Genomic DNA, 72,089 nt, shown 5'->3' on the forward strand with positions numbered 1-72,089 from the left:
CTTTCAAAGAAGAGTCGGTGAAGAAATGATGACTTGACAATGTAATTACTTTTTTGAAAGATGATGTTCGGAGAATATAAATTTTGCATGATGATGTTGTCGTTGTCTCAGCAACGATAGTAAATTATGATGTAAAAAAAATTTTAGTAGATAATGAAAGTTCGATGAATGTTTTGTTTTACTTGACTTTTTTTCGAATGCGACTACTGACTGATCAACTCAGGAGAGTCTCGACGTCATTGGTCGATTTCACTGGAGACGTAGTTACCGTGGAAAAAAAATCACTCTCCTACTAACTACCGGAACAGATCCACAACAGAGTACTGTTCTCTTAACATTCATGGTTGTCCGAGATTCTTTAGCTTATAATGCCATACTCGGATGATCTGGACTTAATGCTTTGAGAGTAATAATCTCGATATATCATCTGCTAGTTTAATTTTCGACAAGAAATGGAGTCAGAGAGATGCGTGGTAATCAACAACTTGTCCGATGCTGCTTCCTGATTTTCATACAGAATATTCAACCTAAAGACTCTTTATTCGTTGATAAATTAGATTAAAAAAAATAAAAAAATGGGTAAACCAACCGAGCAATTGATTTCTATCTCATTAAAAGAAGAAGATCCTGAGAAGACGGTCCGAATTGGATCGTAGTTGCCTGATCCGGAGTAATAACAACTAATAAATCTACTAGGAGCAAATGCCGATATTCTTGCTTGATCTGCTACTGACATGTCAGGCATTCCTCCGGAGATAATAACCCATCTGCTAAATATTGATCCAAAGGTTAAGTTGGTGAGACAAAAAAAAAAGCCTTTTGCACTTGAAAGGCAGAAGGTCATTGACGAAGAAGTCGACAAGTTCATCGCAGCTGGCTTCATCAAGGAAGCTAATTATCCTGATTGGCTCATCAATGTAGTAATGGTGAGAAAAGCTAATAGAAAATGGAGAATCTGCATCGACTACACAAATCTAAACGAAATCTATCCGAAGGATAGTTTTTCACTGTCAAAAATTGATCAAATAGTTGATGTGATTTCAGGACACTGACTCTTAAGCTTCATGGATGCCTTTGTAAGCTATAATCAGATTTGGATGGCACCCAAAGATGAGAAGTACACAGCCTTCATAATCGACAAAGACATCTATTATTATAAAGTAATGCCGTTCGGTTTAAAAAATACCAGAACGACTTATCAATGGCTAGTTAACAAGATATTCAAAGCGCAAATTGGGCAAAATATGGAAGTCTACGTAGATGATATGTTGGTAAAAAGCTCTCAAACTATTGATCATGTTCGAGATCTGGAAGAAATTTTCAGCACACTTCGATGACATTAGATAAAATTAAATCCGACTAAGTGTGCATCCGGAGTGACTTCTGATTAGTTTTTTGAATTTCTTGCATTACAGTAAAGAATCGAAGTCAATCTCGAGAAAATTAAGGCCATCATCAACATGAAGTATCCAAGCTCCAAGAAAGAGATACAACAGCTTAATGGAAGGATCGCCACACTCAACCAATTTATATTAAGGTCGGCAGAAAGATGCTTGTCTTTCTTCAAGACCTTGAGACAATCAAATGACTTCATATAGTCAGACGAGTATCGACAATCCTTCGAAGATCAAAAATAATATCTGACGTCTCCACCACTACTTACAAAATCAAAGGTCAGAGAAATTTTGTATCTCTATTTGGCAACATCAACGGAGGCAGTTAGTTCGGTACTTATCCAAGAGGATGAAAATTGAATTCAACGATCGATCTACTACACTAGCAAGATGCTTCACAATATCAAAGTAAGATATTCAAGAATGGAGAAGATGATCTATGCTCTAATCATATCATCATAATGACATCGTCTATACTTTCAAGCATACTCTATTGTCGTCTTGATGGATCAATCATTGAAAGTAATTTTGTATCGATCTGATACTTCAGATCGAATGACAAAGTGGATGATAAAGCTCGACGAATTTGATATACAATATCATCCACATCCATCAATGAAGGCGTAAATTTTGGTTGACTTCGTCGTCGAGTGTACAATACCTGATAATAATCCTGCAGATGAAGCTAATGATAAAGCCAGTTGAAACTCTCGAGCCTGACTTAACGTCGGTATGGGTGCTATATATTGATGGAGCATCTAATATATAAGGCAGCAGAGCTGGTCTCATTCTCATCAATTTCGAAGAGGTTATAACTGAATATGCCCTTCGATTCAATTTTAAAGCTTTGAATAATCAAGCCGAATATGAAGCACTCTTAGCTGGCTTAAAGATTGTCAAAGAGCTCGATATTGACAGCTTGAAGGTCTTCACCGACTCATAGTTGATTGCTGGACAGGTCAAGGATGAATTTGAAGTCTGAGACCCCATTATGATGAAGTATTTTCAGAAGGTGAAAGATCTAACATCAATCCTAAAATATTTTGAGATCTTTCACATCTCAAGAATAGAAAATGTTCAAGCAGACGCACTTTCATAACTCGCAACTATTTCTTTTAACTCACTGGATCGGACATTCATCGAATGCCTTGAACAGTCGAGTATAGATAAAGTCGAAAAAGTGCTACAAATCAATAATGAACCAAGCTGGATAGATCCGATTATCCAGTACTTAACTGATAAAACTCTACCTACAGATCCCTCAGAAGTCAAATGACTCAGATGAACAGCCTCACAATATAGTTTGATGAATGATCAACTATATAAGAGGTCGTTCTCTCTTCTCTTATTAAAGTATTTGAGACCGACAGATGCCGACTATACACTCAGAGAAGTTCACGAAAGGATTTGTGAAAATCACTTGGAAGGCAAATCTTGGGCTTACAAAGTCTTATGACAAGGATATTATTGGCCCACCATGAAGAAAGATACAGCTGAACTTATTCGAAGGTATAAACCATGTCAGAAATATACAAATAAACAACATCAACCGGTCAGTCAGTTGATATCAGTTATTGCACCATGGCCCTTCGCACAATGGAGAATTGACATACTTGGTCCTTTTCCTCTGACATCTGGTCAGAAAAAGTTCATTGTGGTCGTCATTGATTATTTCACCAAATGGATGGAAGCTGAACCTCTGACACAAATCACTGAGAGTAAGATGAAAGACTTCATTCAGAAATCAATCATACGCAGATTCGGTCTACCACATACCATCATCATCGATAATGGTCGACAATTCGATAACCAAAATTTTAAAAAGTTTTGTATAAAATTTTACATTACGCACAAACTCACATCAGTCGGCCATCCACAATCCAACGATAAAGTGAAAGTGACAAATTGAACAATCTTGTGTGGACTCAAAACCAAACTGAATAAAGTTAAAGCCCTTTGGATGGAAGAATTATATCCGTTCTTATGGGCATACCGAATGACTCCTCGTATACCAATGGGAGAATCATCATTCAACCTGACTTATGAAACAGAAGTGATGATCTCACTTGAGATCGGACTACCATCAACAGGAGTATAACAATACAGTGAGCCGAGCAATTCAGAATATCGGAGAATCAATCTAGATCTACTTCTAGAAGTCTGACAGTAAGCTCAAATTCGGATGGCGACATATCGACAAAGGATAGTCCGGTATTATAATGCAAAGTTAAGCTGAAGGTCTTTCGTCTAGGAGATCTGGTCCTAAGAAAAGCAGAAGTCTTAAAATCTCTGGATCAGAAAAAATTATCTCCGAATTAAGAAGGACCTTATAGAATAATCGAGACACTTAGATCAGACACATATCGGCTGAAAACTCTTGAGGGAACAGCTATTCTTCGAACGTGGAATGCTGACCACTTAAAGATGTATTATCAATAAAGTTATTCACATGTACAGTACACAGAATGAAACATTGAATTTCAAAATCACAAAAGTTTCAACCAACTACAAAGTGATAATAGATCGATAAATGAACGGTCAGTTTCTATCGACTATATTTTGATTTTCTACTGCAAAAAACCAACACATCAACTATATATCAATTTTCATTGTAAAAGTCGATATACCGACTGTATCTCGGTACCGATTATATCTCAACTTTTCACTGTAAAAGCCGACTATAGTCGAATGATTATTTATACCGATTTAATTTTAACTAAGCGGAATGCTATGCCAATACGATTTAGATCGAATTAAAACTATATCGATTTGACTACGATCAATGAAAGGATATTCGACTTGCCATCATTTATCAAATAATTAGACATACTGATCTGACTACCGTCAATCGAGGGATATTCGGCTTATTACTGTTTATCTTAATACTTAAAAAAATAAAGTATGTTAATTGATATTCGACTAACAGATGATTCTACAATAACTACCAAACATTCGATTTGCCGATTGATCTTCAGTTGTCAAACTACGACATTGCAAACGCACAAAAAAGAAAGAATTGGTACTTAGAAATTTTTTTTCATTCATTGAAAGGAAAGTTACAAAATTGGATTAAAGTCCGATTACAAAATTTCTGATTACAAAAAGAAAAACAAAACGTTACACTGATCACCAGTCGTGGTCTTCATCTCCGTGCTCCGACATAGCATCGACGACTGGAACAGCTTCTGGTGCAGTTGGTGCATCATCTTCAGTCGGTGCAACCCCTTCTTCAGCAGCTTCATCTCCCGAGCTAGAAAGAATGATGCTGCTTAAGTCTAAGTCTGGGTATAACTTCTCGACCGCATCTCAACTGTCCTCGTACCCGATGCAATATGAAGCAAACCCACATTCGAAGATTTCTTCTTTGAATTCTTCTGAGTTCTTGAAGTTTTCGATGGCTTAGTTCAGGGCTTCTCTCACTAACTCTACTTCAGCTCTTGTGGAGGCCGACTCAACATCGGCCAGCACCAACTTTTTCAGGGTGGCCCGATGCCTTCCACGCTCCGCTTTTAGTTCATCGATGCATCCATCCCTCTCTCGCTGAAGCCGATGGATGGAGTGCTTCTTGCTCTTGATCCATAACTCAAGAGATGAGATATTTTGACGAGCCGACTCAAGTTCGGCTCCAGAAGATTGTAGGTCAGCCATCAATTGAGAGATCTACTGCAGAAGCTCCTTCTTCCATTCAGTCACCACCTGAAGTTGTTCTACAGCAGTGGTCTTCTCGATGGTGACGGTCGCCACTTTGTCCATCTAGGACCGTCTGAAGTCGGCAATCTTCTGATAGTAGACCTCTAGATCGTACATATCGTGCACCCACTGAAAGCAGAAGATAATCAAGTCAGACAAAAAAAAAAGTCGAAAAACTAATCTCGAGCATCATCGGATAAAAAGAAGAGAACATCTCAGCGACAGTCCGACTCTTCCTATTCTCCTAATCAGTCGGGAGAAGGGCAGTTTGGATGAGCCGCTTGGCCAATGTCAGATTGGCCAAAGCCGACTCACCCTCGAGGATCCTAATATCAAAAAGGATGGGAAGGCCCGATGACCCATCATCTATTGAGGTCACCGGTGCCTTCCTCCGATCTTTAGTCGGTAGCCCCGTGCTCGAGAACACAAGAAAGTCAGAGCTCAACTGCACCCGAGAGTGTTCCATCGGAGGAACGGCTGGTGCAGCCATGGATTGTTCGGGTTCGATTGTAACTCTCATCCTGATCCGAATCTCTATTGATGGAGCCATCGATGGTACTGCTGCAGCTCCGTCCTCTCCCGCCATCCTATCTTCAGTGGATGGTGCCTCGGGAAGCGTTGTTGGGGCCGGCAATGTCAGGACTGGCTCGAGAGCCATTTTCGACGGAATGTCAGATTTTCTTGTTGGTGCAGACGGGTGACGACTCATCTCTTCTTCAACGATCGAGAAGGGCCAGCTTCAGACACTGCCTTCTTCTTAACAGCGTGTAGACGAATGTCGGCAGACGATACTCGTGCTCTCGGCTGCATAGCTGCAATTAGAATAAAAAATCAGTACAGTTCTAAAACAAACAAAAGCAAAAAGTAAATAGCCGACTATATTATACCTAAAGAAGTGATCGAACTAAGTCCGGCATCATGAGAGCTTGTTCGATTATCAGCTCTCACTGCGGTGGAACCGTCGTATCCTTTAGTCGATAAAAATCTTCCCGATCATCGACCTCCACCCAACTATTCTTGTTGGGATCGGTCTTTGGATCACCCCAGCATGAAGGAAAGTCCCAGAAAAAAGGATAAGAAATAAAGAAAAATTGATTCTTCCATCCATGAATAGACGATGAAAGACCTGTGATGAAAGAAAGACCTTTTCTTGAGTTGAAGAACTACCAACCCTTGACCTTAAGATGAGGATGAAGGATAAAGAAAGTTCGAAAGAGAGAAAAACGAGGCTCAATCAGTATAAGCCGACATAACAAAGCAAAATTGATGATCAGTCGGACGGAGTTCGGAGCCAGCTGAGCAAGCCAGAGACTGTAATAGTCAAGAAGATTCTGGATGAACTCCAAAATCGAGAATCAAAGACCGGCCCGAAGGTCTTCGACATAAAATGCAACTTGATCCGGAGGAAGAGAGTTAATCCGACCATCCATGCCAAGAGCAAAGAGCTGATACTGCTCTGGGATATGATACTGCTCCTAGAGCCGTTCAACATTGGATCCGGATAGGGAAGAAGCCTCAACTTCTGAATTCGAAGGAGAGTCATCAGCTGGATTCTCCAATCAACTATTTCGAGAAGTTTTTCTACTAGCCATGAAGAATAGAATTAAAAAGAGAGAAGGAGAATCCTAAGGGAAAGAAAATCCAAAGAAAAAGACAAGACAACTCAACCTGAAGCTAAAGAGGGATGAAGAAGAAACCCTGGAGCTCCTAGTACTGGGGCGGTCTTCTGACAGAATCTTCCACTGCAGAAGATGGTGACAAATACAAAATAAAAGTCTGGTTGAAAATAACTTCATATATATATAACCCCTCAATGGTCCGGATAAAATCGACCAAATTTAAATCTTCTCAGATGTCGACATGTGGCAACATCCAGACTGATCATTGATCGGATGGTTCGACATATCTGCTCCTGATTGCACCACCTCACCGTTATCCGCGTGAATAGTTCTGACCTAATGATGTTTTGACATATGGCCAAAATCTACTGGTCAGAATTAAATCGTTCGGTGCCAAATTATCTTTCTGAAACGATAGGTCAATAATGATTTCGTAGCTATCGAAATAACAAAATAGCTGGAGGTCTCTTGTACTCCAAAAAATCATTAACATCAGCAGCCGAGTCGGAGCTCGAGACCACACGTGACAACTTTCTTCGTCCAACGTGAAACCACATGATGATGAACACGTCAGACTATCTTGGATTTAAGAGTGGGGGGCAACTGTTGGGACCATACAATCGACCCTCGACTCTGACTCTACATCAGCAATACTTCGACTAATAATCAGCTAACCGACCGACAGTCGGCTATTATTAACCAACAACAGACAACTCAGTTAACCTCTGATCGAAGACCATCGGTATATCAGAGTTACCGATCGATGCTCATTCGGATCTCCAGGACTACCGACTTACCACTATTACCGACATATAGTCGGCCTATCTTCTCAACATATCTAACCATTATAAACGGTTATCGATTACGTATCACGATCATTAGTGGGCATAAATAATCGATTAACTCCATGATTATGGTCCGATAATTTAGTGTCATAAAAAGCGGGACCACGTGCTCGACGGTTACATCAGAATCATCTATAAAAGGAAGGTAAATGAACAGCACGGATAAGACAATTTTGGACTAACACCCTGCCATTTCGATTACTCAATTATTTGCATTCACCAACTCTCCGCTGTCTTAAGCATCGGAAGATCCCCGCCGGATACAATTTCGATCTGAGATGATTTTATTTTGCAGGTGCTCTTCACTGATGACAGACAACAGGAGATTGGCCGTAACACATAGAACTTGGGAAAATGATACCTAAGCCTCTCTTGGTTATGGTTTTACCTCTTCTAATGGAAATTCAATATCCTTGAGAATCAGCATTTCTTGAGGAGTTGCAAAATATATGAATAGGCTGGACTTATACTTATCTCGTATCTTAATTCTTGAGAATATACCTGGACTAGGGATTATATTGATTCTATATGGTTTTCTTACATGATTTTAATTACTTGCCAAGCTCTACTCATCAAGCGTCGGAAAATAACAAGTTAGGCGTAGAATAATTGCTTGTAATTCCCGTCCATGTAGCACTGATATATATGAAGAGCACAACAACCAAGTTTATACACCTAGCATCCACTGATTGCAGGCCTTTCCGTGTGTGGTGAAATACTGAAACAAACACAGGTACATCTGTAGATTTAAATAGTTGGAAGCCAAATTACGGCCGGCTACTTGCTGCTGAATTACCGAGAAATATCCTGAATGGTGGTGGTTGACCGGTCCTGGTAGTGTTTAAGTGGTAAGACCGTTGAAGGGTCAACCAGGACGTCATGATAACAGAGCTTTTATTGGTTTAAGCTCACGGGGACTTGGATGCTTTGTTGTAGATAAGCTCTCAGATTAGGTCTGGAAAGACCACTTGACAAGTTCTATTGGCTTATATGTACATATATATAAAAGCATTCATGAAAGGCACGCGGGTATAGTAGTTCTACTATTCCACATGTCAAACATTTTGTTCAAGAGTTTTATTCTCTGCAGTGAGATTTAGAAGAAATCTAAAGAAATCACCCACCAGTTTGAATAAGATTTGACCAAGGAAACTGAAAGGTGAACTCAGGTGGGAACTCATTTGTTTGGATTCTCTCTTATTGTTTGAAATACTAGAAATGATTTGGTTGGATTTCAAAAGATGTAATTTCATATATGAATAATAGACAACAAATTAATTTAAAAATAAGAAAACAATTTTATTCACAAACCATCTTGGGGTAGTTCATTGTTGTTGTTGTTGTTGTTGTTGTTGATATTCTGGAGAAAATGACTGATTCCGGTTGTATTGTTTGTTCATACAAAAACTCAATGATTTTTTCTCTAAAGTTCGGCAACCAAATTTTAGTACTGAACCTTCTACTAAATTTAGACTCTAAGCATCTTTTGTCTGAATCTGAGATGGAACATCTGTCCATAGATAAAGCACATTGGAAACCAGAATGCGATTCTAGGGTCTAGACGATATTTGGAACTGGTCCCATTCTATCTTTGTCACGTTTCCTTCAGCTAATTAGCATGCCATTATGTGTATGCCACTGAGAAAGCCACATCTAATGCTTTTCTGTGACATGTGTTTCAGCTTGATTGAATGGAAAACAACTGGTGCAACAACCAGGTAAGATCCAAGCAGATCCCGGCATTTCCCCTTTTTTTATATAGAGAAAACAGGTCCTTGCAAAGTTAAGAACATGTCTCATGAGCCCATAGTGAGTGCCTTTTTCTTAAAGATGGCCATAGTATTTGGTGCTTTTATTAACATCTAGAATCCAATCCCCTCAAAAAGAAGAAGAAGAAGGAGAAGGATTCTTCTATTGAAAATTGAGAAAAATAAAGAGTCAAAAATAACAAGAATGATACAGTGACATAAATTTTGGCAAATCTTCTCCTCCTGAAGTGGAGTGCGAACAATTTATCAGTGCTTTCTATTACTAATTCCTTGGAGTGTCGGTCAAATATTTACACTGTCATATATAAAAGGTTATCTTTAATTTGTACTTTAAAGAATTAAAACCAACACTGTCCACTGAAAAGAAAAGAAAAGAAAAGAAATTCAATCCAACATTCCCTTTGTATTAAGCGCATTTACATGGGATAGAAAATACGTGGCCACGTGATTGATATGTTGTAGGTCTAAAAGAAGCAACTTTACATTAAAGTTGATGTTGAGTCAACCTGCTAAGGTTGAAAGGTATTACCATGAGGACAATTTGATTGGACTGAGTCTCTCAATCACATTGATTGGATGAACTATTTTGTGTAAACAATCAAATTCTATCCAACGGGTCAAATATTTCATTTTGTCCCTCTTTATTTTTTAAGAAAAAAAAATACCACTCTGGCTAATCCTTCGACTTTGTCAAACAAATCCTATAAATTGGCCATATATCATTTGCTATTACGAAGAAAGATGAGATAGATTCTTTGTTAATGGAGCAATATGACATAAAATTTTATTTTCTTTTGATGTAAGAATATAAAATATTGAATACACGCGCACGCATGCATGCACATACCGATGCACCCTAATCATTATAGAACTCTATTGTAATGATAACACTAGTTTTCGGATTGAATTACATTAGGCTATCAATCTTGATCATCATTAATATTGAGGACCTATTTAGATATTCCTGTAGAATTAATCTAAAATTTTTATAAAAATTGAACTGTAGCCCATCCAGCTCACATCTTTTAAGAATCTGCTCGAATCCTAACCTAAATGTCGGCCTATGGGCTGAAGTATTTTTTCTTCCTACCCAATCTTTTTTTATATATGATACATTCCTAATTGAATCAAAAATTTTTTCTATAGATTAATGTGGATATAGATAAAATGATCAAGATAAGAGTAATTTATATTTTTCAAAATCATGATGAAAAATATATTCTAATTTAAATCAAAGAATAATTTTCAGCAATCAATAACTATTAATTATTATTTATAGTACTAACCAAACAACAGGATATAACACGGGATATTTGGTTGATAGAGCCAAACTTAAATAGATGGCTAGTACATAAATCCAACAAACAATTCAGTTCAATCCTATTGGATTGCCTAAATGAGCTCTAAGTATACAAAAAAGAGTGTAGCCATATGAATTCGAGGTTTGTTAATGGATCTTACTTTAAAAAGTTTATCAAAAGAGGTTTGTCTACTCAATGTTCTATGGGAGAAGATTTGCATAAGAAAAAATATATATTCAAAAGAATAAGTTGGAGAGTTGATTCCACCTATCTTTTTTTTTTTTAAGTGGGTCAGGGTTTGGAGGGGGTGATCTTCCAAGAAACATCGATCAATTGGATAAAAATATTTTCATGTCAAGTTATATCGTTTAACATCACCTGTCACTCTACTACCAACTTAAATATTATGTCAAAAGATTGCTTTACTGATCAATGATACTATTTGTTGTAATTTTTAATTTTCTTAAAAAACAGAAAGTCTGTAACAAAAAGAAAAACAGAAGTTCTGCCGAGTGGGAAACTATTAACATCTTTGGTGGTGTATGAGGAGACTTAGGGATTCCATCATCCCATGGAATGTTAAACCTTGTGCATAATTGCATATGTGATCATGTGGAATACATTCAATATATTATTCTTAACCACATCCAATCTTGGAAACACCGTCAATGGGCCTAATATTTGGGCTTTCTCCTGACCACTAGCCCAATTTCAAATAGTCACCCATGAGTAATTTTTTGTCCATCATATTCGATAGAAAAAAAAATGTACCACTTCATTAAATTATACCACATAGTATAATTAATAAGGAGACAGATATTTAATGCAACTTAATTTTTTTATCATATTTTTTTAATCAAAATACTCTTTTTTAATATTATGACGTCCTATTGCTTTTTAATAAAATATCAAAGAATGCAAATAGGATGTTGTAATATTATTATGACATCCTATTAGTTTTTATGATATCCTGATAATTATTTATAAGATATAATAGGATATCATAGGATGCAAATAGGATATCATAATATTATTATAATATTCTATTAATTTTTATGATATTTTGATAATTATTTATAAGATACAACAAGATGTGATAATATTATTATAATATCATATTAGTTTTTATGGCATCTCGATAATTATTTTTAAAATATAACAAGACATCATAATATTATTATGATATTCTGTAAGTTTTTATAACATCTCAATAATTATTTATAGGATACAACAGGATATCATAGGATTGTAATAAAATATTATAATATTATTATGATGTCTTGTTAGTTTTTATGGCATCTCGATAATTATCTATAGGATGCAACATAATATCATAAGATTGCAATAGGATGTCATGATATTATTATGACGTCCTATTAGTTTTTATGACATCCCAATTATTGTTTATAGAATAATCAAATACCATAAGATTGCAACAGAATATCATAATATTATTATGATGTCCTATTAATTTTTATGATATATCAATAATTATAATATGATGTCATTATATTATTATGACATGATGTTAGTTTTTATGATATTATAATAATTATATATGAAATATAACAGGATGTCATACATAATAATCGAATGTCATGATAATGGTATGATATCCTGTTGTATTCTATGATATTCTAGTTGAGCAAAATAGAGTAAAATGAGAGAAACGACAGTTCAATCAGAAAAAAAATGACCTATATTAAATACCTGCTCTCTTATTAATTGCAATACGTCGTTAAGGCTGCAAATGGATCGGGTTGATCCATGATCGACCTAACCCGACCCACTTAGATCCGATCTAATCTATTTTAAAAGATCCACAGGGTCGGATTAGGTTCTAAAATTGGATCCATTTAATTTTTAGATCAAATCTAGGTTTACTGAATTCGAATCCCATCCAATCCGACTTGAATTAGTATTAGATCCAATATGTAAACTATAGAGCAAATAGAGTGGGATTATAATTCCAAATACTTTTGTAGTATTGTTATTTGTTATACAATTTTGCTTAATTTGACTATGAAATTCTGAGAAATTATATTTATATTTAAATTGTTGGTCTTTGCCAATAGATAGTATATATTGTGTTTATCTTGTACATATTATCAAGACGAAGGCCATCGATCTATTTGTTTGTTATGATTTATTTACTTGGATTATGGAATAAATATTATACCAAAAATAGAAAGAATATTTTAGTTGTCAATAAAAGATAGAGATATTGCAGAAAATTGAATATAATCTTCATGTTGATTTTTATATTCATTTTTTCTCTCTAGATTATAGCTATATTTTAATTAGTTCTTGATAGCAATGTACCAAAGTTATTATAACATTCGATGACATCCATTCATTTATGAAATTTTGTGTTAAATTTTTTTTAAATAATAATCGAGCTCTAGTAGTTAAAATTATGGATTATTCATAAATTAATAGCTAAGACAAAGTAATATTTATTTATTTTTGTTATAATTTCTCGTACGTTGGTCTATCATACGAATCGAGCCCGAATCAGATCTGAATTTTTTAAGTTAGGATCGGATTATGCATAAACCTGATTCGACCCAAATGATTTAATAGGATAAAATTTTTGACCATAAATTTGATTTGATCCGATCTGATTTTCTATTGAGTTAGATTTAGATCTAATATTAAGATCCGATTAAGAAATTGGATCGGATTGGGATCACCCATGATTCAATCCGATCTATCTCAGGGGTGTTTGGTTCGCAATCAGAATTGGAATGAGAATGAAAATCGAAATGGTTTAGAATCGAAATCGGAATGATCAAATTACTCGAAGTATTTGATTCGTCATCAGAATCGAAATCGAAATAAAAATTTAAATTTATAAAAAAAAATAGAGATTGAATTTTATATAAATTATATTATTTTTATTTTATCTTAAAATTAAAATAAATTTTTTTTCTAACAAATGGTTGAAATGGGGGTCGTTTATTTTAATTTTAATTTTAAATTTTTATTCCTTTCAATCAAACACCCCTTCGTTACGCCCCTACATGTGGTCAGTCCAACGAAGCATCGTATTTTTTTCCTAAAACGATGTGCAAAGGGTTTATCAGTCGCTCGTACTCAGCGGTGACCAGCATATGTCTAGTCTATGTCTTACAAAACTCGATGGTCATGGTCGGTGGCCATGCGTGGTGGGGTGTGCTGGCACTGAACCCGCTGCTCTCAAACCGAGAGCACATAAGACTCCAAATTTGAACCCAAACAGCAATAGGTTCTTCAAATCCACGTGGAGGATAGCATATCTCGCTGTCACTCTCGTTAGGTCTATAATCGACGTCCTAGTCGTTTTACCTGGCAATTTGGCAAAAAACAGACGCTTAACTTTTCTTACAAATGCGATTTAGTTAAAGCGCTCCCCTTGAAAGGACGAAAACGATAATTTGCACAAAACACCCCAAGTATAATCTAAGCATGGGACACCTTAATTACGTGTGTTCCTCCAGACTTCCATTATCTCTCCGTTTGGGGGCTCAGCGTCAGGAGCTTACAATTTTATTTCGGGCATGTACGATAATATTCATATGAGTACGGCTGTTTCCTCCGAACAGCATTCCAAGTTAATCAATCGCGTGTCGACGTATTGCTGATGGGTTACTGACGTGGCATGTGGACCCATTTTGTAGAATGAACGAAAGGCAATACGTGGCGAAATATAACATGGAATGCTGTGGCACAACTTGCAGCTGATCACGGGGATTGATTGGTTTTCATGTAAAACTATAAATTGGGATCTATTCCACTCTTATAGCCGGAGGCCGGGCCGAGAACGGGCAGACGCGAGGAAAGGCTGGTGCCGGGCGGCGGCGGAGGCGGAGGCGGAGGCGGAGGCGGAGGAGAAGAGATGGCGGCACCTCCGGTGAGGGCGCGCGCAGACTATGACTACCTCATTAAACTCCTCCTGATCGGCGATAGCGGCAAGTTTTTTTGTTTTTTTGATGCCTCTTTTTCTTTTTTTCTTGGATCGAATGGGAATTAGGTTTCGTTGTTTCGATTTCTCTGCAATCCGATCATTGTTTCCATTTTTCTTGATTATAGTTTCATCTTTGATCGTTCTTGATGTGAAATTCTTGAGGTTTGGACGAGGACTTGACCAGCTTTGAATTGAATCCGTCTCTTGAATATTTTTTTAAATTACGTTTTTTGAGTTGTAATCGTAGGTGCCTCCTTAATTTGCTTGATTTGATTTATTTTCCTCAAAGAACTGGGAACCTCAGTGTCCTAATTTAATGGAATTGTTAAAAGAACGAATGGTTGATGGCTCTGGATTCAACTCGACGAGGAAGGGGGTGAATTCGGGGTTTCTTTTCGCAATTCATTAAAGATTGTGGGAATTTTTTGGATGAATTCGTAAATATTAGGAGACGAAGGTTAGGTTGATCGGATGGTTGATGAGGGTTACAGTCTTTGAGTTTGAGTGGTAGAGTGAAGGATAAAGCAGAGGATTATCGTGGTGAAGCAGTTGTTGTATGGGGACGTTTGGAATGACAGAAGGCTGAGGGATTATGGGTGACTAGAGGGTGAAGAGATATCTTTATCCAAGGTTGAGCACGACTTCATGGGTGATTTCATATAAATTTGGAGCTTGTGACATGTGTGATTATTAAGGGTGTGTTTGGATGCCCTACTTTCGTTTGCAAAATGTGGTCGGAGAAGCTTACTGCTGCAAAGCATATGGAGCACAAGTCTTTGGAGGAGTGGAGAAAAGTCAGGTTAGGATCATTTCGGGGAGGTTTAATTCTTGGATGCAACACTGCAGGAATAGAGCTGCCTCTTGTTGATTAGGGATGCCTCTTGTTTGATTTGGATTTATAGATTCTGGGAGAAGATAAGGGGAGTAAAATTTATAATTTGGCTTTATCCATGCTTCTCAATATTGACTAAAGTTTCCAAAATGGCTTTGTGTTTTGCAATCTGGTAAGGAGATCTATCCTGAGTGGAAAAAAGTGGTTTCAACGGATGGTGCAGTTGTAGACACTAAAACACTAAAATTATTTATCTTCTATTTTCCTTTTGGTGGAATATATGTCTCCCTATTAAGTTTAAGAGAGCAGATGTTGTAACACTAGTGATGAAGAATTAAGTGGCAGCAGAGCTGTCTAAAATGGACTTTGTCTCCTCATGGTTTTTAGTACAAGGGCCATTACAAGACCAGGTTTGGAGGCTTATGTGGTAGAAAATGGATAAGCTGTCTTTGATTTGTGGGTAGAGAAGCACTTGAGTAATATGACTTCCTTGGAATTGGAAACTAAACAGAACATCAGTGGGATGTGGCTGTTGAGAGGTTTGAAAAGTAACTTGTTAAGTGTATAGCATTGCTTCTTTCCATAAGAATCAAGGTTTGAGACAGAAAACTGATTCAGTGATCCATATAGTTAACTTTTCTAGCCTTTTCTAATAGCTGGCTTTCATCTTAAATCATACAACTTCATATGGTATTAGTGTGCAAATTTGAAACTTCAAAGCGACAATAGCCACATTTTCCATAGATAAATAGAATCATATTGGTGGAATTATCTCCCAAGTTTTGAGCCAACATAAATAGTATCACCGCATTACATTGTTAAAAAAATTTAGAGGTGAAATTAAAATTTCATAGTGGGCATGTTTTCCTTAAGACTATGCTTATATTACCTCTCGTAGAAAAATATGTTTTTATTACTTTCATTTTGGTCAATGGTGTATTTGCATGGTCAATAGGAACCTTATGTTCTCAAATATTTGAGTTTTGTGTACCTTCTCTAGCAGTAGGCATGATTCGAAACATAATATATAGCATGATTTCAAGTGTCTGTTGTCTTGTGACTTTTGTTTAAGAAATGTAATTGGGAAAACAAGGGTGTTGGGTGGGGGAGAGGGAAATGGGCAAGGGTGTTGCTGGAAACGGGTGGTGAACATGGTGGGTCAAATAGAAAGAGCATGTTCTTATCTCGGCTTTATGTTGGACTCTTATCTAAGTAGGTCATATCAAGTGTTTCAGTTGTGTAGATAGAACTAAGTTTTTGACATCTTGTTGTTTGTAATTTGGTCAGTTAATTTGCACAGGCATAATTCTTGTTTGGTTTTCAAGTCCATGCCAACTTAATTGGACACTCAAGTCTTGGTAGGGGATCATTACCAAATCAAGGATCCTGTTTCTAGGTGTGGTGGAAGTCAAGATTTGATCCAATTTAGACATACTAACTTGCACCTCTACCTTGTTCAATAGATGTGTTTAACTTCTCATGGGGGATTTACATATTCTAGGCCTGCTTTTTGTTATGATATTGACATCCAAACTTTAAAGATGTATATCAAAATCTGGATTAGGAGTCCTGACATCAATTTTTGCATAATATTTCATCAGAAATGCCAAATGATGCAAGTACCAAAGTGCAAAAACTAGTTTCTAGGACCAGTTTTTATGTGCAAACAAACACAGCATGACTTCATCTTTTGCTTCTTTGCTGCTTCTAGAGTTACTCTCTGCATTCCAAAGTTTGGGAAATTGTTCAACTTGCTGGAGGCAAAATATCTTATTTATTTATCTTTTTAAATGTTTCTTTAATGGTCTAGATGATAATGTTCTTGATCTTAATTAATAATTCTTAGATTAGCAGACTGTGGTTGATGGACACATCAATTATTGTATTTAGAATATTATGGGTTTCAAAATGAAGGTTTTGTGGACACCACGGAGCTTGGTTATGGTATCAGGTTGGATACATGTCAATCAGCTTGGTTTGAGTTGGATTCATGTAAGATCATGGTCCAAGATAGATGAAGGAAATTATCCAGATTTAAATATCTAATAGTGTGGGTTCCAAACCCAAATCAAAATTAAATTACTTATAAGGTTCATATCTTGGTTTGGATATGCTGTTGGTTATTGTTAGTCTGATTGGCCTGCCGCAAAAAATATCTAATGTGCTTAGCAAGTTTTAGGTTTTAGGTTTTGAATCATTTGTAACATATTGTATTATGGAATCACAATTATTTTTGAATCCAAAAGTAGTCCACTTCAACTCAGCAATAACAGATCCTTCATAGGATCCAAATCTAATAAGTTTACGTTTGTCCTACTTCTAGTGATCCAGGCCTGATTATGTTTTGTTATTCAGATTGAGGTGTTAGGATATGGCATATTGTTTATAGCCCCTAATAGAACTTTAAAACTGGTACTGAATCTGATACTATTTTTCCATCGAAATAGTATAGTATCAGTATAGTACTAGTATTGATTGTTGTATTTTGGCGTTTCAAATTTGACCCACAGCAGCGAGGCCCAAGATAGAGAAGCCCACGGTATTCAGGGGCGCAGGCTTGCAGGCGTGCACGGCCTGCAGGCGCATAGGCCTACAAGCGCACGTGGCCCCAGCGTGCAGGGCCTAGGACGCATGAGACGCGTAGACCACCACGCGGTCTACGGTATGGTCCAGGAGAGGAGGCAACATGGTTCACGCATGGTTTGACATGGTCTATGTAGTTCATGCATGATCGAGCTACTGAGCAGGCATGCAGATGCGATCAGATGGCTGCGGGTGCGTGTGGAGTGATCGAACAATCGGAGAGAGTTTGGAGTCCTAATAAGAGTCGGTTTTAGGGCTTTTTAAAGGGGCCTAACGGCCTGTGGAGTAGAGAGCGGCTGAGGATTTTGGGACAGCGGCCAAAGTCTCAAGTGTAGCAGCTTGTAGCAACTTAGAGAGAGAGAGAGAGGAGGCGTTCTAGAGAGTTGATTAAGAGCTTTTTGTAAAAGTTTTAGCTTCTTGTTGAGAGAGAAAAATTGATATATAAGAGTTGAGAGGGTGCGATCTCTTCTTGTATTTATTCTCTCATAGTGAAGTTTTCATTCTCCATGGAGGTAAATCTTGTGCTGATCCACATTATTTTTGATTTTGTCCTTTATACTTCTTTCTTCTTTCTTTCTCTTATGATATTGACATCATCATCGATATTGAAATCTTGGATGGAGATCCGTATTCCACACTCGTAAGGGATCTTTCCAATAAGTGGTATCAGAGCACGTGGTTGTTCAGGTTATGGTGGCGTTAATCGAGGTTGAAGAAGATGGAGAAGACAGGCTCAATCAAAGTAAAGATCAAACGGTATGATGGAAAGAGTAATTTCTTCCTATAGCAAGTGAGGGTGAATGATGTGCTCATCCAACAAGGGTTGATGGATGATCTCTTATGCGAGGAGAAGCCGACTACCATGGAGGAGAAGAGTTGAAAGTGGCTCTAGATGTAAGTGGTGAGTGCAATCTGTTTGTACTTGACGGATGATGTGGTGATCTGTGCTTAGCAAGACTTCTCCGACAGTGATGTGGATGAAGTTCGAAGAGATGTACATGGTGAAGTCACTCATCAATGCTCTTTTCCTCTAGAAGCAGTTCTATCAGCTGCAGATGAGCGAGGGACAAAGCATACCAGAGCATCTTCGCAACTTTTAGAAGATCTTCACTGATCTTTTCAGTGTTGGTGAGAAGGTTGAGGAGAAGATCAAGACGTGGGTCTTGCTTTCATTGCTTCTCCCTCCATTTGAGTCTTTGATGACTGCTCTTCTTGTGGAGAAGAGCACCATTAAGATGGAGAAGGTCACTTCTGCACTTCTTCAGAATGAGATTCTCAGACGAGAGAATCGAGCTTTGAGTTCAGATGGCGACTCGACTTTGACGGTGACTGGAGGTGGTAGTGGTAGAGGATGAAGTGGCAGAAGATCGCAAGGTGGGCGGTCCAGGTCCAAGTCAAGGGACTTCAGTAAGATCAGATGCTATCAGTGTGATGAGTTGGGACATCGAGTCAGAGATTGCATACAGCTCAGAGATCGGATGAAGGCTACTGCGGCAGCAGTCATGGTAGCGACACTGATGAGACTGATAATGTGCTTATGGTCTTAGATGAGGTATCTACTTCTTTTTCTCAATAGATTTAGATTCAGCATGTTCGCATCATATTTGTTGCAGAGTGGAGCTGTTTGACTCTCTAGAGAGTAGTGAGAGTACTATTTATTTGTCGGATGGATCGAGCTGTGCGATCAAAGGCATTAGGACAATCAACTTACAGACACATAATGGAGTAGTGAGAAAGTTGGGTGAGGTCGATACATATCCAATTTCAAGAGTAATCTGATTTTACTGAGCAGACTGAATTCAAACAGCTACAGATGGAGAGCTGGTGATGGAATCTTGAAGGTTGTACATGACATTAGGATTGTTATGAATGGAAAGAAGTATGGAAGACACTACCTCTTGATAGGGAGCTTAGTGCAAGGTGGGGCTTTAGGTGCCAATGGGAGCTCAGCGTGAGGTGGAGTTTCAGGTACAGATGGATTGAGTACGAGATGGGAGACTCGAGAAGATAACAGGCGACGCCGTAGGATGAAGTTTCTATTATCGTAGAAGACTACTTCGAGCAGATCTCAGGTCAGGCAGGTCACAACATATGATAGAGATGGGATCGAGTGGTCTGGCTCGACTCCCATGTCTATTCATCTATGAGCAGCCAGGTATTTACCCCAAGACATGGGGACAAGATTATCCAAAAGCTTTCAAAGTTATATGAAGGCTGAATGTTGAGTCGAGGTTGTGATTGTTAGATTTTGACTCCTCAAATTCGATCCATAGTAGTGAAGCCTACAGCAGCGAGGCCCAAGATAGGGAAGCCCATGGCATTCAGGCCCGCAGGCGCGCGCAGGCCCACAGGCACGTAGGCCTACAGGTGTGGCCTATAGGTGCGTGCTGTCCAGGATGCACGAGATGCATAGGCCACCGTGCAGTTCAAGAGATGAGGTGACACGGTCCACGCGTGATTTGACATGGTCCACGCTTGGTTTCACGCGGTCCACATGCGATCAAGCTGCTGAGCGGGCGTAAGGACGCGATCAGACGGCTGCAGGCACATGCAAGAGCGATCGAACGATCGGAGGGGGTCTGGAGTCCTAATAGGAGTCGATTTTAGGATTTTTTAAAGGGGCTTGACGGCCTGTGGAGTAGAGAGCGGCTCAGGATCTTGAGACAGCAATCAAAGTTTCAGGTGTAGCGGCTCAGAAAGAGAGGGAGCCTTCTAAAGAGTTGATTGAGAGCCTTTTGTGAGGGTTTTAGCTTCTTGTTGAGAGAGAGAAATTGATGTATGAGAGTTGAGAGGGTGTGCTTTTCTATTGTATTTATTTTTTCTCACAGCGAAGTTTGCATGCCCTATGGAGGTAAGCATTGTGTTGATCCACGTTATTTTTGATTTTATCCTTCGTGCTTCTCTCTTCTTTCTTTCTCTTGTGGTATCGACATCGTCATCGATGTTGAGATCTTGGGCAGAGATTCGTATTCTGCACTCGTGAGGAATCTTCCCACCATTGATGATACATACCAATACCAGCAATATAAAAAAGAATGAAGAACCATCGATATTGACTTGTATGGATAGTTTCAGCATCCCAGGCTGGTAAGGTATTGATAGTATAATTTTGTTTAGAGGTTTTTTAAGCATGGCCCTAAGATATTTATCGAATTGTGTAGGATGATCATGCGTTAATTTAAAGGCATTTCCCTTTATTTTTTGTGATAGGAAGCAGAACATTTTTTTTATTAAGAATAGGTCTGCTCCTTTTTTTGAGGATGTTTACTATTTGAATATTAATTTATTTAATAATCAAATAAATACTTACATTAAAAGAAAATAGGAAAGAAATTATAGACTTGTTACCTTGTTTATCTGAATGGAGCAATCTATAGACACCTTATTTGCTTGGTTTTCATTTGCATATGATCTTAACCTGCATGCTTGTATTCTTTGAACTTTTTTTCTAACTTTTATATCTGAAACTTATTCGATTTCTCTGGCTCATTAACTAAATTTCTTGGCTAAACTTCTGTCGCAGTTTGAGATTCTAAGAAATTGCTTGGTCATGTATGATATCTCATATATGGTTTTATTTTGTAACATCTAGCCCTTGTACTGTTTTACCTCTCTAAATGTTCAACTAACAACATGGGGTTAGATGCAATATGCAAAACTCATACATTCTTCAGTATTGTCTTGTTCCTGTGATTTATATGAATTGCTGAAACTTCTCTGCAGGGGTTGGAAAGAGTTGTTTGCTTTTGCGCTTCACTGATGATTCTTTCACCACTAGTTTTATTACCACAATAGGGTTTGTAATTGTGTAATCCTTATCTTATTTTTTATCTCCGCTATGCCTGGTTTTATTTGATGCTGGAATTCTTATATTGGGATCTATATTTTTTAGGATTGACTTTAAGATCAGGACAATTGAGCTTGATGGGAAACGTATTAAGTTGCAGATATGGGATACAGCTGGTCAAGAACGTTTCCGTACAATTACTACAGGTATATTATATAAAATATGTAGCGTTCCACCAAAAGAGAACACAAGAGTAGGTTCTTTTGTCTGGTTACATTTTTTCCTTACATTGCAGTAGTGCGTTCCAACTATTTTCCTTTCCTTATATGTCCAATATGACAATTATCTTAATGTAGGAAAGTGCTCGCAGCATGTGTGTATGTATATCTGTCAGTCTTTAGTCCTTACATAAAGTTGGCTACACTGCATTGCGTGTAACCAAAGTGCCGGCAGCATGCGTGGATGTATATCTTTTAAAATTGCATGTCTTTGTATACAGAATCATATATAGGATCATATATTTGTAAAAAGCATATCAAATAACATGATGTTGATAACCATAAAGTTGTTAAATATGTAGTTATTCAATATTAATGTAAATGATTTGGTCACTTTATCTTAAATAATTTTCTAGTGCATGATTTAAAATATCTAAAGCCTCTTAGAAATATATCATGTTAAAGCATCAATTATTTAAGGAATGTGTTTTCTAGTGTATATATATATATATATATATATATATATATATATTTTACTTAAAGGTAAAAAGTTAACACTCAATAAATGAACAAACAAAGCATCTTTCCAAGACAGACTGCCACTAGGTGACCGAGCACACAGTAGGATTCAACTAGACACATGAGTGGCCATGTTTTTCAAAGGCCTACAAAGTATCAAATGCCTTGGCTGTTGTATCATTTAAATCCTTGGGCAGCTGCATCTAACAACCTTGCAGGAGACCGTGCTTCTTTTTGCATGTGAAATGTTAAGATACCACATAAAGCTTGCTTCATCAATGGTCCGTGGATTGGTAAGAAAATAGCCAACATGGTGTGCATAGTTGTTCCAATAACTCTTCAAATTCAAACCTTCGTTGGCATTGCTGCATCCATTAGAAATGCTAATAGAAATCCACACCGAGGTCACAAATCAATGATCCAAGTATCAAAAGAATTTATTAGAAATAGTGTGAGGATTTATGTGAGCGTGTTTTTAGTCCCACATGGCTAGGCACCGGGTAGATCTTAGATCTTATAAAGGGCTAAAAAATACAAATAACATCTTCTGACTAGCATTTTTGGATGAGGTCTTGAGTTATTACAAATGGTATCTAAGCAGACTCGGTCTATGGCCCATATGGACTAGGGTATACTGTACAGGAGCCTATTTGGGATGACTATAGGCTGATTGTGATGTTTATGATTGGATGTGTTATTTGTGAATGGATTTGAACGGATTTGGACCCTTAGTCTGATGAGAACACTACGGTGTAAATAGGAAGAGCATGTGAGGACTCATGTAGGTATGTATCTATTCACACATTGGCTATACACTTGAGTAGATCTTGGATACTTATACAAGCCAATGAACCCAAATAGCACTGTTTGGCTAGCCATTTTTCGTGAGATCCTGAGTTGTTACAAATTCTCCAACATATACAAACATATATTAAATAATTGAATGTGTATTTCATAATGATGGTTTCTCTATCTTGAATTAATACTTGGCATACAATTTCTTTATCCATTATTTAATATATATCTTTGTGCATGGGGGAAATTCTTACTGAGCTGTTAGCTTATTACATGTTTTTATTTCTCTTCTCAAAGCTTCAAGATGCTTAGATCTCAGCTATGTTTGGAATAACGAATGAGAGGTGGAATATTTAGAGCATTTCTGATACTGCTGGAGTATTTGTAGTTGGACATTCCAATTATTTGTTATTAGTGAAAATAATTTATTTTGTTTAAAAGTAATGAGCATGATTTATGTATTACTCTACCTTATTGAGATATTGTATTGTTTTGAAGGCCTTGCTTATTCTTTGGGCTATGCTTGCAGAATATACAACCATGTCCCATGCCCAGCTCAAGTTTTGGGTTTGAGGCATGACAAACAGTTTCAATCAAAAAATATTTCCAACCTTCCTTTGAACAACTTCTGCTACCTTTTGGATAGATTTGCTTGCTGTTGCCATACACATTGTTGCTCAACTTACCACCTTTGTATTTTTTTTCCACCTTTAACCTCCTGCAGACCTCCTCCAGCTAGTGTTTTAAAATATGGCACCACATATGCACCCACCTATGCTGGTATGATCCTTTGTACCCACCTCTTGCCTATGTGCAACTACAGTTTGCGGTCATACCGTATGTGGGCCTTTAGAAAGTGTTTTGCAGCCATATATGCAGCTTGCTTATCATTGTGTGGCTTACATGTGCAATCTGCTAGGTGTTTTAGAGCCACATGCAGTCCCCTCTATGTGGGCAGGGTGGATGAAGTAAGTACAAGCTAACGTTTAGATTTAATTAAGTACAAGCTAATGTTTAGATTTAATATAAGTTTTAGATGGGCTTGGGACCATGGTTAATGATGTTCATAGTTGATTATATTATAATTTATGTTAATAATGTTAAAATGTTAATAGTTGATTATATTATATATTAATACCATTGTTAATAAAGTCACTATGCTACTCTCAGTAGGGGAGAATATCTACTTCTCTCCAGCCTATAATCAGTAATGAGGCATTTAAATTGAAGATCCATACCATTGATTATGATCTATCCCACTAAAAATACATAGAAACCAAATATCGCATATTATGGTGGTCACTAATCTATGAATCATATAAACACAAAATGGACAGTTTTCACCATGCTAGTGAGCTAAAATACATGGTAAAGTATATAAATTGAGAATCCATTTTTATTAATCATGATTTACATATATTAAAACATGTATAGATTTAAAATCAATAGATTTTAATACTTAGATCATAGTAAATATGTTCTCACAACAATTTAACCATTCGTTTTTTGGACCCACTTAACATATAGGTTTGAGACTACCAAAGGACATGAGTTTTAGTTTCATGGGTCGGTCATGTGGATGTTTAATTTGGATGCCCCATTATTAAGTTTGAACTCAAAGCGTAGTACATACCTTCACCTTTTAAGAGGAGCAAAGTCCATCTCATAATTTATTGATATTAGATATTCAATACTAAGTAGTAAGCATTACTTGTTATTGTTATTGTTGTATTATTTATCCAAAAAATTACTATTATTGTTGCTATTTTATTATATTGAATATGTTATGTTTTTCTAAATAGTTTAAAACTATAATTGTATATGCATCGAAACAAAGTTCACCGTTTTGGTACCGGATTCCAAACCGATAAAATCCTGCTTAATGTCGATACGCAGTTTGGTACAGTACGGTAATGTCGGTACACTTCGAGACGGCGTACTGGTACGAGACCGGTATGGTACGGCCCATACCGGACGGTGTGGGGTGGTACAGTATTCCATGCACCAAAATATATGGTCATCATATGGCATATGCATTGTGCAATTCCTTGATTTTCCATGGACCACAACTGCTTTTTAAATATTGCCACCAACCAAAACCCATAGCCCTGCTGTTTACTTTCTCTGCCCGTGCATCATTCTATTTGCTTTTCTCCAACAACTTTCACCTATGGATGTCATCGTTCTGGCTGCTTTCCTCCAACCACTTTCAGCCACTGGGCTTCCTTCTGCAACTCACTTGCTGTTCTGATCTTCACCTCACTTTCATTGTGGGAGACTTAAGGAATGAGTGTAACTGGAAAAGAGGCATACAGGTTTTTTGGTGGTGAACAGAAAGAGGACGGGGATAGTCAGAGGAGAGAAGAGGAGGGGGAAGAATTAGAGAGAGAGAGAGAGAACAAAAATTTTGCTGCACTATTCCACATGCACAATTTTTTGAACTGCTTCCTTGTATCCAATCTGTCTGTGCGTGTGTATGCTTATCTCATACACATGCACGTGGGAACATCCTTACACACATGAACATCCTGTTTGGTTATCCATTATGTTGTATTTGCCAAAAGTATTTATATATCTAAATTGCATCAAACAATAGACTAACTCAAATTTGCAATTATTTTGATAGAGTTGAAATTTCATGTGGATCTTATGTTGAAATTGCATCTGCTTAAACTCCTAATGTTCTGGTCCCATGCTATATTTGATTTTTTTTGGTTCTTCTGCAGCTTATTACAGGGGAGCAATGGGTATTTTATTGGTTTATGATGTCACTGATGAGTCTTCTTTCAACAGTATCCACAGCAAGTTTTACCCACTGTTCATGGCCTCATCTCTTTAAACTACATTTTCTGGTTTATAATTAAAATATGGTGGTCTTTTTCATGGTTGTTTCTCCTGATTCAGACATTAGACATTAGGAACTGGATTCATCAAATTGAGCAGCATGCATCTGATAATGTTAACAAAATATTGGTCGGCAACAAGGCTGACATGGATGAGAGCAAGCGGGTATGATTAAGACAAATATTCACCTGCTTCCATCTCCATATATGCATTCATGGTTGTGATTTAGGTTTCCCCTACAGGCTGTCTCTACATCACAGGGCCAGATGCTAGCTGATGAGTATGGCATCAAATTTTTTGAGACTGTAAGTTTATGTAGGTCTCACATAAATTATTTTGGAGATCTTGAAATGTAGCATTAATTCCTTTTGTTTCAACAATGCCAATTCATCCAGAGTGCAAAAACAAACTTCCATGTCGAGCAAGTCTTCTTCTCGATTGCTAGGGAGATTAAGCAAAGACTAACGGAGAGTGACTCTAAGGCTGAGGTATACATGCCCTCTACAATATAAAATGATGATTTGAGATCTTGAACCATTGTCTTTTTCTTTTTTTATTTTTATATTAAATTTTCCTTTTTAAACTTTGTTGCACTTTGCAGCCCCAAACCATTAAAATCAGTAAACCAGATGCAACCTCTGCCCCCAGTGCTGCTGAGCAGAAATCAAGTTGCTGTGGTTCCTGAATGATTTATCAACCAAAGTGAGACTGCTTGGTGTTTCTTGTGCACCTGTGCTTTCTCATGTAGTTGGGGCAAGCTGTCCGGTATAACTGAGGCATTATAGCCAGCACCTTTTTCTACTGTCTTTAAACCAGTCTGAGAGTTGTATGCTCCCATCAGTTAGCCGAATTTGAATCCACAAATGATCGTACTGTGCTGGCGTCTAGTGTTGCTACCTGTTCCTTCCCTGTGCTCTTTTTATTACTGTTATTTTTTTTCCCTCTTCCCTCTTTTCTTTTGCAGCACTCTTATGTATGGTTTTGACCATGAGCAAAAAGTTCGTTGTAAGTGAAATATATCTCCAAGAAGTAAAATACCGTTGGTTTAACTGCAATGGTTGGACGCACAGGTCTGGTGTCTTTTCTTGTCAGATACTATATCTTGGATGCAATAATGGAACTCTTTAATTTTTTTTGATAAAATGTGTAAGTGTGAATCTTAAGGCTGCCTTGGCTTCATTAATTCTATGTTGAAACATGAAACTTTTTGACATTAGGGGCAAAACAAATTTCCTAAATCAGGCAACCACTACAAAACAGTTTAGCAAATTTTTGTAGTATGTTTCTTTGGAAGACTTCCGCTAGGTAGGCATAGAGGTTTTCATTCAATTGGTCTGAAAGTAGATCAGTGTGGACTGAATACCAATACATCCATAAAGTGTCATTTTTTTAATGAATATGAATATAGGTATTAGATGCTAAAATTTGCATATGTAGTTGTTATGATGTGGCTAGGAAAATATAATTGACAGCAATTGCTGATACAGGTCAGATATTATATGGTTAAATAATTAATTATGCCACTTTACGTTTCCATCTTTATTATTTTTTACAACTAATTGATTGCACACAGGATGATAAAGAAATTGCAGCATCTGACATGACACTGAACTTTCAGTTGATCCTACTAATTCTAGTTACACGTGTAGTTAAAAGATTGACTATTAAGGATAAAATCACCAAATTAAAGATGCCATTTGAAAAGAAATTTAAAACACTTTGATACTCACGACTCTTCAGAATTGTGAGAGTTATATGGAATTAAATAAGCCTGGAAACAAATTTGAAAATGAACAAAATTCAGATATTGTATGCCCACATCTAGCATCTATATTTGCTTTTTTTTTTAAATATAAATACGGAAATGTATATGATTAAATGTTAATATTTCTGCATTAAGATGTAGAAGCGAATTTGGATGAATAATATCTGATATTTTGTCCTTAATCCTGACAAAGAAAAAAGATAGACATTTCAAAGGGATATAAGAACTCTACTTTCATGCTTCCTGGAAATACATCTACCAATAGGCAAGTCCCTGAATGCCAGGTGATATTCTCAGATTATGCCGGAAATGTTTTTGAGTTAAGCCCCTGTTTGACCTCTAAAACCATGGAGGGATGAAAGCTTGACAGGGAAGCTATGTGGCATTTTTTGCTCATGTTAAAGCTTAACAATTCTCTAGAAATCAACAGACCACAAGGCTTTTTTCAACCAAGCACATAACCCAACTCATTGAGCCCAAGGGAGCCAGAAATACTCTATTGGCTGCAGATGAGGTGTACCACAAGGCAACAGAAAAGCTACAGCACAACTTCAATGTTCAGTTGGTTTGAAATATAAACAGAATAAGTTTAGAACAAGACTAGGTGATCAGCATCTGAAATACAATGGATCAAAATATTGATATTTTCTCAAGCCCAAGTTTTGCATTCAACTTTATATGACACAAACAATGGACCAAAATCTTGATATTTTCTCGAGCCCAAGTTTTGCATTCAACTTTAACAGTGTATGCAGGTTATTGATCATGCATCTGAAATGCAAGAATCCTTCACTCGGGGGCAGGTTGGGGGGCGGCGTGGGGGTGGGTGGTCAAACCGACACACCTACACGTGCAGTAGACTGATTAAAGGAAAGGTTTACATAAGTACATAAAGTCTGAATGATTATAATGTTGATTAAAAAGACAAATCTTGAATGCAGACAATAAATCTGGAAGCAGCTTGAGCCTATGCAGAATTTACTACAATCCAACAATTATTTGCATTAAAATGAGATTTATTGTGCCAGGTACATTTTTAGAAATTAAAAACAAATAAATAGCCATTGCAGGATTTATTTATAATTTTGTACAGTTCTTACGAGCATATTACTGGCGGAGCATGGAAGTTTTTAATTCAATCTTATCGAGATAATTTAAATCATCTCTTCATGAGCATATAAAGAACTTTCAGTGTTCATTGGACTAATTTATTTCCTGCTCGGTCAGTGTCACACTTTGCGTTAGTTCCTGAACCACAACAAACCACCAAAACTTCATTCAGCCCCCCCAGTTCATCCTTTTTCATATGGATCTGGTAGCTCTACATGCCATGAAAAGTGGGCTAGCATTAAAGAAAGTATTCATCCAAGAAATGGAAAATCTATACTTAAGGCAACAACCATCACCATTGGTCTTTCTTTATAACAAAATTCAGATGCTTAATCTTAGTGAGAATAAATCAAGTAGCTTAGTTGAAAGACCTTCCGTGATGGTCCGCATGCTTGGCATGATATCGAATATATTGTGTTGTTGCCTTATTGGTATGCAACACTGGCATGGTATCAAGGTTTTCAGACTCAGATCCCAGCCCTCTATGTGGGTGTTTGATTCCAAGATGGATCAAGATCTTGGTTATCTTGCTGTGGCAAAAAAGAGAAGATTAAGATATGTTACAATCTCAGTTAATGTTTCAGGAATGTTAAACAGAGACATGCTCGAGATCAGGAGTCATGCTTAAGGTTTTAAGTCTCGTGAGGCAGGGTTGTTTCGATTTTTTCATGAAATGGGACATGTTGCTGTCCGGCTCCATCCCAATATTTGGGATAGAGGATGTTCCATGACATCTCGATTGGGATGCTCAGACGCTAGCAGGATGGTTCTGTCCCGACACATGGGATAATACTTTATTTTGGTGTCCCGCAGAATGTCCCGCTGGGACCTGAATCCTTGGTCATGCTTACTACCGAACTTCTGCTGGTGACACCAAGTGGCAAGCTGCTTATTTCTTTCTCTATCTAGTGAATTTGCTAGCTTAAATAAAATGTTTCGGTCAAGCAGAATCTAGTCTGAAGTAAGCATTTTGATGGTTTATAATATATTGCATCTCCAAGGCACATCAAACACCATGAGTTCTGGGGAAGATATCCTGCAGTGCCTCCTCTTGGATGTACAGGAATTGGAAGGAGATTTTCATAATTTGAAAACAACTGAATGTGATATTAACACTGTCTAAGTCAAAAGAATCATCTCGAAGGTGCCTTCAGTGACCACAAGGGCAGGGCAGGCATGAAGAAAAATACATCCCCTGGAATGGTGCTTTTAAACTGCTGCTGATGGTGAATCATAGGTGTTGGGGGATACCCACCGACCGACCGACCGACTATCGGAGGGCCCGACCGGCTGGCGGCCCGACCGACCGTCTCCGACTGGCGGCCCGACTGACCGTCTCCGACTGGCCGACCGACCGACTGACGGGCATACCGACCGATTGGCGGTCAGAGCGCCCCGACTGAAAGCCGGGAGTGCCCGACTAACGGACGCTACCGACGGCTTTTCAATGGCCCAATCGCCGACTGGAGGTATGTCGGGCGTATCCCTCCCGACCGACCAAACCCAGAGGCCGACTCACATGAAACTCGCCGACTGACGGAGGAACCCGACGCCACTCTGCTGGCCACCGACCAAGGGTCGGCCGTCTCCTCCCATCGCCGTACAGCCGCCAGACCTTGTCAGCTCTGACACGGACATGCGGCACAGTTCCCCAGGGGCATTGTCCCGCCGAGAGCGAGGTCAACCCTGGTGATTAGACGGCCACACGGCGACATGACATTTTCACGGCGGCTCTGACAGTCTACAGTGAGTTGACAGTTCCTCACTTGTCCGCGCCATTAATGATGGCGCCATACCGCGCTCCACTATATATATCGGGGAAGGCAACAGTGCAAAGGAGGATCCGCTCGTCTCTCCCACATACGCAGGCTCGCTCCTCTCTCTTCCTCTCCCTCTCTCCTTCTCAGAGCTCTCTGTCTGCATTTCACTGTTGCCCAGTCACCTCTCTGACTTGACCGTCGGAGGGTCCCCGCCGGAGCCGCCTCCGGTCAGTGCGGACTTCCTTTTGCAGGTGCACGCTTCCCGGCGATCGGGCGACGAGGCGATTGGCCGCAACAGATTGGCGCGCCAGGTAGGGGAGCAGCATGACAAAGACAAGAGCTCAACGATCGAGAGTCACTGGGTCGGCCAGGCGCTCTTCCCGTCGGGAAGAAGCCTCCCCGCCCCCACCGGCGGCGGAGCCTAGCTCTCCGCGCCCTGCAGTGACCACGGAGGCCCAGATTGCGGCCATCGTACGGCAGATGACCGTACTGACCGACGCAGTCAAAAGCCTCCAGCAACAACCGGCGGCCCGACCTATGCCTTCCAGGAGCAGCCGCCGACGGCCGCGCCGACCCCTGTCGCCTCCAAGCGAGCGCTCTCAACAGCGCTCCCACGGAGAGGAGGAGGGGCGACCACGGCGCGACGACCGACGGTCCCAGCGGCCCTCTCCTTCCCCATTGGAACGGGCGAGGAAGGAAAAGCGGCCGCGCACACCGTCGGCCTCTCTTTCAGAATCCTCCGGAGGCTCCACCCCCGGGGTCTCCCAGCATCGACGAGCGGACGACTACGAGCGACGGTTCGAGGAGATCGACCGCCGACTCGCCCAACTGCAGATGGACGGCCAGAAGTCTTCGAACGACGTCGACTTCCAGACCGCCCAGCCTCTCTCTCGACTGGTCCTCGATGAGCCGATTCCCAGTCGGTTCAAAATGCCGAACGTGGAGCCATACGACGGCTCCACCGACCCAGTCGACCACCTCGAGAGCTATAAAGCTCTCATGACAATTCAAGGGGCAACCGACGCTCTTTTTTGCATCGGCTTCCCCGCCACACTTCGCAAGGCTGCCAGGGCTTGGTACTCCGGTCTTCGATCGGGCAGTATCCATTCCTTCGCGCAGCTCGAGCACTCGTTCGTGGCCCATTTCAGCACCAGCCGAAAGCCGCCGCGAACATCGGATAGCCTTTTCTCCCTCAAACAGGGGGAAAACGAGACGCTCCGACACTTCGTGGCGCGATTCAACGCGGCCACGCTCGAGGTCCGGGACCTCAACGAAGACATGGCGGTTTCAGCCATGAAGCGGGGCCTGAGGTCGTCCCGATTTACTTATTCTCTGGACAAGACCCTCCCCCGAACATACGCCGAGCTACTGGAGCGCGCATACAAGTATATGCGCGCGGACGAAGGAGCGTCCGACCGACGATTGGTCGAGCCCAGGGGTCCGAAGGAGAAGCGAAGAAAGGGTCGGGAGCCCGCCGAACCAAGCAGGCCCCCGGCCAATAGTCGGCTTTCTCCACCCCGACAGATCCAAAAATCACCCCGCCGACAGACTCCGAGGTCGGTGCGTCCCAGGTATGACTCCTACACTCCTCTCTCCGCTCCCCGTGCGCAGATCTTGATGGAGATCGAAGGGGAGGAATACCTGCGACGGCCTCCGCCTCTGAAGGCAAAGGGCCTCGACCATCGGAAGTACTGCCGGTTCCATCGGAGCCACGGCCACGACACCGAGCGATGCATCCAGTTGAAGGATGAGATCGAAAATCTCATCCGCCGAGGGTATCTCGGCAAGTTTCGAAAGGGTCAGCCGACCCGACCGACTGCCGATCGACGCCCCCAGCCGACTGAAGAGGCACCGACTAACCAGCCGACGGCTGGAGTCATCAACATGATCTCTAAGCGGCTGGGATCGGGGACGTCTACAGGGGGGAGCCGACGAAAAAGCCGCGCCCGGACGACGTGATTACCTTCTCAGAAGACGACATTCGGGGCATTCAGACTCCCCACGACGACGCTGTTGTTGTGTCGGCGACAATAGCCAATTATGATGTAAAACGAATTTTTGTTGATAATGGAAGTTCGACAAATGTTTTGTTTTACTCGACCTTTTTCCGAATGCGACTACCGACTGATCGACTTAGTGGGGTCTCCACGCCCTTGATCGGCTTTGCCGGAGACACCGTCACGACAGAAGGAGAAATCACCCTGCCCGTGACGGTCGGTACCGAACCACGGCAAAGCACAGTCTTCCTCATTTTCGCGGTCGTCCAAGTTCCTTCGGCCTACAACGCCATACTCGGGCGACCCGGACTGAACGCCCTCAGGGCGATCGTCTCGACGTACCATCTCCTTGTTCGATTCCCGACCAAAAATAGAGTCGGGGAGATGCGCGGAGATCAACAGCTCGCCCGACGATGCTTCCAAATCTCCGCCCAAAGCGACGAGACGAAGGATCCCCTGACAATCGACAAACTGGATCAGCGGGAGGAGGAAGAGCGGGGTTCGCCGGCCGAGCAGCTCGAGGCGATCCCGACAGGGAAAAACCCCGACAGAAAAGTTTGGATCGGGTCTCAATTGCCCGACACCGAACGCCACCGACTGGCGGAGCTGCTGACGGCCAATGCCGACGTATTCGCATGGTCGGCAGTGGATATGTCGGGCATCCCTCCAAAAACAATTACTCACCGACTCAACATCGACCCGACAATGAAGCCGGTGAGGCAGAAGAAAAGGTCCTTCGCCCCAGAAAGGCAGAAGGCCATTGACGAAGAAGTGGACAAGCTGCTCGAAGCAGGCTTCATTCGGGAATCCACGTATCCCGATTGGCTTGCCAATGTCGTCATGGTCAAGAAAGCCAGCGGGAAATGGAGGATCTGCATCGACTATACCGACCTCAACCGAGCATGCCCGAAGGATAGCTTTCCACTCCCGAAGATCGACCAGCTGGTGGATGCGACGTCCGGATTTCGGCTGCTTAGCTTCATGGACGCCTTCGCCGGGTACAATCAGATCCGGATGGCGCCTGAAGACGAGGAGCACACCGCGTTCGTGACCCCCAAGGGCCTCTACTGTTATCGGGTGATGCCCTTTGGATTGAAGAATGCCGGCGCCACCTACCAGCGACTCGTCAATAAGGTCTTCAAAGACCAGATCGGGCGTAACATGGAGGTGTACGTGGACGATATGCTGGTAAAGAGCACGCAGATTCCGGACCATGTTCAGGATCTCGAGGAGACCTTCCGCACCCTTCGACGACACCGAATGAAGCTCAACCCGACCAAATGCGCCTTCGGGGTGACCTCGGGGAAGTTCCTCGGATTCCTCGTTTCTCAGAGAGGGATCGAGGCCAACCCTGAGAAGATAAAGGCGATCCTCGACATGCGTCATCCGAACACCAAGAAGGAGGTCCAACAACTGAACGGGAGAATCGTCGCTCTTAGCCGATTCATTTCCCGATCAGCTGAAAGGTGCCTCCCGTTCTTCAAGACCCTGCGCCAGGCGAACGGTTTCTCTTGGTCGGATGAATGCGAACAGGCCTTTGAAGACCTGAAGAGGTATCTGGCTTCCCCGTCGCTGCTCGTAAAGCCGCAGGTCGGGGAGACCTTGTATCTCTACTTGGCCACATCCTCTGAGGCGATCAGTTCGGTGCTCGTTCGGAAAAACGAGTGCCGAACCCATCAGCCCATCTACTACACCAGCAAAGTGCTCCACGGCGCCGAAGCAAGATACTCGGAGACGGAAAAGATGGTTTTCGCCCTGACCGTCTCCGCGCAACGGCTCCGACCATACTTCCAGGCCCACGCCATCGTGGTGCTCACCAACCAGCCCCTGAGGGCCGTACTGCGCCGACCCGACACATCCGGACGACTCGCTAAGTGGGCAATGAAGCTTAGCGAGTTCGACATTCAGTACCGACCAAGGCCTGCCTTGAAGGCTCAGGTCTTGGCCGACTTCATCGCTGAATGCCTGACGACCGACCGAAGGTCGGGAGCTGAAGGCCCGGGACGAGGTTCGGTCTCTGAGCCAGACCCGATCTCCACCTGGGTACTTCACATCGACGGAGCCTCCAACGCTCAGGGAAGCGGGGCCGGGCTCCTGCTCACGAACTCGGATGGGGTAGTCACCGAATACGCCCTCCGGTTCGACTTCAAGGCCTCCAACAATCAAGCCGAATACGAGGCACTCCTCGCGGGCTTGAGGATGGCGAAGGAACTGGGCGTCGACAGCCTCCGGGCATTCTCCGACTCTCAGCTGATCGTGGGGCAGGTCAAGGGCGACTTCGAGGCGCGAGATCCGACCATGATCAAGTATCTTCAGAAGGTAAAGGATCTCGTGGCCCGCTTAGGGCATTTCGAGATCTCCCACATCCCCAGGACGGAGAACGCCCGTGCCGACGCTCTCTCCAGATTGGCAACGTCGGCCTATGATTCTTTGGGTCGGACGTTTGTCGAAAACCTCCAACAGCCGAGCATCGATCGGGTCGAAGAAGTGCAGCAGCTAACGTCTGAACCAAGTTGGATGGACCCGATCGTCCGGTACCTGTCCGACGGGACCAGTCCCGAAGATCCCGCGGAGGCCAAGCGACTCCGATGGTCGGCGTCACAATATGTGATCATGGACGGCCGACTCTACAAGAGGTCGTTCTCCCTCCCTCTGCTCAGGTGCTTGGGACCGACCGACGCTGACTACGCCCTCCGAGAGGTTCACGAAGGAATTTGTGGGAATCACTTGGGGGGCAAGTCCTTAGCCTTCAAGGTCCTACGACAGGGCTACTACTGGCCGACCATGGGGAAGGATGCGGCAGAGTTGGTCCGAAGGTGCGAGCCATGTCAGAAGTATGCCAATATTCAGCACCAACCGGCCAGCCAAATCACTCCCATTGTCGCTCCATGGCCCTTCGCTCAGTGGGGAGTCGATATTCTCGGCCCCTTCCCACCGGCGTCGGGCCAAAGGAAGTTCATCGTTGTCGCCATCGACTACTTCACGAAGTGGGTCGAGGCCGAGCCCTTGGCGCAGATCACCGAGCGGAAGATGGAGGACTTCGTCCAAAAGTCCATCATCTTCAGGTTCGGATTGCCGCACACCATCATCACCGACAACGGACGGCAATTCGACAACCGAGACTTCAAGGACTTCTGCGCCAGGTTCCACATCCGTCATCGACTAACTTCAGTCGGGCACCCACAGTCCAACGGTGAGGTTGAGGTGACGAACCGAACCTTGCTCCATGGACTCAAGACCCGACTGAACGAAGCCAAAGGTCTCTGGGTCGACGAGCTGGGCTCCGTCCTATGGGCTTACCGAACGACCCCCCGTGTCCCGACCGGAGAGTCGCCGTTCAGTTTGGCCTACGGGACAGAAGCTGTGATCCCGCTCGAGATTGGCCTGCCGTCTTCAAGGGTCGAGCAGTACCACGAGCCGGACAACTCCGAAAGTCGGAGGGCCGACCTAGACCTTCTCCCCGAACTGCGAAATGAGGCTCAAATCCGAATGGCCTCATACCGACAGAGGGTCGCCCGGTACTACAACGCCAAGGTCAGACCAAAGCTCTTCAGGCCTGGCGACCTAGTCTTGAGGAAGGCGGAGGTGTCGAAGCCCTTGGACCAAGGGAAGTTGGCTCCCAACTGGGAAGGACCCTACAGGGTTGCTGACACCTTCGGGCCGAGAGCCTATCGGCTGGAAACCCTTGAGGGAAAAACCATTCCCCGGACTTGGAACGCCGACAACTTGAAGCTGTATTGCCAGTGAATTCTGTAATTCAATTGTCGGAATACATGTCCAGTTTGAAAAATTGGAGTTCTAACTCTTCCACTACCGGTCGGCGCTCAGCCCCGACGCGCCGACGCGGATCTGGCACCGACGACACATCGGCCCCTTACACGGTCCGATGCATCTACAACGACGGGAGTCAATACTCCTTCGACGACTTGTCGGACCTCCACAAAGGGCCGACGGACTCTTATGAACGGGAGTTCATGCTCCCTCTACGGTCGAATTTTCGGGCAGAATCCGTCGGCCGACAGGCCGATCGGGCCCCGACCGAAGAAAGGCAAAAAGCCCACGCGACTATTGTCGCGACTTCCGACCGAGCTACGGCCGGTCGAGGGATGTTCGGCTTACCACCGTCTATCGCACGACGCGACCTTTGTCGCATCTACGACTTGCCGACCGACCAACGGTCGGCTGAACGACATTCGGCTTACCACCGGACGTTGGAAAACATCGAACCCGACGCAGGGGTATGGGGACCCGACTTACTATCGTTTCCCCGACAATGCGCCGGACGCCGACTTCGACTGTCGGAACCCGACCTAAAGTCGGGACACATTTTACTCTCGGAGCTGAACAAGTTGCTGAAGCCCTACCGACTTATGCGAGTTGGTGACTTGACTAAGTCAGCGACTAACGTTCGACATTGCAGACATGTTTGGCATTGCAAACGGGGGGAGAAGGCAAAAGAAGAATTCATTCAAGACTTAAAGAAATTTTTTCCATAAACAAAGGAAAGTCTACAAGGTAAAGGCCGGAGCCCGATTACAATCCAAAGCAAAATAGAAGACAAAATAAAACCGACTAATTATCGGAGTCAACGTCCTCCACTGGACGACGATGCGAGTTGGTCGGAAGATCTGCTCCGACTTCAGCCATCGGAGCCGACTGGTCTTCGGCAACCGGCTCTGCGACGTCTTCGGCTTCCGCCCTGGTGGAGAGACCATCCGACGCTGGTCCGGCCGTCTCCTCCGCAGCTGGGGCCTCCGACCCTGGCAGAACCACGTTGCTGAGGTCAAGTTCGGGGTACAAGCTCCGAACGGCTTCCCGGGCATCCTCGTACCCGACTTGGTACGAGAGGTAGCCGCTCTCGAGGAGCTCTTCGCGGTACTCCTCTGAGTCCCGGAAGACCTCGACCGCCCGACCCAAAGCCACCTTCGCCGACTCTGATTCGGCTTTGGCAACGTCTGCGTCGGCCTGAGCGGCGGCATGGCCCTCTTCAGCCTTAGCGAGGTTCTCGAGACTCGCCCGAAGTTGCTCGCGCTCGCCCTCCAACTCTTTGCCGACACTGTCTCGCTCGTGTCGGAGCCGACGGATGGTCCGGGACTTCTTGGCCGCGTCATCCTTCGCCGACTTGAGCTCCGACTCCAGCGACGCCTTGGCCTCCTTGAGTCCGGAGATCTCCTCCGAAAATTGGGAGACCTCCCCCTCGAGTCGGTTCTCCCGGTCGACCGACTGTTGAAATTGGTCGAGAAGGATGGCCTTCTCGGCTTCGAGGCCCGTGACCTTATCTCTCCAGGCCGCGCGCATGTCCCCAAACTTCCGATATCCGGCCTCCAGCTCGGATATGTTGAAGACCAGCTGCACAAAAAGAGCCGACTGTTAGTAAGCCGGACTTGCGATGCCGCGATTAAAAACAGAGGGAAGGAGAGCTTACCCGGATCATCATCGGATAAAAGGACGACAGCATGTCGGAGACACGCTGGTTCTTCATCGCTTCGATGTCGGCAGGAAGGAGGAGTGCTTGGCATAGTCTCCTGGCCAAGTCGTGGTTGGCCAGGCCCGACGCACCCTCGGGAAGCGGAAAGTCGGCCGACCCGCCCGCCGACCGACCTTCGTCACCCGACGCCATTGGGGCCTTACCTCGGCTTGCCGTCCAGGCCCTGACGTCGGAGATAGACGGCAAGCTCGAGCCCGACCGAGTCTCGGCAGACGGCGCGGCGGTGGCATGCGTCGGCAGCTCAGGTTCGCGGACTTCCTCCCGAACCTCCGGAATCTGCTGGGCGGTCGGCGTCCCCCCGGCAGAGTCAGCCGCTCGACGGTCGGGCGAAGCAGCTCCCCCGACTGACGGTCCCTCGGACGGGACATCAACAAGCACTGTCGGCACCGACAGTGCGATCACCGGCTCCGCCTCCGACCCGGCTGGTTCGCTCGGCGGAACCACGCGGGGCCTCTTGGGAGGCTGCGACGGTCCGGCACCTGCCGCCGGCCTCTTCCTCACGGCGTGCTGACGTATGTCGGCTGCCGACAGTCGCGTCCTCGGCGGCATATCTGAAAAAGACGACGAAAGGTTAGAGCTAAAGAAGAAGACAGAAAAGAAAATGAAGACGTCGGGAGAATGCAAACCGACCTAAACGGGGGACCGGGCTAAGGCCGGCGTCGTACAAGGCCTGCTCGGTGACGAGCTCGCTCTGCTTCGGCACCGAGATATCCTTTAGCCGATGGAAGTCCTCCCGATCATCGGCCTCCACCCGACTGTTCTCATTTGGATCGGTTCGGGGGTTTCCCCAACGGACTGGAAACCCCCAAGGGGCAGAGGACGACGTGAAGAAAAACTGGTTCTTCCATCCGTGAATGGATGTTGGAAGACCAGTAATGAAAGAGAGCCCTTTCCGAGGAATGAAGTACCACCACCCTCGGGCTTTAGGGTGAGGGCGGAGGACAAAGAAAACTCGAAAAAGAGAGATCCGAGGTTCGGTCGGCAAAAGCCGACACAGGAGGGCGAAGCTGACTATCAGCCGAACCGAGTTCGGCGCGAGTTGTGCCGGGCATAACCCGTAATAGTCCAGAACGTTCCGGACGAACTCCGGAATCGGGAATCGAAGGCCGGCCCGGAGATCCTCCAGATAGAAGGCCACCTGACCCTCGGGCGGGCTATTAACCCGACCATCGGCGCCAGGGGCGAACAGCCGAATCTGCTCCGGGACGCAGTACTGCTCCCGGAGCCGATCGACGTTCGGCCCCGAAAGTGAAGAAGCCTCCACCTCCGGGGACGACCGAGTGTCTTCGGTCGGCTCTCCCGACCGACTACCTCGTGGGGACGTCCTAGCCATGAGCTCAAAGAAATGGCAAGGAAGAAAGGAAAAAGAAAGAGGGGGAAGGCTACTCTAGCCCTTGGAAGGAAAGAGTCGCAAATGGGAGACAGAGCGGAGAAGTACCTGGAGCGGAGGCTCAAGTGGGCAGAGTCTCGACTGTAAAAATGAGAGGGGTAAAAAACCATGTGGGGGTAACTTTGTATATATAGTGCTCCCCAACGGTCGAGATGAAGGCACGCCCAGCGGAGACTCCCCAGATTTCGCCGCGTGGCATCATCAGGGCCGTCCCACGATCCGACGGTTCGACGCACCCCCCTTCAGATCGCGCCACGTCGCCTCCATCCGCTCCACCGAACGCGAACCGATGGCCACACGCCACGTGTCGCGGCGGGACGCGACGTTTTGTCTTCCCGACGGGACGCAACGTTTGGGGTTCCCGAGGGAACGGCGGGAATGACGGTTCCACTTCCCGATGGGACACGACGGTTCCACTTCCCGATGGGACACGACGGTTCCACTTCCCGATGGGACATGACACCTGGCACCGGTTTTATCACTGACACCAGCGGGATATCCGGCACGGTGGGACGTCCGGCGCCGACCGACACCTGATGCTGACGGGACGAGACGCCTAGCGCCGACTGGATGTCGGGCGCCAGCAAACCTCTCGACATTTACAGGGCGCCGGACACCGTATCAATCGGCGGTACGGTCGGATCCTCGCGCACGACAAATCCACTCCTAGTCGTCAGCTCACCACCCGACTTAGGAGTGGAGGGGGGCAACTGTTGGGGGATACCCACCGACCGACCGACCGACTATCGGAGGGCCCGACCGGCTGGCGGCCCGACCGACTGTCTCCGACTGGCGGCCCGACTGACCGTCTCCGACTGGCCGACCGACCGACTGACGGGCATACCGACCGATTGGCGGTCGGAGCGCCCCGACTGAAAGCCGGGAGTGCCCGACTAACGGATGCTACCGACGGCTTTTCAATGGCCCAATCGCCGACTGGAGGTATGTCGGGCGTATCCCTCCCGACCGACCAAACCCAGAGGCCGACTCACATGAAACTCGCCGACTGACGGAGGAACCCGACGCCACTCTGCTGGCCACCGACCAAGGGTCGGCCGTCTCCTCCCATCGTCGTACAGCCGCCAGACCTTGTCAGCTCTGACACGGACATGCGGCACAGTTCCCCAGGGGCATTGTCCCGCCGAGAGCGAGGTCAACCCTGGTGATTAGACGGCCACACGGCGACATGACATTTTCACGGCGGCTCTGACAGTCTACAGTGAGTTGACAGTTCTTCACTTGTCCGCGCCATTAATGATGGCGCCATACCGCGCTCCACTATATATATCGGGGAAGGCAACAGTGCAAAGGAGGATCCGCTCGTCTCTCCCACATACGCAGGCTCGCTCCTCTCTCTTCCTCTCCCTCTCTCCTTCTCAGAGCTCTCTGTCTGCATTTCACTGTTGCCCAGTCACCTCTCTGACTTGACCGTCGGAGGGTCCCCGCCGGAGCCGCCTCCGGTCAGTGCGGACTTCCTTTTGCAGGTGCACGCTTCCCGGCGATCGGGCGACGAGGCGATTGGCCGCAACAATAGGATTTAACATCATGTCCCTGATGTCTGCATGGTTTTCCTGTCAGGCTAACAGCATCACAGAGCTGCCTTCAAGATTCCCATAGTGATGTACATTGATCTTCCAGCTGGTCTCTTAACCATCGAGTGAAACACTTGTAAAGCCTTCTCTAACTGTATCTTGTGCAAAGTAGTTGGGTAACAAGCAGGCAACCCTTTCAGGTAAAACTCTTTAGCAGCCGGAAGAGCTCTTTGGCACCCAGATATACAAAACTTATTATCCAGTCCCTTAATACTTTCCAAACAAGATATTGCCACTTCAATTGCACCGGTTCCTGGTGCAGAAATCTGTTCATTCTGGATCTCATTTGCACTTCTTTGATGAGGCATTCTTTTCATGTTTCCAATATCATCCATAAAGCCATCTTTTACAGATTGCACATTACTTGAAGACAACCTGTTCTCTAAACTTGGGAGTTCAGCAGAACCAAGTGGCTTCCGTGCTGCAGCTACTATTTGAATGCCAGCAGCCGAGCCACTGTTGGCATTACTTGGCAGGTCTCCTCTCCATCTTATAGGGCCTGTTTGGATGATTGGACTGAAAATTCTATAGGATTCATGGGTTAGACCAGTACAACCAGCAAAAACATAAAACGATAAGTTGGGCTAGACCTATACTCATAAATATCCAGAAATAACTTTCGACTGGGCCGGCCTGGATCTCATAGAGAGAGAAAAAAAAAAAGAAACTGCTGAAGGCTGATTTTTGGAAAAACTGCCATTAACGAGTTAGCATGAAGCCAATGCGTTTGAAGTTCAAGTTTGGACTTGGCAATCCACCCACGCTGGAGGGATGATTTAGGGAAGAAGCATCAGCAGAATCCTCCATGTGGCTTGCTGGATTTGGTCCACTCAATATTTCATCACCGAAAACAAACAGAATGACAGAAGTACGCCGCCGTGGCAGCACTAACGGATGAGAGCCCTTTGTACCCGACATTAAAGAAACTGCCGAGTCATAGTGGTTCGTGGTCCCATCACGTCTGGTGGGGAAATAGAAGATGCTCACATGAATACCCTGGTTCAAATTTTGCTGACTAGTTTGAGACTGAAGGATCCAAATTATTTACAAAAATAACAAAAGTCAATTGCAGCTCCTGATGTTTGTTAGCGTAAGTTTTTTTTTTTTTTTTTTTTTTTCTGGGGAATTGGAGCAAACACCTAAAACTTTTACAGCAAGTCCTTCATTTAGTCAAAAATCAAACGAACCTAGTAAAGAAAACTAATCAAAACCTGAAACGATCACCAGCCTCGATATCATAATTCAAATTATTTTCAGAATCAGAAATACCTTACTGGGGGTGCACGGAATACGAGACGAAATGTGTAACTTTCGTAGATCAAGAACCGAATCAAATTCGGTAAACACAACGGAGCAAAATCTAATCCAAGTCAGTCACAAGGAACCTTGAAACTCACAGAGCATCCCACGAAGATAGTCGGTTTCGCATTGCTCCAGAATCGACGCGGACTCATCTCCCCCACCATCTGTTCGAGAAGAGGCCAGCAGCAATAGCAGCGACAAAGACGAAGGGAACTGCAGAGAGACCAACCCTTACTCCGCCTCGTGGTGGTAACTGATCCTCCGACGCTGGAACCAGTCCTCTTCTCGGCCGACCACGTCGGAGCGGGAGAGGAAAAGATCCTTGTCGAGGCTGCCGGAGTCAAAGACGGTGGTGTCGAGGATCCGGTTGATAAGATGATAGACGCTAGCGGCCTTGCTGCCGAGAAAGCCCACTACACCGTCGAGAGGAAAAGAAGCAGCAGAGGCGGAGGCGGTGGCGGTGGAGGAAGAGGGATTTTGGGGAGAGAACCGGCGGAGGTGGAGTTGGCGGGAAGGGGAGACAGTTCAAATTAGCGAGGGGCCAAGATTAATTTATACAGTTTATTTTTCTCAAAACATATTTTATATATAGGTTCTGTTTGGTATTGCTTTTGGATGGTCATGAAGCGTTTCTTGGAGGATCGAGGTTAAAAGTCTACTCCACGTTACATTGCGGTAATAAAATTAATTGAAAATATTTTTTGTTTTCATAATCGTTTGAGTTGATATTTTTAAGCTATTATCATGCAATTGAAGATTTTAAATTTATTTATTATATTATTAAGATTAAAATATAAAAGATAATTTACAAATTAACCATACTTTTGATAATATTTTTGATGGTAGAATATAATATAATATATTATAGTGTATTATAATAATACGAAAATATTATAGAAATATTATTATATTTTTATAATAAATATAAAAAATATCATTTATTATATTATAAATTAACTATCAAAATAAATATGTTATAAATTAAGAATATTTTATAATATTTATTTTTGATAATACAATGGTTAGATAATTGAAAGCATTGGGCAATATTTTTTATTGTTATTTTCTGATATTAAAAATATTTTCTCAGTTTGGTCACTAAATAAGTATTAAATTTCCTTAATATTTCTCACCAACCAGAAAACAATATTTTCTTAAAGGCTTTTTTTTTAAAAAATCCAAAGCTCTACTATTTAGGCTAATTTATATAGCTTCATTTTTCACAAACCACGTCTTATATAGTGATGAGGGAAGCACTTTGTGGTTAGTATCCAGAATTTGAAAGATAACTTTTCTACAAATTCATGTACATATCCTGAATATTTTGCAATTCTCATGATCTAAGGTTAAATAAATGAAATAACAATTTAGCAAGAGATCTAGTTACAATTTTTTACTTTCGTTTTCTTGGATCATGCTAAGATTATAAAGCCATTCATAGTTTGCTGGATAGAACATGGTACAAAGCTTATTCATGGCTCCCTAATTAGAGTTAGGAGTGACAATCGGATCGGATCGGATCGAATTGGATTAGATATGTGTTAGATTAAATATGGATCGAGTCAAAATTTATCAATCTAAATTTGACCTGTTTATTAATCGGATGAAAAGTTTAGATCTAAACCCAACTTGACCATTAATCTATTTACTAAATGGATCAAGTCATGTTAAACAGATTAAATAGATTAAATGGGTTGGGTTAAACATGTCAGAAATAGATATGCAGTTTTAAATAAGTTAGACAAATTAAATATTTTGGATTATAATCCAATCTAATTATTAAATAGATTAAAATGGGTTAAATAAATCAAAGGTTTAAATCTGAATCCAACTCATTTAATAAACAGATCTTGATCCATTTATAATCCAAATCTATTTATACCAAACCAAAACCTATTTAAAGCAAGTTGTTTGCAAGTTGGATTGATGGGTCCGGTCATAAATTATCATCCTTAATTAATTAAAAAGTATGATCTTCTTAAAGATCCACCAAGTTTAAGAATCAATGCTATGGGTTAGTTGATAAAATTTGGCAAATGCAAGAGCCAAAAATAGATAGTTACACGTCCTTGTGAGTCCATGCTGTGACCTAAAAAGGAATGAACTCAAGACTAGATATGCATCTGGAGAATTAGCAGCATGCCAGTAGAGATTCTGACTTGATTGTAGTTAGACTTGATCTTGATATATGTTAGATTTGCAACTTTTCATCGCTTAAAAATATTTGTTGCTAGGCATAGGAATATAAAGTCATTCGGACAAGCCCCGGTTCTTGGTAAAGTGTCATCTTTATTTCAATAAAATATAGCTAGGGGTACAAACAAATCAAGTTAGACCGGATCACGGGTAACCCAAATTTAATTCGATTTTTTGATCAAATTTTAATATTAGATTCAAATTCAATCCAATCAAAATTAGATCGGTCAAACCAAATCTACAGTCAAAATTTTTTTCTAACGAATCACTTGGATCAAGTTGGATCCATGTATCACTCGGCTCCAATTTGACAAAATTCGGATTCGTATTGCATTCAGGTCAAACGTGGTCAATATTTTTCTATTACCATATCGACAACTGTTATAAACCACACAAAATCGATAATAAATAATATTATTTTTAAAATAAATTAGATATAAAAATAATTTTTCAACTTATCTTTATGTTAAAGACATTGCTTAATAGATCACAACTCTTAATAGATAACAAATAAGATCTCTATTAGTTTACTAAAGATGATTTGTAAATCTTGCGAGACAAGATTGTGCTATCGACAATATCTTGATCAGATCAACCATGATCCCAGAATTCTTTTCAAGAGTCTTGACTTATTAGCGCGTGAAGTTGAATCATACATGAGAGGAGGCAGCTAACATGCTTATGTACTTGCTGTCAGCATGCTGAATGTGTGCTTGAATTATCTTCCATCGTTACAGAAAAGATGGATCCAATAAATGAATAATAATTGGTCCAGTAATTGTATCACTAATTTTGCACCCAACGAACCCGTCCCAAGAGCAACACCGCAAGGGATAAAAGCTCTGTTGCATTGATTTAAAGACTCATATAATGCTGGAAAAGAATCCCTAAGAAAGATACCATGCATTCAATGTGAAATAAGTCAGTCTAAGTGGAGGATGATCTCCTTCACTGAGTTATGAGAGAACTTAATACCCAAACAAGGTGTACAAGGTATTTTAGGCCAATCAATTAATGGGTTCATAAATGTAACTATTTGCCCATTTCAAGCCTTTTGTGCCCGAACTCAACTTTATAGACACAAGGGAGAGAGAAAGAGTGCGTTCATCTGGAAGCCTAACCCAAATATTTCATCTACCTTTGCTGGGTACTTCTTTTGATGCATTCTTTCTTCTTCCATGATAAAAAAGAACATAAGATTACAATACGTAAAAAAACATGCATTCCATGTTTCAGGAAGGAAAAGTAACAACATGACTATGTTTTTTTGTCGCTATATCAATCCCTACTTGATTTCCTGATCTGTTTCCTATCCTATATGGCACTCAGGAATTGGTGCAATTTGTACACATAGATGGGTATCTCATGAGGTTTGGACCAATCAAGTTGTGCTATATGAGAGCAGAAATTGTAGAAATTGTAGCAAAAATAGAGCGGTCGGCTTCAACATTTGCTTTTCTTTCCCACAAAAAAGCATGTCAATAAAAATTTCTTTGGAAAAGACAAAAGATCAAGGATGGGGCTACCCTAGTTTCACCCTCATATCTTCCCACTGGAGTATTTCTGGCGGCAACGTTCCTCATGGAGGACCCGAGACCTTGCACCTGGGCCCCTCTACACATCCATGGAATCCGACATTGTACCACTAACAACTATGAATTATTATGAGACGAGGGTGACGAGTGCTGTGGCACAGCTCATCCCTTCAAGAACGAGGCTGAGGAAAATACAGATACAAAACAAATGGGTAATGGCAGCCTCTGTCCTTTTATGAAAGAGAGGTATCCACTTTGCTTGACCAAGTCCAATAATTACAGCCTAGTTGGAGCCTGCCCCGGGCCACCATGAAAACGGATCCCGGTTATGTCCTTTGCATCAAAGAATGATCCATCCCTTTTTTTTTTTTTTTTTGTGATATGTACCATTAGATTACATAATAGTTACTATAAGATCCATGCAAGATATGATTGATGTTGTGAAAAAAAAATAATTATTTTTTTTGTACGAAAGATATAAATGAAATCTCTAAAGACATGAAGATCCATTCTTGCCAGCAACAAGATTTGGATTTTCGAAATGCTAAATACAACGGGACAAGAAGCAAATCAAATGAAATAACATGACAGGAAACAGATCAAATGAGGTTCTGATTGACACTAAAGTCGCAACAAAAAACCATGTAAAATGCAAATGACAAAAAATAAATTTTTTAACTGAAATTATTTTTTTTTCGAAAATATTGGAACTCACTATGAGAGATTGTGATGTGATGTCATGCCAGTATATTGTGATCCAATAATTATCAGTTGGATCAGACCAGATCACGTGAGAGAATTGACTGCACTTTATTACAAGAATTCAAGTTATTCTACGAGTTAAACATGGAAAAGGACAGAGTGGTATAGATGGGAGTAAAAGAACAAGGGAAGAAATGAGGAGGGAAACTAGTGCTCCGCAAGTACTATACTTTAATGCTAAAGATGTTTCAGTGATCGTAATGGTTACTACTATAATTACTAGGGACACGTTTGATGTTGTATTTAAACAATATGTTTTATAAATGGTTTATGATCATAATAACGACCTGTTAATGGTCATTGTGTGACATAATTACGGTTTAACCTTTTATATATGTAAATACACTGAGATTTGAAATTTAATCATTGTTATATTGCCATCATACACAGACTATGATGATTAATAATTACTACAACAAGAGCCAAATTTTGATTTAAAAAGAAAATGGGATCTGTCACAGCATGGTCTTTCAGTCAAATGGGCTGTAACATTTTATAGGATTCACCATGCTGCGTGAAAAAGGATATTAAGAGATTTTGATTGAAAAGAGTTGGATTCTAAAATGAAGAATAGAAAAGAGTAACTCACATTTAAGCTTTTTGATTAAAAAAAATTTCGTTTTCATTCTGATTCCAAGAAAGATTGAGATATCTCAATTTCTCAAAATCTAATCCGTATACTTCCATAATATTCAAATTCTGTTTCGATTTTGATTTCGATTTTGATTAAGAACCAAACATTTTGAGGGATATAGGCATTCCAATCCAACTCCAATCCATGCTAATTTCGATTCTGATTGTGAACCTATAAATATAATTTATATATATATATATATTTTTAAAAACTGACCCGCTTTGGGCATGACCATCAAGTTAGATTAGGCCCAAATACCCTGTAACAAACCGCAAGCAACTTTTATTTATACCCTCAAGCCATGCAGGGGAAACTCTGCTTTTATGATACCCTACAGCCATTGTTTGGTATCACCAACCAAATAACTCTGGGCCTCAGGTTAATCAATGCCTGATAACTCAAGCAAAATGTCGGTTATTGACAGGATGAGATAGGTCTGCTGCATTTAGGATGCTAGTTTTTGAGTCAGGAATAGACTTGGGTCTTCCTTGAAATAAAACCATTCAGTTTTATTAGCCCACTGGTTTCCAAAAATCTGACAATTTGAAAACATTAGCCAAACTATCGATGGATTCCGAGAATGGTTAAATTGGATCGGACCCACAGCTTAATTGCGTGGCCCAACAAAAGACCGAATTTAATATCATCAGCGATATTGCAGGGATGTGTAACCATCATATTTGGTGGACTATACCTTTCAGGAACATGATCCCATTTAGAACAACTTGTTTTTCTATTTGGGACCACATGCCAGGTCAACATCAATCCAATTCTTTATCCAACTTGTTAGTTGAAATTTTTTTTTTTTTCTGAGTGCAATGCGGAGCATCATCATATTGGCTTCAACCCAATCAAACTTATGATATGATTGTCCGTGGAAGTAACGGCAAGTTTAGAGTCATAAACAGGCAGCAACCCATTCCATAATTCCATTCCAAAGTAATTTCATTAAAAGCAGGGAAAGCCTGAGAAAGCCAAAGGGATGATTAATCTAAAGAAGACCGCAAAATTACATGAGCCATGTCGCATGAACTACTTATTTCCAATGATCATGACAGCAGAAGTCATTCCATCTATATCAATGCATGCATGTGCATGTGTCTGTGAATGAAAGAGAGAGCACGACGGCAAAGTAGCAGAACGCCAGAAGGAGAATCTGAACCATTACAAATGATACAATAGCTAACTCGCCAGCATCTGCACCATTACAAATGATACAACTCCTCGCTGAGGTCGCTTTCTCTCACCTTTTTGTTTGAACCCCCCACCCCCCGGGTGTGTGGCTCCCGTCAACTTGCCCATCTTCCGCTCGCTTTCCCCACACCTCCTCCCCAACTTTAGTTGTCTCCTCTCACGTTCCCTTCTTTTAATTGTTTAACGTGGCACGCTTACCATGAAACTCGCTCTGCCATCTGATCATAATCTGGAATCGGTTAATATTTCCAAACCAGTAGATGAGGACAACGGTAGCTTAGAGTGTGGTACTACTATTAGTTGTCCCGTTAGGTTGTTGAACCTTGAACTAAGTTTTCCTCTTCTTCTCCTCTGTTAACAGCAGAATTCCCTCCCACCTCCATCAACCTCAGTATTATTGTAGAAAAATAGAAGAAGAAGAATACCTCCTCTCCCTTGAACTCCAATCCCCAGGAACTTGGTGGAAAGAGAATGGAAGGACGAGTTAGAAGATATGGAAACCAAACTAGTCCAGAGAGAACCAAAGTTTGGGTGGAGCCACCACCAAAACACCACCACCAACTCCAACACCACCAGCAGCAGCAGCAGCAGGGTAGAAAGATCCCGGTGGTGTATTATCTTTGCCGGAACCGCCACCTTGAGCACCCCCACTTCATCGAAGTCCCTGTCTCCTCTCCCGAAGGTCTCTATCTCAGAGGTCAGTATTTATAACAAAAAAGAGTCCAAATTTGTATACGATTTTGAATCTGTATTTGTCCTAATGCTGAGTTTTCTCTTTGTATTGTTTCCTTTCTTGGTAGATGTGATCAATAGGCTGAATTCGCTAAGAGGAAAACGAATGGCCTCCATGTATTCGTGGTCTTGCAAGAGGTAACGCAGTGAACCCCCAGATGATAACAACTTAAACTTTTGAGTTCTTGGGTTATAAATTGACGCATGGAGTAACATAATAGGAGTTACAAGAATGGATTCGTGTGGCATGACCTCTCCGAGGACGATCTGGTGCTCCCGGCCCAGGGCAACGAGTATGTCCTCAAGGGCTCCGAGCTCCTGGATCATTCCCCTCCAGGTACCAAAACAATTCCCCCATTTTTTTTTTTTCGAATTGCCGGAGATGGTTAAAATGGAAGAATAACTACTTGTTCGTTCGTTTGTTTAGATCGTCACCACCGCGGCATGGGCGACCCAAAGGTGCAGAACCAGAAGCACCCCCAGCAGGAATCCCCCACCTCTTATAGAACCCACGAAGCCTCCTCCTCTTCCTCCTCTCCCCCCACTGTGGTCAAGGAGGCAAAACTTTCCCAGTCCCCGCCGCCGCCGCCGCGACTGCCGCCGCACCTCCAAGAAGGCGAGCTGTCCCCCGCCAGGCCGGGCTCCTCCGGGAACCTCTCCCCGGATCACGGCGGCAGAATTACCCCCTTGTCGGAGATGGGCTCCCCGAGCCTCGCCGACTACCGGGTCTACAAGCCCATTGGAGCTCAGGATGCTTCCACCCAAACCGATGACAATGGAGGAAGGAAGACCCATGGACCGAATACCCGCATCGCCGGCGTCTCCACGGATGATGTCTCATTTGGTGCTGAACTCGATGGCATTGGCGGCCACCATCATAACCGGAGTCCGCGGTCTAAGGAGAGGTTGGAGATTGGCAGAGACGAGATTTCACCGCCCTTAACCTCGTCGACTGTATCTTCTTTGGGTGGGAAGATGGATACATTGGAGAATTTGATAAGGGCTGAGGCAGCTAGCAGGATAAAAAATTTTAGGATAATTGAAGACGAGGAAGTGCTTGCCCCGATGAGGGCGAAGCTCAAGGCGACGAATTTGCTGATGCAGCTGATCTCGTGCGGGTCGATCTCGGTGAAGGGCCACCACCACAGCTTCGGGTTCGTGCCGACATACCGGCCGAGGTTCACTCAAGCAAACTTCACCTTGCCGATGTTTTCCAATCCGATGGTGCTGGGAGAGCTTGACTGTCGGTCGGACAATTCAAGGGCGATGGGGTTGCCGCAGGAAGAGAAGGAGTACTTTGGAGGTAGCTTGATTGAAGCTAAGAAGCCCAAGGAGGAATTAGGAGCTTCTTCCTCCGATGACGACAGGTAATTTTTGATGCTAACAGGCCATTCTATCTGAATGATGTGTTTGTGGATGCTTTGTTGCCTGAGATTTTAAATCGGTGATAGATTGTAATTCAAAGGTCATCCTGTTGAGAAATGCTATCTCGATAAACTGTACTCCTGGTAACATAAGAATCACTCAGGTAAATAGGTTTTTTCTCGAATTTACTTGAATACCACCTTATAGATTGGCTAGTTACACAATGTTATATATTTATCTGGATCCTTTTTTTTCCTTTAAGAAGTTTGCTGGTTCTACAGTTATCAATGCATTGATCTTGAATTTGGGATTTCTTATGTGACGTGGGCATAATTTCTTCATAGTTTAGTAAGTTTGTCAGGGTCAAAACAAAGGAAAAAGCCTTTGGTGCTGGTCATCAAGCTAAAGGCATTTGAATATTTTGGATCCTTTGGAGGTCTCCAGACTCATTTTCCTGTAAAATATAACAACACTTGGACGTTCTTTCTTAGCCATTTTCTATTCAGTCAAGTAAATACAGTTCTGTAGGAACCCATTCATTTCCCATTCTTGCATCAGATTTATCTATTCATGATAATCACATTAAAATCTTTACTAGTTCTTCTGCATGTTACTTCTCTCAGAATGCTGATCAAATAACCCGTATCCAACCACAAATTCAAAATGCAAAAGGTGTACATTGTGACTATTATGATGTGGGGTTCAGGAGTTACATTCTTCACTTTTAAATATTTCTAGATGAATGTAGTTACCTCTTACATTAGATAAAATATCAGTGGAAGTGGGTTAGGAACTTACTGTTACCTTTTTGTTATGCCAATAGTTCAGATCTATGCAGAGGTCAACAAAAACCACTCCCAAAGAAGGATACAAGCAAAGTTTCAAATACTATGGGAATGGGGTGGTACAAACAGTATTGTTCTGGCAGGTTTCCGGTACCAGTACACAGTGTGTCAGTTTGGGACAGTCTCATACTATGTGCCAGTACCAGGTACTACTATTTTGGCAGAAAAAACTGGTACAGGTTTGGTACTTGTATTTGAAACCTTGATAACAAGAGCTTGATAGAATATTAGAAACCAACAATGGTTTTATGTGTTTTGGCTCATTGACGAAGGCTGGTGAGAAGAAAAATCAGGGATGTCGCAGTGGCTTGGAAAAACAGGTTTCTATCTGATAACTTTATCAATTTTTCCAGTGCATACCCCTCTAGACTTGACATTGACCGTACCACTTCTCAGTGGATTTCAAAGGATGAACATGTATTCTTTACATACTAACCAAAGGACCTAGCTGAACAACAATTAAGATTGGGACAATATACATTGTGTTCCTTAGATCCTCATCTGCCATGATGTAAAATGTATTTGTTCTTTGATGATATGCCATTCAAGCATGACAGATTCAAGCCATACATTTGGTTTCCATCCTGGATAGTGGTTCTGAAATCCAACAAAGAATCTTCACCATGACTTTGAAAAGGTTCTTTGAGCTATACCAAGTCCATCTAGTGCTCCAGCTTACTAACAGAATGATACTTTGTTACCATGTTTGCAGGTCTGTCATGTTAGGTTCTTTAACTCAACTCTATATTCACTTATAAATTGTGGTCTTTGTATGTTTGTAGCAAAAACCAACATATTTACTTTGTATATGGCAGACTAACTTTATCATTGTTTGAACACTGCTATGGTTATAATCAAGGTTCTTAGTGCTAATGTGGATTGTCATGTAATGGATGTATTGCACTTTATGGGTATTGAATCGATACTTGGTATGGGGGTATACCGAATGTCATACCTGAATCAACCCCCATACCAGGTGTACCAATAGGGCACTGATACGGGGTCCAATATACTTGGCTTTAATAGAGTATAAATGTTGCCATGTTTTCTAATAATTGATAAGACCTTGATAACAGAAAATTCTTCACAACTCCTGTTGCATCCATGCTCTCTATCTATATATCAAACAGAATCATAGTAGATCGGAACATTGCCTTCTAGTTTATGGATCCTTGAGCAAGGGCGAGATCTGTACCCATGGTTGATTGTGATTGTCAATATTCAATACCAGTGATATACATCAACAGTCGAACTAAACAAATTTTAATCGGACTATCAAAGCAAAGTCTTTGGTTTGATTAAAAGAGCATCATCAACAATCAAATACCAAAGCATCTTTTGGATATGCTTCCCAAATATCTTTAGATCCACTTCAATTTCTTCTGATGATGCTCTTCTGGAGCTACCTTATATGTGCTCAAGACAAAGCCATATGTGTTTGCTAATTGCTGTCCTGGAAGCAAGAAGCTTAATTGTGCTTGCATGGGATACCTTGGATGTAAACTCTCACCTATCATGCTTTTGGCTTTGTGTAGCCTTCTCACCCTCACTTGAAATGTTGATGCAGTTCTCTTAGGACCAATGCAATCTGCCTTTTATCTCTTGGGATTTGATATTTAGATTTTCTTTTCCTCATTCCAGATCTTTTATTTCAAATTCTATGCTTAGATTCAATTCCATGGCCAAAAATTATGGATTTGTAGGTATTATCTAAAACTGGATGTTTTCCCCAAAGGACGAAAACAACTCGACCTTTCACACAATTTTTAAGTGGAGATGGATGGATGTGCTTGAGCTTCTAAAATACCCATCTATAGAGCTTAGCAGAACACCCTACTCCATATGTGAATGGATATTGATGAAATGTCAGAAAAACTCACCGAGCTGACAACATTGTTTCTTTAATGATAAATTCTCCATGATTAGGAGAAATAAGCCAAGTCTAATCGATATTTTTCTATTTCATCATAGAGATGGTGCTTGGTGCTGTGGAAGTAAATTCAGAAAGATATACTGCCTGTGTGCTTTCTGGTGCCAAGAGTCACTGGATATTAGGAGTAAAATTTGTTGGTCTTGTGGACACAAGCAGCATAGTTTGCATGAAATCAGAATGATGTAGCATGAAGACAATATATTCTGATGGTCAACAAGCTTTAGTTTGCTAAATCATATTATGATCCATGACTTTCAGGCAGGGAATTGGGGTTGTCGGTGCACAGCAGTGTACTGTTTTGTTCTTGATGAATGTCCTACTGATTATTCATGTATACTTTTGAGGGTTTTTCCATAGTTTTGCTTGCCACCTGAAAATCTGAATATATAAATTTAGCTATATTTTTTTCCTGTCAATTGCTAGGTTTATCGTGCCTGCATTTTATGTTTGTATTTTAGGACCACCTAAGCTTCTTCTGTTCTTTTCTTTTCTTCTTTTATTTTTCTTTTGTGGATATTTTATTCCCCTTAAACCTAATTTGAGCATTTAGACTTTGCTGAATTGATGTGTCTTCTTTGCATTTTGGAAATTTTTGATTATCTGTGTAAACTAAAGAGATCTGAAAAGATACAGGAGTTGGCAGACACCTGATTCAAAGAGGGACAAAGAAAATGTAGCAAATTCAAAACTTTCAAAATGTCTCCCACGGACAATCAAAATCACATCCAGCAAGCAGTCCAGGAATGAAACAATGGCATCGCCTATGTCAGATGCAAGCAATTCTTCAGCTGGGCCAGACGGCAGCAAATCCTCTCCTCTCAACTCATCGAAAGGTGAAAGTAGAAGGATTACTGATGCTTCCTCATTTAAAGGATCATCTATGAGATTAGAAACTTTCAAAGAACAAAAGGAGAAGGTGATCAAGATCGAAGAAAGTTAAGTTATATTGCCCTCCTTTGCCCATAACTAGATATATGCAATGGTTGCTAGCTCTTCCTTTTATATTCTAGTTTTGAATTGAGAATTCTTTGTTTTTATTCCTGCAGGCTCAATTCTGGTGCTCGGGTTATAATTCAATCTAGATCTCGACGTGAAGATAGTGAGGATAGCTCTGGATCACTATGAGGAGCCAGTATTTTTTTAAATATATATATCATAATTCTTATTTCTTTGTCTACTGCTCTCTTCACAACTGACCATGGAATGGGGTTTGTTTGCAATTTCTGAGATAGCTGTAAGTGTCATTTCATTCAATTTATGACTTATTTTGATAGTATTGAGTCATTTTCTTCCTACAACCTCGAGTATTGCCTCATCAATTACCTGCCCCCAAGGCAATGCCACTGTTTCATTAGTCATTTCGTTGGTTTTAAGATTCCTTCCAAGTGTAAAGGTCCTTTATTTGGCAATCAATACACTTCTGTTCAGTTTAATGGTAAGCTGGATTCTTTATTGGCTTTAGTGGCCTACACAAGCTGTATGTTCAAAGTGTAACTATAGGTAAAATTCTTGAAAAAGATACATTTTGTACTTTGTCAGGCCACTGGTACCTCTTTAGGCCTTTGATTGGAACATAAATTAAACCTAAATGCTACTTCATGAGATAGCAAGATTTTCATTTCTGAGGAATACCTTATAAAACATGGAAGGTTATCAATTGGTCGTGCAACATTTGATAAAAGTCTTATTCTGCCAGGAGAGGTACAAATGATAATTGTATGCTTTTACATACCTTGATGATTATTAGCTCTGGTATTTGATGGATGATGATAAGTTGTAGACAATTTCTTTTGCTATCTTGACATCCATTATTTTTCCCCCTACCATATGATTCCATTATGTTTTGCTCTGTTTCCAACTGAGAGAAAATTTAGGGTTATGCCAACTTTGGGTTCTATTTTAATTATGAAATATTTCCTTTCATCCTTGGAGAACGTTTAAGTTTCTTTGGGTTTTTTTTGTTGCTTAGAATTGACAAACAAATTAGACTTTGGGATGGTAGTATTTCTTTTCCTCGTATTTTTGCTGTAAATAAAGCTTTATGTAGGAATCTTGTGGATACAGGGATTTATGTATTTTCAAGTTGTTACAAGTTATTGACAAATGTGTATTTCATTGTTTACTAAACTTTGGGATTTAAAATGAAATATGTTAAGGGTCAAACCCATAAAAAGCATTTGATTGAAGGCCAGTTTTAACATGTAGACATTTCATTGTATTGATCTGAGTACTAATAACATGAGTTGGAACTCCTTGAAAAAAGAAAAGCTTTACGTAACATCAAAACAGATTGCATATATTGAGGACTTTAAAAGCATATGGACTGAAGAATTATTAGGACATAAACCTTTCCCCACAATTTAGTGGCAAATTTATCCCTATAGGACTTGGTTTCGTCCTTGTGTTCACTTACTCAAACAAACACCAGTTTCTAGAACCCCTTACTTTAATTTTATTATGTAGTATGAGTTAAAGTTTTTAAGAATTTTTAACCAGCTCTGATTTTAGCTTTTACCCACCACAAATGCAGATCAAGCATTGCTATTTGACTACAAGTTCCTTGGTTTCAGAGTGTGCCCAAGTCAATGTCCTTAGTTTGAGTTGATTTTTGTAGATCTGTTAATGTTGGTCTTGGATAGGATCAACAATTCCTTAGTTTCCAGTCTTAAATGAGCCTAGTTAACACATTATAAATAAGCAAAAGAATCCAGATGCCCCCATAGATTCAGGCAAAAATTGAACCCGACAATATACCCAAATTATCCAACCATCAACAAGCCCTAGCATGAAGGACCAACATGTTGGAAAACTGTTTTGGTCATTCTACTGGAGACTTGGAGATGGAATTCTGCCCCATCAGGGTTCGGGTTTCTAAGGCCCCTCACTTTAGTTTGGGGTAAATACAGAAACAACTAACTCACTCTTAATTGGTGGTTCAAAATTGAGAGTTTAATGAATAGTTATTTTGTTTTGGAATAAAGTTTGCACATCAACATATTTAGGTGATTGCACAAATTCAGAATTCTTGTTAAATTTCAGCAACTGGTGGCATTCAAATATTGGTTCTATGACTAACATGATATTTGAGATGGTCCAAAACATCATTAACTTCCTGATGGTTTGTTGCTTTCTCTGCATTGTTTCTTATGAATTCTTTCAATCATCGAGAAATTCTGGTTAAAGGTAGATGACTCTATTACATAACCATCCACTCATCTGACCTTATTGAGTTCGTATCTTGTGATATTTCTATCACTATGCTCCTGTCACAGTTGTCTTTTCAGACATTAGACCAGATCTTTTTTATTGTTTAGCCACCCACATTTGGAGTTTGTAGTACAATATGGTTTATTGCCGTAGCTGTCATATGAAATGAGGGGTCTGCCCTTGGGATAAGGGCAGCACCACGATCAACCACAATTAGTGTGGGCTACATAAACCAGACTACCTCATAACATTTTTCAGTTTCAAACACATGGTCTTAAAAAGGATGTCTTATAGGCAAACCTTCTAAGAGGATAGACTGTACAAACCAAATGTTTACTCACTTTGGGAGCAGATGATGATTTGCTTTGCACTCCATCAAGACAATGTATATTTGGTGCAGAATATGGCCAATCTAATTGGTTCAAGAATGATTGACTTTACATTAAAAAACTTCATAGCTGTCCCAGTTTGATACACGATATGGCCTCTTTGTTGCTAGCATCCATGCGAGTAATCTCTTTTGTATCGTTTCATTGATTGATAACATGGTTGGTGGTGCCACCATCGTACCCAGAATTACAAAACAGATATATGATATGACCTCTTGAGGGTGTACAAACCTCCCGTTTCTTTTCCAAGAATACTGCAACAGATTCATATTTGTATTAATCTCTTAGAAGAATTTTTCTTACATAATGCAGATCCATCATATTTTTTATGGGTGTCATGTCAACAAACTCTGTTATATTGCTCTAGGTAGGTCATCAAATCATTATCCTCTTCTCATTACTATCAAAAATCATTATCTTCTTCTCTAATCCCATGTGTTAGAAATTACCTTGTTTTTCCTTAAAGACTTTCCCATTCTCTCCTGTATCTCATATGGCTGTAGGATCACAGTGAAACATTTCTTCCCTTTGTTCCTTCTAATATAGCTTCGCTACTGCTTTGATTATCGACAGAGGGTTAGCCTTCCATAGTCATAATTAAAGCATCCAATTCCAGACTGATCAGTGCCCTACAAGATATATCCATGTAGAATCCAAATGGTATTGAGAACAAGTTAGGCAGTGTAGAGGTTGGTTGAGGTGGCGGCTGAAGCTGAGCTGATATTAAATTTAGAAACCAGTGGAGTGATGTGAATAATGAAAGGACACCAAGGGCCATTCATGAAGGTCTCTTTCTTTCCAGTTTCGGTGGAGCTTCGGAAGTCAGATTTTACCTAACTGGCTTGGTGGGAAGTTGAGAAGATTCCGTTGTTGTGTCCTAATGATCTCTGAGTTAATTAGAATCAGAGGCAGTTATTCCTCTTGAATGGTGCTCAAGTCCATAAGTTAGTATAAAAAAGTCTTCTTAAACCCATTTGATATCATCGTAACTAGCTTGGACAGTGTTATTCATGATTTTTAGCATATAATGATACAAACGGCATTGAAGGCATCATCCAAAGCAACATTATAGAAGTATCTTTACTTTCATAGTGTATTGTGGCTTGCAGTTGATTAGGAAGCAAAGATGATAAAATTAGTTTTTTGACTTGCTCGTAATTATTGGTTTTACAAATTAGCGGTCAAGAAAGGATGCCTAACTGTAGCTCCCCGATTACCCTGTTGCACATCCAAGATAGCATGGTAGACATTAATATCTTATTTTAAGAATTGATGCCTGCATAAGGTTCATTCCATAAGTCCATAAACAGCTGGTGGACCTGCAAGCTTCATTGGGTTGTTCTTCCTCTTGTGCTGTTTTGAGAAATCAGTCCTCTCTTGAGAGAGATTTTCAGTGAAAGGAGAAGCTCAACTCTCACCCTGCGTTTTTTTTTACCTTTTTTGTTTTTGAGAAAAAGAGAGAAAGGGAGAGAGACCTACCTGCATTATAATATCCAGGTCTGGACTTTTTCAGGGACCACCCAAGAATAAAGTCGAAAGCCCCTATTTACCAAGCCCCAGTCTAACGTTGCCTTAAGTCCAGGTTCACTCATGCTACTTTTCTTATCGCTCAGAATACACTTTTAGAGTTTGAATGAGGCTTTTCTGTCTGAAAATGGAGAGGTATCTCTCCGAGTGTTTGACATGAGTAATTTTTGGTACTCCTGATGAAATGATTGGTTGCTATCCTATCAGTTATTTTCAGAAAAAGAAATGAGCATCAGGCTTATACCATGTTCATGTATCTCTACCCATTTTCGAGGAAGCGAATTGGAATCTGAAAACCATGATAGATGAGGGCCACGGTAAACTCTTTGCTTGCCAATTTCTCTGGTGGGCCTCCTCAGAATTATCGCGCACTGACAGCCTCCCACTTTGGCCTTTGGTCACCTGCTATGCCAAAGTTTTAAGCTTAATTTCAAATGAAGGCCATGATAACAGCTTTGGTACCTTTTGTGCATTGTATTATCCACAACAGCTGCTATCTATCTACCTCTCTCTCTCTCTCTCTATATATATATATATTTTAACTCTATGTTCAAAATATTGACAGAAGAAATATCTCCTATTCTAAATAAACAATAACAATCAATAATTGTTTTAAACTTTGGATGATCAGACTCTTATTTCTAAAGTTTCTCTTTTTAGTGGAACCCAGCGGATGAATCCATCAAGCCAGAAATTGAGTAATAGCTTTTGTGGCCCTCCTGTTAAGATTGCTGGACCAGGTCACGAGAAAGTTATCCGTACCTAGTATGCCATATAACCACAATACTAAAATATCACACCATATGCCAAATTCCATGTAACGTGTAGAAGTTCTAATTTGAAAGTATCTTGTTACAGAGACACTAAGACCTTGCTACAAAGAAACTAAGTAGCCAGTATTATTTTATAATAAGAATGGTAGGGTTGTTACCAATATGAGATATTTGTCCAAGATCAGATAACTGGAGAAACAGCTGTTATAGTTTGAATCGGCGACGTCCTCCGCATGAAGGCGTCCAAATGCCGGGTTGTAGCCCAGTTTGCAGTTGGGCAGTGCATGTATGTTGAAAAGCTGAATGGAGTGAGGTCATGGGTGAGTGGTGTCTTTTCCTTTGTGGTCAGGAGTGCTTTGCCCATGGGATGTGGACCCGAATGGGAACTATTTCTTGTGGCCTGTTTCCTTGTACCACTCACCAGTTTGTTGGTCTGTCTTTTATTCCTTGATCTCTCAGACTCTTTTCTTCTTTCTCTTACTCTCCTTATCTATTCGTGTAAACACTAGACCAACTACTGTCGTCCCCACTGATCATTTTCTTGAGCAACTCATTTTAGGTAGAAAATTAACATAGGAGAAGTTTCAGGGCCTGGTTTTGAAGCCTGACAATGGAATAGAATCTAATCTATGTGACAGATTGTTGCTAAAACGTGGCTGAAACTCGCTAGGTCCGTAGCATCATATGGAAAGTGCTGAAGTTGAATTCCATGTGAGGAAAGAGAGAAGCTTGCACACCCCTGCTTTTGAGCCCGAGGGAAGAAGGCTACCCTTAATTTCCCTGGTAATGGAAGGTAAAGAACTTCGGAATGGCAAGCTTGGAGAAAGAGAACACCAGCATAACTTAAAATAAGTCAGTGGGTCATTGGGTCATGCTTGATATGATAGAGACTATGGGCGACTTTGAGGCCTTGAAGGACCTCCACCTTGATGCCATAATTGAAGGTTATGCTTTCTTGTGGCCGTCATTTTGCTTCTTTATAATTTAAAGTAATCGACTCTTAAAACTCTTCCTTGAGGTATCACCATCATTTTCTTTTGTGAGCATAGTAGGAAAGCAGTTTGTTGGCTTGACATGAATAGATAAACCCAATCAGTCGTTGAATTCATCTCCTCTGCTACCAAAGTTTACTAGGCTAAAAGACAAAATAGATGATAAAATTCTCTTCCGCAAGTCTACGACTTACAAGCAATAGAAGGAAAGAACAATAGCAAACAAACCAAACCTCATGGGTCTTAGCATTTTTGGACAAAGTAGTAACACAAGCAGCTTTACACGCTGATCACTCGCCATCAACCTAAGTAATATAGAGTCTATTCAATTTGAGAGAACATATCTAACCTTATGTTCTCGAGCACACACTATTCTTTCCTTCTTCACAGCATAGCATTAAAATTAGTCCACAGTTGTTCCACGGGCTTAATTTCTCTCACACATTTTCTGGAGATGAGGGCAACAGTGGCTGGGCAAGGGAAGAAGCTTTGAAGGGAGTCGTTGATCTGATTCCATCATTTTCACCAGTGGAAGAAACCACGACGGTGGCCTCCATTGCAGCAAATGCTCTCTCTTCACTCTTCCCCCATAAGACCAGATACAGTCCGGCTATGATCAGAATTGCACCAATGATCCTGCATGATGGATTCAATTAGATAAGCTTCTAGGTATTATAACTGCATATCTCACTGATATTATGCCTTAATTAGGATATGTGAGTACCCTCCAAGGTAGAACTGTTCACCCAAGGCAATCGAAGCCATGATAGCGACGACAAGTGTCTGCACTGGTTGGTAAACAGCCACAAAGACAGGACCACCGCGGTCGATGCACCATATTTGAACAGCAAAGGCAACCCCTGAAGCAATAAATCCCTGCATTGGAACTCATGTACTATGTTAGTATAGCTGCCTGTGTTAATATATGTAATCAATTCCATCGGTGACTACGGCTCCCTTTGTCGTGATTATCAGATATGCTTTATGTGGCAAGATGATCATTATATTTTTTTGGTGGCTAATATCATTAGATTTTGAGAATCATAAAGGTGCCTAAAAATGACTCCACCAATATCAACTTTGGCTTCACGGCCTGAAAGATTTGTTATGCTGCAAGGAATCATAGGATATTATTGTTGTGAGTTGTAACCATGTGGTCCTAACAGGTCCGGGAAATACACCATGATGTTAGAAAGATGAGTTTGTTGGCTTATGCTCCCCTCAATGAGAAAGCAGGGATTATATCCAACTGTTGTGTGGTTATCTCCTCCCCCTCTTCTTTTCCGTTTGGAGGGAATACAGTCTCCTTTATTTGAATAAAATGGGGGTAGCTTCCTACTACCTCCTATTCACATCAAAAAAAAAAAAAAAAAATACAGTCTCCTTTATCTATTGAAACTATATAGGCATGACTGAGTGCAAGGAACTTCCCTCTCCTGATGATGTGTGCTTGTGCCTATCCTTCCAACTAAGTTCAGTGGAGCCTAATCAATTGTACATGGATATAAACAAAATATTAATGGGACAGAATGAATGAGAAGGAAAGCTCATCTTCATCAATTATGTCGACCACTAGGTTGAACTTTGTGCACCCTATCTTATATTTAACCTCTAAAAAATATATATACAAGGTTAGCTTTAACCGACTCTGCTAAAGCTTCTAAAGAACGATATATATAATACAGGAACCTCTTCTAAAGCTTTTCCCTTTCACTTTTCCACTTACATGGAAGAGTACTCGGTGGTGTCACCTGCATTATGGAATGTTCAACCGGGCCCATCTCCACTATTTAGTAAATGTAAAAGGAGAAAACCGTTCTTACCCCAATAATCAATAAATAAATCACGAAAAAACCAAAGTTATTCTTGTACAGTCATTTAGACTTCCGACATTCCTTGAGCTTTCTTTCTTTTTCACAGATCCTTGGAATTAACACCTTTTTTTTTTTTTTTTTTATGAGTTTCTAAATGCTTTCTAATTTTCTCAGTACTTCTATATCAAACGGATGTATTCTTGAAGGGGGAGGAAGAGATCAGTGAGGCCAATAGCATACACGACTCTCAACGCACCATGCTTTAAGATCCATGCACATGCATCCATGCACCCTTCTTCGTCCCCACCTTTTTTTTTTTAACCTCCCTTCTTCCCCCAAGAAATCAAGAAAGAGACAAGAAGGACGACCATCAGGCCATAGAAGGAAAGAAGAAAGAAAATTTACCGCATAGAGGATGGTGAAGAGCTCGGAGCCAGAGTGGAAGATCCAGGCCTCGGCATCCCTCTCGATGAAGGCTGCGATGACCAAGAACTGGATGACGCCGAAGAAGCATGTGTACGAGGTCACCGACAGCCTCGCCGGGTACTTCTTCAGCACCGGCGCCTGGAGCACCAGCCATCCGGACCACGACAGGCAGTGTCCGATGAGATATAAGCAACCAAGTGTCCAGTTCTTCCCCTCGGCATCACCCAGCCACAGCATTGTGGGCGTGGAGCGAGGGCTAGGTTGGTTCAGTGCATGAGATGGCGAGAAGATGGTCGGGCCCTTGTAGAGTGTTATGACCGTCGCGCCTGCGACACAGGCTAACGTACCCGTCAGCTTTGCAATCCCGTCCCTTCGGTCGATGCGGACCTTCTCTATCCTGTAATTAGGAGAGTTCATGGCTCAATAAATTAAAATGTTACGTGTTGAGAATGACAGAGATAGAGGGTGTTGCATGCGAGCTTGCCTGAGGAGGGCGGCCATGAGGAAGGTGATGGCAGGGACGGAGTTTTGGATGGCGGAGGCGAAGGTAGGAGAGGTGTTGTCAAGGCCTAGTAGGTAGAAGCCCTGGTTTGCAGTTATGCTTGCATGGAGATAGAAGAACACAATTAAGTGATATCTCTACATCAGTACCGAGTTATTAAGATAAATAAAGAGTAGTTTATAATGCTATTCTGATCTTACCCACACAACGCTAGGAGGAAGAATTGAACGAGGAAGTTGAGGGTTATGGCTGGCCTGTCTTTCCTGTTGCAGAAGAACAACGGAATAAGAACCTTAATGAACTTTAAGGGGCAAGTCTTATATAATCAACTATATGTCATCTTGATGCATCAATATGGTTTGTCTGGTTTATGATCGACTCATAAACTGACGTCAACTGGCCTCTAAAAATTGATGTTGAGTTCGAGAAAGTAAAATGAATATTATCGGTTGCATAGTTTAAGCTCATGCAACTGAGGACAATTTTTCAAAATAGAGAAATGAACATGCGTGCTTGCGATCGAGGTATCTTACTTCTCGAGGAAGTAGGCAAAAGGGACGAGGAGGATCAAGGCGATGATGTTCCGATAGACGGGGAACACCACCTTGCTGATGCCCATATTAAGGGCCGCCCGGGAGACGACATGAAACCCTGCGTACCCAAACTGCAGGGCCAACATGGCCACATGCAGCTGCACCCTCTCCGGCACGCCGCATATTTTCTTCCCCGCATCATCCTCCATCTCTCTCCACCACCACAAGATAGAGACTAGAGACAAACAGGGAGATCAGAATGGAGTGCGGAGGGGTGGAGGAAGAATGTAGAGAAGTGAGGAGTGGTGGGGGTGTCTAAATATGTGTGAGAGAGGGAGCAAACGAGCAGAAGGAACGCGTGGGGCTTGGGGGATGTTAGTGTGGAGTAGCCCCCACGGTTACTCTCTGAAAAGACGTTATGTCAACTGTTTGTCTTCTGGCTGCCTCCCACATTCTTCTCTCTTTCGCGCATTATAACAAATCTCAAGTATTTAGTCACACAGAGAGAGAGAGACGGGGGGGGGGGAGGTAGTCACAGAGAGAGAGAGAGAGGGGAGGGCAAGATTCTGGTGCAACTATATATTATGAGTAGGGTGTGGGAGTAGATATTTTGTAGCGTATGAAGCGGAAGCGAGTGCGTATTACTCTTTACAAGTCCGGCTGACAAGACAGCAACGAGCGCACTAAGGGAAAATGCTGATCGGATCCTTTTGGCGCCATGCCACTAAATGATAATTGAGGAGGAGAAAGTTCTCTCTCTCACAAAAAAAAAGGAGGAGGTGCACACGCACGGGGGACTAAGAAGAGCCCCGTATATGCTCTGAAGTCTGGAATAATATTTTAAGATATAGCATCCTAGCAGTTTTAAGGCATCACCATTAAGATACATATAACGTCATATAGATGATTATTAGATTTATACTTTATCATAACAAAAGTAGCGTTGGATATTGGCTTTCACTATTAAGATACATAAAACATCATATAGATGATTGTTAAATTTATATGGTATGATAACAAAAGTAGTGTTAGATATTGGCTTTGAAGTGTTGTTATGTGAGATATTGTTAAATATGCACCAACTTACAGATCTGGATGTTCTGATCACATTCATTATACGAGCCAAGGATGATCACTATTTTTTTCTTTCTTTTTTCACAAAAAACATGATGGGGTTGTCATCCATATGTTTGGAACCCTGAATTTATTGGATGTTCAATACGTTTTGGACTCTAATTAAACTCATTGGAAGAGAAATACCAACCAATCAAGATTAGACTGATTGATCAAATAGCATCAATTTCTTGGAAGTCCCTTCATTATATTTGAATATCTTTTAGAATATATTTTAACTTTGTCAACTAGCATATATTTATATAAATTTGCTCATTTAGTAGTTTATTTTCTCAAAACTACAATATGAATTTTTATAATAACTTGTAAATGTTGTCTAATAGCCATGGTATTATTAATATAGAAAATTTGGTTTTGGCTTCTTATGGCTCTAGTAACTACATGATAGCCCACTATAATTTTCAGACATCTTAAGTTTGGTATATATCGTTGATCTTTTCTTTATCAATTTAAATTTCTAGATTAGTTAGTTAATTAACATAATATCAGAGCTCAAATTTATGAAAAAAATAAAAAAAAGTAAATTATCATATCTTTTAGCAATTATCTTACGACTGCTTGCAATCTTAATTACACCGATTATATTAGCCTCTATACAATTGGTGTAAGATTGCAAGCAGTAGTAAGATAACTGCTACAAGACATTATATATATATATATATATATATTTCATAAATTTAAGCTTTAATATTATGTTAATTAACTAGTTATATCAAAATTTTAAATTGATAAAGAAAAGATCAACAATATATGTAGATTGATTGATTGATTGAAAGATTTTCATGATGAGCAACTTATATTATTGTATAATTTGTTTACTTCATGGTAAACAACTTTGTAAATGCTAAAGCCTAAATTACAGTTGTTCCTTTTCTTCTCTCAGTAAAAATAGATTCTTTCTTTCCTAGACATTTGATAACCTAGCTAGTTAGAAGTATCATCATGCTAGCCATGGGTGGAAGAATGAATTGGCACCATGTCCATCACTTTTGCTTAATTTCTACTAATGCCCATAATATGTCCAGTGTAGCTCATAACGAAAGATGGTGGCTTAAATAGTATTTGGGCATGTGTCAGCTAAAAATGACATTATCTCACCAGACACCGATTCATGATTGATAATAGCACGATATGCTAGGCAGCTCTAGCAACTAAGTTCTTGACCACAACCGATGACAAAATATCATATGGAAGAAGACAAACTAGCTTAAGTCATCAATATATTATATTTAGGGATCATATGCTCTAAAAATTCTTTAACCTTAAAAGCAAATATTTTTGATAATTAAAAAATATTATCGGTTTTGATATTATAAAGCTGATATGCTGCAAATATACAATGAAAAAATAGATCTATAAGCATATCCACGTGAAGTTCTTCAAAAAAATACAATCACCACCACTTAATTTTCATGGCCATATGTGAATTTCACGCAATGACGGTCTTGTATGTGTCACGCCGAAAGTTTCAAGGATCTGTATATAATAGTTAGTAAGAGGGACCTCATTCTACACCGCTCTCTTTTTCTTTTTTTTTTTTTAACAGAACAATACAGCATATGGATTGGGTTCAAAGACCCGAGGAGCCGAAAAGAGAACAGCTTTGGAGCTGCATCATAATGGTGTTCACAGTTCATAATTGAAATCCATTGCCACACTTGATCACCAACGCTTTTCCCACTTCCACCCTCTCCCTCTTCTCAGAGAGAGAATCACACGCTTTAGCTGTCGTTGTTGGAGAATCACGCTCTTCAAGTATCTCTCTTCATTGATTCGCTCGCCACTATTTGGTGAAATCATGAGAATTACCTTGGAAGGCGAGGACTCGCTTTTCCCACGGCCAAAGTTTCAAATACGGCCAGTATCCCTGAACAACAGACACCTTCCATAACCATTACAACAAAAATATTAATGGTTCATGTTTGTATATTCAGTACTCCACCACTGTTGAATAATGGATTAACCAAGAACGTAATTTGCTCAAATCATTGTTAACTAAAGAAAAATTATTTCCTTTTAATTAGTCTAGAGATATTAGTTTTCTTCTGATAAAATAGTGACCTTCCCCAGTAATTCATTAAGATCATGAATCGTGGAGGAAAAAAATGAACTTAATTTCCTTGTATCATAATCAAAGGACTTTAACAACTTAAATAATTATTATATTTTATATAAAAATTTAAATTTAAAAAATATTATTTTATATAGATCATAGCAAATATCATAAATAATAGGTGCCTTTTCTATAAAAAAAAATGTCCATTATACTAGATTAGTAGCAAGATATTAATATTAAAAATATCACAGAAGTTCTTGTCATTAATAGGCAACTCAACATAATTGAACCTCTATTACCTTTTTTTTTTTCTTTTTTTCTTTCTTTCTTTCCTTCACAAAGATCAAGAACTAGCGCAGCAGCACTTTGGTAGGTCAGTGAGAAGCCATTGTTTAGTGGTACCACCAAGCTTCCCACTCCCAAAGTTGTTCCCCGGGCGTGGGTGGGCTTCTTTTCCTCGCATCCGCTTGCCGTCGTGTTCAGGTGCCGAGACGATCTCCTGCTTTAAGGGACAGCCTGCCTGCCCCGATCGAGACAAGCCATCATTCATATATCTCCAAAGGCCTCCCATTGCTCCTTATTTTTTATTGCATGCACTGGTAGAGCATCTAAATCTCTTGCCATTCCCCTTGCTTTTTTTGCCTCTATAAAGAAAAGCCTCAACACGAGTTCTGACATCCATCCCATCTACTACTACTTGGTTCAGGCTGTGAGAAAGCTTTTCTTAACCTTCGGCTGTTGCTTTGTGTTTCGTTTCGCTGGTGAAGTGTTTCTGTGTTCATGAGGATCCACATGAAAGAGATTGTTTAGTGCAAAGGTGGCACATGCACCTTAATTTGCGGCAGCATTGCGGCCTTCTCTTTCTTCTCTTGGCACTTTCGGCTTTGCTCTTTGTTTAAGCTAACATGCTAGCCTAGTGGGTGGTTAGCTGGTTTAATCAGGCTTTTGCATGCGCATTGATGGAAACTTCTTGGCTCCACTGGCTAGAGTAGAACACAAATTTTGTCCACGATTGATTGCAGATGCCACTCCATCAAAAAAAGATTACAGATGACACTCAAATCATCTTGAGATGCGTGCAAGTAATCTCAAGAAATATATGTTAGTATTTTGATCTTAGTGGGCCAGTATGCTTTAAGATATCTTTCATAAATTTTGATACAGTTTTGATGAAATATAGTGGAAGGGACACCACTGGTTTTTAAATATATGCTAGGCCAGTGCCAAATGAAGAGGGATGTCGACCTCCTAAGCCGTGATTGGTCGATGAAATCTGAAACAGTTCGAATGGCATTCATGAACAAAATGAACTCACTGAAATTCATTAACTAGGGTGTCAATCCATTTCTTTCATGATAGGATCTGGAAACTTTCTCTGCCATTGATAGTGCTGGTTGGTCTTTTTTTTTTTCTTTTGTCTTTGAGAAGAGATAGTGCTGGTGCTGGTTGGTACACCATCTTTTCTTCGATCATTCTACTGGTTTCTTTGTTTTGCTTTAACCATGTGTTGTAAGTCACCTGATATCATGTAGATGAGAACAATGGGTTGCTAACCTTCACATGAAAGAAGCTTTAACTTGCAAGTATACTGGATATAGTTTCTCCAACTCTGTTGGTAGTGAATTATTGATGATGTTAGGATGTCATATATAATTCCGAATCGTTGCAATATTCCCATGGTGCTACGTCGCATGTAGATTGCGTGCCAAGTTAATCAACTATAGCCGTCGTATACGTTTCAAATCAATGCGGTTTACCTGTCGTGCACGATACTGTTAAAAAAAATTATCTATCAGTCCCTAATTTGATGCAGAATTATTTTTAAGTTTCTCAAATTTTCATTTAGAATAAAATATTTCTGGACTGCTAATGACTTATTTTTAGATCCCTACCATCTACTGTTGCCACCTACTGTCATTTAAGCCCATTTAAATGACAGAAATGGCCTTGACAATTTTGGAGAGAAAGATTAACTCTGCAGAGACTTACTTAGAGACGAATTTTTGGTTTATTTGCAAATGCCGCCCCTTTAACTCCCTCAATTGAAACCCTTTCGTAATGCCACATCTCCAATCCCATATCGAAACCGCTGCCGCCGTCCTCCCTTTTCACTCTATCTCTACCAGCAGTCAAGGTGGTAATATCTCTTTTATATCCTTTATTTTTTTCTCTCTCTTCTCCTTCCTGTTTTTCTTTTTTTTCTTCGGATCTCTCCCTCGTTCCTAAGATTCTTTGGATCCATGGCATGATCTCAGCTGATTCATCTTTATCTCTGTTTTGTTGGTTCCAAAATACTGTCACTCATCTTTAAATCAAAAAAAAATGATCTTCGTTATTTTGTTTATAGTGTTATTCATTTATTATACAAGTAAATAGTTAAATATATTCTTAAGTATTTATTTATTATGTTATTTAATAGCTTGATATGTAGATCGATTATTGATGTCTGTTTCATATTCTCTTTATCAATATGTTATACTACACATTACTCATAAAGCAAATAATTATAGATGGATTATCATATGGTGGTGGCAAAATATGAATAAGAAGGGAACATATTGAGGGTGAACTGAAAGAGCACATTCGATGAAATTGCAGATGGAAGTGCAGTAGGTGGGGCATAGATAAAGACATTCTGATACTAAAATATCAGCTTTCCACCTTAGAAAACTCTATATTTAAACTCAAGAATGATGAGGATGTTCAACGTATGCTTGATTTTTACATTGCACTGAAGTCTCTGTTAATAGAGATAAATGTGGAGACCAACCTTAATAATGGATCAGAATCAACTCGTCTAATAGAGTCGGGGTAAATTTTTTTTTTAATTACTTCATTATTAATTGATTCATCCAAAGTTTATTGTCCACTGTAATTATTTCATATTTTTAATAGCATAATTGGTCCACAAGACATTGAGAGTATGGCTCTCACAGTCACTGCTTCATCCAATGATTCTACATCTACATCCGGCCTTCGATTAGCTAGATCATGAGAGAATGCCATAACAGATATTGGTCAGATATTTAAAGATACAATTCATTTTAAGGAGGCACTAAGAAATTATTCAATCGCCCATAATAAAAATTATCAATTCATTAAGAATGATAAATTAAGAGTTACTGTCAAATGCATCGATGAAAGTTGTCCATGGTGACTGCATGCATCAAAGATTAGACAGCAGGAGATTTTCAAAATCAAAATATTCAGTAACATGCATCCTTGTGGTAGTGACATTGGGAGGGGCAGACATCCAAAGGCATCAAAAATATGGGTTGCTGATATAGTGCTTTAAAATGTTAGAGACAGATCATTGTATAGACCAATTGATATCAAGAAGGATATTCAAAAAAATTTTGGCATTCATCTTTCTTACAAGCAAGCTTGGCTTGGTAAAGAGGTTGCTAAAGTTGCATTACATGATAAAGATTATGTATCATTTGATCTTTTACGATGGTATGGTGAAGTAGTGGCTGAGACTAACCTAGGAAGTTTATTTATACTTGAGTATCCAAATGAACATTTTGAGAGGATATTTATATATTTTCATGTATGTTTAGTTGGATTCAAGAGTGGATGCCGCCCTTTATTGTTCATTGATGGAACCCATATCCTTAATAAATATGGTAGTGTAATGCTCTCATCAGTGGCACTTGACGTTGAGAATGAGATGTTTCTACTAGCTTTTACTATTGTTAATGCAGAGAATGATGTCAATTGAATTTGATTTTGTAAGAAATTCTATAATATAATTTATAATAATGAAGATCCTTATTATCATCAATTATATTTTATTTCCAACAGAGCAAAAGGCTTGACAAAGGGTGTGAGGACTTCATTTCTTGATGCTACCCATGGTTATTGTTTGCGGCATCTAAAAGAGAATTTCAAGAAAAAGCTCGGTGGGTGGTCGGCAGTACAAAAAGAAAAGATGTTGAGCCTACTTGATAGCGCAGCTTATGTACTGCAGATATCATAATTCATTGGTTATATTAGTGACATAAGAGAGATTTCGTCAAAGATATGTGAATGGATTGAACGTGGCTCAGATATTGATTACTGGCCAAATGCTCTATTTAAGGAAGAACGATATGGGGAGATATACTCTAATATTGTGGAGTCATTTAACAATTAGATAAAAGAGGCACGACAGCTTCCAATAACTCTTATGGTAGACATACTCTGGTATAAGATGATGGAGTTGATGCATGAGAGATGTGATCGCTCCCATAAATAGCAGACATATCTAGTTTCTAAGATTGAGAAGCTGATAAATATGAACATTGAAGATGAAAGAGGTCTTATAGTGCGATATTCGGATGGCAAGTGATTTGAAATAGTCGCGGATTGCCTATACGAAGTTAATCTAAACATTCGTACTTGTTCATGCAGATATTGGCAGATCTATGGTCATCCTTGCTCACATATATATGCAACGATAATTAGGAAGCATGAGTCAGCATATACATATGTATCTGAATTTTTCACAGTAGATACTTACCGGAGAATGTATGAGCATGCCATCTTTCCTCTCGTGGATATTTTTAAACCTACAGGGGTAAAGTGCGAGGATCTGATTATAAAACCACCTATAACCAAATCAAAGACAAGAAGACCTGAAAAGAAGTACATTGAATCCCAATCAAAAGAAGTCCGTCCGCTTAAATGTGGGAGATGTCATAATATTGGGTACAATCGAAAGACATGGAATGCCCCAATAGCTAAAGAATAAGTATATCTTTAAGCCTGTATGTATATGTTCTGTTGAGACTCATATATACAGAAAAAATAAAATTATAAAAATTAATTTTTAATGAAACTAATTGATTATTTTTTATTTGTTTCATATTTACTCTCTTTTGGATGCAGCTCAACAGTTGTGCAAATAAAGAAGGATTTCAATGTATCAAGAATCCATATTTTTGCTGTTTTTTTATTCTTAAAGCCTGTATGTATGTGTTCTGTTGAGACTCATATGTACGGAGAAGATGAAG

The 72,089-nt window shown here is 41.0% G+C and overlaps 3 protein-coding genes and 1 pseudogene across 3 annotated transcripts; 2 read left to right on the forward strand and 2 right to left on the reverse strand.

The window, feature by feature from the left end:
• The first annotated feature begins 14,385 nt into the window (after positions 1-14,385).
• On the forward strand, positions 14,386-27,197 carry LOC105055626 (ras-related protein RABE1c). The gene is made up of 8 exons (XM_010937520.4): positions 14,386-14,568; positions 21,703-21,775; positions 21,872-21,972; positions 26,025-26,090; positions 26,210-26,307; positions 26,385-26,447; positions 26,538-26,630; positions 26,744-27,197. The coding sequence occupies exons 1-8, from the start codon at positions 14,496-14,498 to the stop codon at positions 26,825-26,827; spliced, it is 651 nt and encodes a 216-aa protein (XP_010935822.1). The 5' UTR covers positions 14,386-14,495; the 3' UTR covers positions 26,828-27,197.
• Positions 27,198-39,649: 12,452 nt separating this feature from the next.
• Positions 39,650-42,710, reverse strand: LOC105055658 (uncharacterized; annotated as a pseudogene).
• A 6,350-nt stretch (positions 42,711-49,060) lies between these two features.
• On the forward strand, positions 49,061-55,376 carry LOC105055627 (protein SOSEKI 3). Its single transcript, XM_073246839.1, has 6 exons — positions 49,061-49,564; positions 49,668-49,737; positions 49,821-49,936; positions 50,027-50,966; positions 54,376-54,676; positions 54,787-55,376. Exons 1-6 carry the CDS (start codon positions 49,339-49,341, stop codon positions 54,865-54,867), a joined length of 1,734 nt encoding a protein of 577 aa, XP_073102940.1. The 5' UTR covers positions 49,061-49,338; the 3' UTR covers positions 54,868-55,376.
• A 5,412-nt stretch (positions 55,377-60,788) lies between these two features.
• On the reverse strand, positions 60,789-64,249 carry LOC105055628 (protein WALLS ARE THIN 1). Its single transcript, XM_010937523.4, has 6 exons — positions 63,906-64,249; positions 63,573-63,635; positions 63,355-63,471; positions 62,850-63,267; positions 61,355-61,506; positions 60,789-61,266 (listed from the first exon to the last, which is right to left on the reverse strand). Exons 1-6 carry the CDS (start codon positions 64,112-64,114, stop codon positions 61,068-61,070), a joined length of 1,158 nt encoding a protein of 385 aa, XP_010935825.1. The 5' UTR covers positions 64,115-64,249; the 3' UTR covers positions 60,789-61,067.
• Between the last annotated feature and the right edge of the window lie 7,840 nt (positions 64,250-72,089).

The sequence above is a fragment of the Elaeis guineensis genome, chromosome 12, assembly GCF_000442705.2.
Source record: "Elaeis guineensis isolate ETL-2024a chromosome 12, EG11, whole genome shotgun sequence".
In the NCBI taxonomy this organism is placed as follows: domain Eukaryota; kingdom Viridiplantae; phylum Streptophyta; class Magnoliopsida; order Arecales; family Arecaceae; genus Elaeis; species Elaeis guineensis.

Excerpts from the sequence above, each read along its gene's own strand:
- LOC105055627 (XM_073246839.1), top strand. The coding sequence starts at position 49,339 with ATGGAAGGACGAGTTAGAAGATATGGAAACCAAACTAGTCCAGAGAGA. Across the intron at positions 49,565-49,667 it reads CGAAGGTCTCTATCTCAGAG|ATGTGATCAATAGGCTGAAT; the intron begins GTCAGTATTTAT and ends CTTTCTTGGTAG. Across the intron at positions 50,967-54,375 it reads TCTTCCTCCGATGACGACAG|GAGTTGGCAGACACCTGATT; the intron begins GTAATTTTTGAT and ends GAAAAGATACAG.
- LOC105055628 (XM_010937523.4), bottom strand. The coding sequence starts at position 64,114 with ATGGAGGATGATGCGGGGAAGAAAATATGCGGCGTGCCGGAGAGGGTG. Across the intron at positions 63,268-63,354 it reads CTCATGGCCGCCCTCCTCAG|GATAGAGAAGGTCCGCATCG; the intron begins GCAAGCTCGCAT and ends TCCTAATTACAG. Across the intron at positions 61,507-62,849 it reads TCTTCACCATCCTCTATGCG|GGATTTATTGCTTCAGGGGT; the intron begins GTAAATTTTCTT and ends GTTCCAATGCAG.
- LOC105055626 (XM_010937520.4), top strand. The coding sequence starts at position 14,496 with ATGGCGGCACCTCCGGTGAGGGCGCGCGCAGACTATGACTACCTCATT. Across the intron at positions 21,776-21,871 it reads AGTTTTATTACCACAATAGG|GATTGACTTTAAGATCAGGA; the intron begins GTTTGTAATTGT and ends TATATTTTTTAG. Across the intron at positions 26,091-26,209 it reads TGATGAGTCTTCTTTCAACA|ACATTAGGAACTGGATTCAT; the intron begins GTATCCACAGCA and ends TTCAGACATTAG.